This window comes from Lactuca sativa, chromosome 6, assembly GCF_002870075.4.
Source record: "Lactuca sativa cultivar Salinas chromosome 6, Lsat_Salinas_v11, whole genome shotgun sequence".
Taxonomy (NCBI): Eukaryota; Viridiplantae; Streptophyta; class Magnoliopsida; order Asterales; family Asteraceae; genus Lactuca; species Lactuca sativa.
In genome coordinates this window covers 176781605-176852762 of record NC_056628.2, presented here as the reverse complement: position 1 = coordinate 176852762, position 71158 = coordinate 176781605, and the positions used below count along the sequence as shown (strand labels likewise).

The window sequence follows — 71158 nt, the reverse complement described above, 5'->3', positions numbered from 1 at the left end:
TATATCTCATTCTTGGGACCAAATGAACCAAAACTCATACATGCTAGATCTAAGACATCCATGATCAAGTTCATAGTTTTTTTACCTCAAACAAGCTGGAAATGAAGCCCATAATCCAAATCCATAATCTCTTCCTTGATCCCCGTCCTTGCACCAAACTCCATCTTCTCAGAAATGGACCAAACACACCAAAAATGGAGACCATGAGCTCAAAATACCATCATGAAGGTTTGAGATCGATTTCTAGGGTTTTAAGGACTTGGAGGCTGGTAAAGAGGCCAACCCTAAGGACTAAATGTGTTTATATAGGATCCAATACAAAATATTAGGGTTTTCCTCTAACCCTCGTACGCCCCACATATACCACGTACGCCCAGCGTACGAGGTTCCACACCCCCGATATAGCCATCGCAGTACGCTATGCGTACCCTGAACTACGCCTTGTGTATCACCCCTCACACCTGTATGCCTTGTGTACTCGAACTTCCCTTCAAACCCTACACGTTTCAAAGACCATAACTTCTTCGGTACACGTCCGATTCCAACAATCTAAATATCCGCGAAAAGGTAACGAGAAGCTCTATGCACTAATAGACTCGTACCCGCCTTACCATATCCTGATCAAACATCCATTTCTATAGAAGCCCAAGCTGACAAATTACCGAAATACCCCTTTAACTCCTAACCACAAACCAAATACCCGAATCATCCAATATGCATCATCCACCTCCGAATGAGCCCAAAAACTAACTTCTTCGAGGATTCTAAACCTACTAATACCCAATCCTCGATCACCACCCCGAAATGAAAACGATCTAAAACAGGGTGTTACAGTACTACACTTCACATCAGTATGCCGCGCGTACTCCCTATGTACGCCCCGCGTACTAGGGTTTCCTCTTAAACACTAAAATACTCTGAAGGCCATAACTTATTCGCTATAAATCTGATTCCGACAATCCTTATATCCACGAAAAGGTAACGAGAAACTATACGCTTTTATCGACTCATTCCTGCCATAAAATTTCCCGAACAAGAATCCAAATTCCATAAAAGCCCGCGCTGACATATTACCAAAATACCCTTTAGCTCCAAAACACAAACCGAACACCCGGATTATCTAAATTTCATCATCCACCTCCAAATGAGTCAAGATCTCAACTCCTTAAGGGTCCTAAGTCTGCTAATACCCTATCCTTGATCACCACCCCCAATTGGGAAAGGATTCAGAACAAGGTGTTACACTTTTCACATGTTAAATTTATACGAAATATACACGTCTCTAAATTAATTAATACTTAATATTTTACATTGACTAGAATAAAATGAACAATCAAATACCAATCTAACATAATAAGTAATACATTTGAAAAAAAATGGTTTCAAAGATAAAGTTATAAACTCATAAACATCCAAATGAAATTGAAAGCATTCATGCAAAGTGCGATCCCGAACGAGAGGCTTAGGTGTGATGCACTTTTCTCAAGCCTCTACTTCTGGATCGAGAATTGGATTTGGGGTTAGGGATGTTAGAACTTACGGCACACGGTATGTTGATATTCTCTCTCTCTCTCTCTCTCTCTCTCTATATATATATATATATATATATATATATATATATATATATATATATATATATATAGTAAATTACTGAAATCGTCCCTGTGGTTTGGTCAAAATTGCACGTTTGGTCCCTAACTTTCTTTTCGCATTCGGATCGTCCCTGTGGTCTGATTTTGTTGCGTTTTTTGTTCCTATGGTTTGGTAAAAATTGCATGTTTGGTCCCTAACTTTATGTATGTAAGGGACGAAAAATGCAACAAAATCAAGCCACAGGGACGAAAATCGCAACAAAATCAAACCACAGGGATGATCCGAGTGCAAAAAAAAGTTAGGGACCAAACGTGCAATTTTGACCAAACCACAGGGACGATTTCAGTAATTTACTCAACCCATGAAATAAATGAATTGGCGGGTCGGAAATCATGGGGGCGTTGGGGGGGGGGGGGTGGGCAGCTGCACAAAGCCCAATTTTTTTATATTATATTATATTATATATATATAAGAACTATTTTATATTATATATATATATATATATATATATATATATATATATATATATATATATATATATATATATATATAAGAACTATTTTTTTTACTCGTCTTGGGCATTTGAAGATATTTGAATCCCTAAGACTGACCTGTCAGAAATTTCAACCAAAAGCCATTTATTTGTGTGTTGGATTACGATTTGGGTTGAAAATTGTCACCCCTACACGAAGGATAAAAAAAGAGAAATTAAATATTCTCATACTTTTGTTCCTACAAATCTTCTTACCAAATTAAATGATGACATGTGTCATATCCTCCTTAATAAATGAAAATAATTTTGTCACGTGTCATTCTATCATGCATTATGCCACATGTCATTTTGTTATAATTTTGAAATATTTATTTTCCACTTGTCATTTACTTGATTTTTTATTTTTTAATATATTCATAATTTAGTTTCCATAAATTAAACATACCATACTAACTATATTAAATTCAGATTTCAAACTTGACTTTATATTTTAAATAAATTTATAGTTTAAACATTTGTATTTAAAATTTTATAACTAACACTTTTAGTACACAGGTCTGATAACTAAACACATAATTTTAATTTATTTTTTTTAATGTTTTCTTCTTATATTTTATATTTATTTCAAATTTCAAATTCAAAGAAACTTCCCGTTTAATCATTTGTATTTAACATTTTATTGTAATAGACTCGTATATTATAGGGGTCTCACGACTAGTTGGTGTACTAAAATAGTATTAAATTTTATTAAATTAGCATTAAATATTACATATGTCATTATTTAATTGGGTAGAAGGATTATAAGAAAAAAGTAGGAAAATATTTAATTTCTAAAAAAAACGATAAGAGGATTTTTAATTTTCTATCTATCTTATAAAGCTAGCATTTTTCCTTGAACCTCATGCATTTGAAACTTCCAAGACTATTCAACTTATATAATTTAATTTATGATTAATTGAAATGTAGTGATTTGTAACTTCCAAAAGTCTTTAAATCATGCTATTTAATTGATGGGTTAAATGAAATATTTCGCCTATCTAAGAACATTGTAGCTTGCATATTAGATGTATGTCAACACAAAATGATAGATTATATTGGTAGAGTTTGAAGAGTTATGCGAGTGGTTCCATGGATGTAAGAGATAAATTGCAACTTTTCCAAATGTAAATGCAAGTAAATGTAAATTTGGTACATGTAAAGTTTTATATATTACCAATCTTCAAATTTGAGTATGTGTGTATATATGTACTTAAGATAATTTTTTTTTAATTTTGTGTCGTATGGATCTTTTTATTATCACTAGATGATGAAGTGAGACTGATAGTTACTTCTCATGAACTTTTGGTAAATCATCATTGTAACACCGTAAAAATTAAAACAATTTTTCACATTTTCAAACACATTTTTCATTCACAATTATTAATAAAATCTCATTGTATCATATCTCTGTTCCACAAAACATTTCCCAAGATCGAAATACATAAAACTCCATGTGTGTGTACGAATCATGTCGGCGCCTTCCCGCGCTCCTCACTAGTACCTGAAACACATAACACAAAACACTGTAAGCACGAAGCTTAGTGAGTTCCCCAAAATACCAATCTAACACATATTAGCCACTCAAGGCTATAAATCTGCTGACCCTCAGGTCAGTGTGTCTTAGTGGGACCCTCCAGTCCCAACTCTCTGTGGGTCCTCTAGCCCTAACTCTATGGACCCACTGGTCCTATCTCTGGAAACTCTGAATCATGCATATCACATATCACAATAACACATAAATAGCATACAAATAAACTGGCACATAACTCAACAGTACACTAGCACATAACTCTGTTACCACTCTAGGTAAAGTATAGTGAGAAGACTCACCTCAGATGTCTTGGTAAATCTCTGACTCGGTAGAAATATGGTCTAGCCTCCGCCTAATCACATAAAGTAAATACTCTCATAAATATAACTCTCGAGACTAGACTCAACCCTCTCTTGGCACCCTCAGAAAAGTAAATACCATTTTACCCCTCTCTTGACACAAAGAACCCATTGTTGACCAAACCCTCAAAGTCAACAAAGTCAACGGTCAAACTTTGACCCGAATCGTCGAGTACATTTGGGCGACTCGGCGAGTCTACACGTGTCCACTATCCCTCTAGTCTCGCATGACACGTCGAGTCTTTCCCCTGCTCGACGGGTTACACCTGGCATGAATCGCGGGGCCACCCCGACTCAACTTGCCGAGTACATTATGAACTCAGCGAGTTTTGACTTGAACTCCAGTCCTCTATTTCCCTCTGACTCACCAAGTCATTCCCCCAACTCGGCAAGTTACTCACTGAGTGAACTATGGGAAACCCTAGCCCTACTCGTCGAGTCTGTTCTTGGGACTCAGCGAGTTCATGCCATGCTCAAGCTCAAATGACCTCCTGAGGTCAGATCCGTTCCTCTAACCCATAGATCTGGCCTCCTTAAGAAATATAAACACGTAAAGTCTGGATCTCGATGCCCATGCAAAGGCCCAATGGCTCTATTTGAAGAAATGGCCTCAATATGTCACCCTATGCTCATATTACCCAATGTCACCCCATAAAGATCAAGGAGTTAAGGTCTCTGGACCTCATTGGATCCAGATCCGAAGCCTCAACACAAGAAGGGACCAATTGCACCATCATTCACACTCTAAATGGGCTAGAAACCCTAACCCTCAAGGATTAACAACCAAAACTAAAGAAGGATCGAATATATACCTCAATATGAAGTCCTTAGGCTCTGAAATCCACATAATAGCACCCTCTTCAGCTCCCTCTTGCCTTGGTCACCTTCTTCTTGCAAAAACACCCACACAAGGATCAAAAATGGCCTCTTCTTCCTCACAAACGCTCTAGATCGCTTAGGGTTTCACTCAGGGGCCTGGTAGCCGCAATTGGTGGCTATAAGCCCCTTTAAATAAGTCTCAATCCCCGAGAATTAGGGCTTCATTAAACAGCGCAGACTCGCTGAGTCCACTACTCGACTCGCCGAGTCCGGTCATTGACCCGGATGGAATTCGCGACTCTACTCGGCAAGTCTAAGCATCAACTCGCTGAGTCCCTCCAAAATCTCCAAAATAAAGAATAAATATTGTACCTGGGAATCCGGCTTTTACAATTCTCCCCCACTAGAATCAAACTTCGTCCTTGAAGTCTTACTCTGAAAACAACTCTGGATACTGCTCACGCATCTCTCGCTCCGGCTCCCAAGTTAGCTCGGATCCTTTACGATGTTGCCACTGGACCTGCACAAGGGGCACTTCCTTGTTCCTCAGAACCTTTATCTTCTGATCCATAATCGCCACCGGTCTCTCAACATAGTTCAGGCTCGCATCCACTTGAATATCCTCTAATGGTACCACTGCCGACTCGTCGGTAATACACTTCCTCAACTGAGACACGTGGAAGGTATCATGAATCTGACTCAACTCCGCAGGTAGCTCCAAACGGTACGCTACCCTGCCCACCCTGGCGGTCATCCTGAAAGGACCAATATACCAGGGTCCCAGCTTGCCCCTCTTTCTAAACCGGATCACTCCTTTCCAAGGAGATACCTTCAGGAGTACGAAGTCACCGACCTGGAACTTGAGCTCTGACCGTCGTCTATCCGCATAACTCTTCTGACGGCTCTGGGTCGTTAGTAACCTCTGTCTGACCTGCTGAATCTGCTCGGTCGTTTGAAGCATAATCTCTGTACTACCCATCACACGTTGCCCTACCTCTCCCCAACAAATGGGAGTTCGACACCTCCTCCCATACAACAGCTCAAAGGGTGGCATACCGATGCTCGAATGATGGTTGTTGTTATAGGAAAACTCTGCCAAGGGTAAATACGTGTCCCAACTCCCCATGAAATTTCTTCCAGAACCTGGAAGTGAAACACACATCTCGATTTGAGACGATCGAGATCAGCACTCCATGTCGCGATACCACCTCCCTCACATACAACTCTGCCAACCTCTCAGCGGAAGAGCTCTCATTGATAGCAAGGAAGTGAGCGCTCTTCGTCAACCTGTCCACAATCACCCAAATTGCATTGACGCCCCTTGCAGTCCTCGGCAATTTGGTGATAAAATCCATGGTAATATGTTCCCACTTCCACTCGGGAACCTCCAACGGCTGCAACTTACCATGCGGTCTCTGGTGCTTGGCCTTAACCCTGCAACAGGTCAAACACCTCTCAACGAACCATGCAACATCTCTCTTCATACAAGGCCACCAATACTCTCTCTTAAGGTCCAAATACATCTTAGTGGCCCCGGGATGGATCGAAAACCTCGATCTATGCGCCTCCTCCATCAAGATGGTACGCGTTCCGCCCATAAAGGGTACCCAAATCCGACCCTGAAAGGTCATAAGCCCTCGTCTATCGGTGACGAACTCCGATACCTGCCCGATAACCCGCTCTCTCTTACGGTTCTCTGGTCTCACGGCCTCAGCTTGGGCCCCTCGAATGGCGTCAAACACTGGAGTTATCATTATCAGTCTCATACAAACATCTCGTATCGGGGCGCCCTCCGCCCTACGACTCAGGGCATCGGCTACAATGTTAGCCTTGCCCTGGTGGTACAGGACTCACAATCGTAATCCTTCACCACATCCAACCACCTCCTCTGGCGCATGTGCAGGTTGGGCTGATCCATTAAATACTTCAAGCTCTTGTGGTCCGTGTAAATGGTACACCGAACCCCATACAGATAGTGATGCCAGATCTTGAGGGCGAACACTACTGCCCCCAGCTCCAGATCATGGGTGGGATACCTCATCTCATGAGGCTTCAGCTGCCTCGACGCATATGCTATCACATGCCCTCTCTGCATCAGCACCGCTCCCAGCCCCGATATCGATGCGTCACAATACACCACAAAGTCCTTCATCCCCTCCAGAAGGGCTAAAACCGGGACTTCGCACAGTCTCTGGCGAAGTGTCTTGAAGGAGGCCTGCTGCTCTGGGCCCCATGAAAAAGCAACACCCTTCCAGGTTAATCTGGTGAGTGGCACGGCGATCTTGGAGAAATCCATGATGAATCTCCTATAATAGCCAGCCAACCCTAGGAAACTCCTAATCTCGATGGGGGATCTCGGCACCTCCCAACTCATCACCGCCTCAATCTTGGCCGGATCGATCAAAATCCCATTCTGGTTAACGAGGTGCCCAAGGAACTGGACCTCTCGTAACCAGAAATCACACTTGGAGAATTTGGCGTAAAGCCTCTTCGATCTCAAAACTCCAAGGATCTCCCTCAAATGCTCCTCATGCTGCTCTCTGGATCTCGAATACACCAATATATCATCGATGAACACGATCACCGAGCGATCCAACATCGGCCTGCACACTTTGTTTATTAGATCCATGAACACCGTCGGTGCATTGGTGAGCCCGAAAGGCATCACCACGAACTCGTAATGCTCGTAACAAGTCCTGAACGTTGTCTTCTAGATATCCTCATCTCGCACCCTCACCTGATGATATCCAGACCTCAAATCGATCTTGGAGAACCAAGATGCTCCCTGCAACTGATTGAACAAATCATCAATCCTCAGCAACGGGTAACGGTTCTTGACCGTCAACTTCTTCAACTCCCGGTAATCAATGCACATCTGGTGTGAACCATCCTTTTTCTCGACAAAGAGGATAGGCGCTCCCCACAACGAATTGCTCAGCCGAATAAACCCCTTCCCTAGCAGCTCCTGAAGCTGCGAGGATAACTCCCGCATCTCTGGAGGTGCCAGGCGATAGGGCGCCTTGGCGATAGGTGCTGCCCCCAGAACCAAATCGATACGAAACTCTACCTGCCTCTCAGGAGGCACGCTCGGCAACTCCTCCAGGAAAACATCCGGGAACTCTCGCACTATCGGAACCTCATCAACTGACCTCAGCCTCCCTGAATCAACCCTCGTATCCATCACATACACCATAAACCCACTACATCCTTGTTATAGACTCTGTCTCGCTCTAGCGGCCGAACAAAATGTTGACCCAGAACGTGTACCCTTGCCGTACACCATAAGAACTCCCCCACTAGGGTATCGAATGGTCACCAATTATCTCTCGCAGTCGATAACCGCTCCACATTTGCTCAATCAGTCCATGCCCACGATGACACGGACAACTCCCATCGCAATAGGAACTAAATCAATCGGAAACTCAACGCCGAAAATCTCGAGTACACACCCTCGGATCACCTCGGTGGCATACACCGCTCTCTCATCAGCTATGGAAACTCTCATAGGTTGACTCAACGCCTCTCGGCTAATACTGATGTGCTGACTAAAAGCAAAAGATACAAAAGACCAACTCGCACCCGAGTCAAATAACACCAAGGCAGGTACAGAACTCGCAAGAAAAGTACCTACGCATAACATAATATAAACACAATATCTCAAACATCAAAATAAATACATGAAAGAATACATACCTTCCATGACATCGGGCGTTGCGGGGACCTCCTCCACGGTCAACTGGAAGGCTCTCCCTCGTGCCTTCGGTGCCTCGGCCTTCACTGGCCGGCTCTCGATAGCTCTGACAGCAGCAGGAGCAGATCCCTGAGGTGCTCCCTGTGCTGATCCCCGCAGCTGTGGACACTCTACCTTCCGGTGTCCAGTCTGGTTGTAGTGAAAACATACTGCAAACCCTTGGGGAAATCCTTGGCCATATTCCCCTCCTTGCCACATTTGTAGCAAGACCCTGCTCTACACACCCCATCGTGGCTCTTGCCGCACTTGCCACAAGTGCGGCCCCTCTGACTCCCAGATCTTGAATCAGCGGGCTTGGCCCGCTTGGCTGCTGGCTGAGACTGCGCTGGTCGTCGATCTCTCCCCTGAGACTCAGCCTCCTCCCTAGCCTGGGTCTCCAGCTCTATCTCCCTCTTCCGGGCATTTGCCTGAAGCTCAGCAAATTTCCGGTACGTCGAGTTCGCCACGAACTCTCGTATATCCCTCCTCAACACACTTAGATATCGGCTCATACGTGCCTGCTCGTAGGACACGTGCTCTGGGCAGAACATCGCCCACTCATGAAACATCCTCGTAATCAATGTAACAGACTCAGTACCCTGCTTGAGGGTCAGAAACTCCTGGGCCAAACGCTCCCTCTCCACCTGGGGAACGTACTCATCTCGGAACATAGCAGTGAACCTCTCCCGGGTCACTGCAGCAAGCTCATCAGGTGAATAGTGCGCCGTCACAAACTTCCACCAGTCCTTCGCTCCCAAGCGAAGCTGGTTCAGCGCGAACCGGACTCTCAAATGCTTTGGACAAGAGCACGTAAAGAAACACCCCTCGATGTCTGAAATCCACCTCATCGCCGCAATCGGATCCTGCGTCCCATCAAACTCTGGTGGTTTTGTGTTGCTGAACTCCCGAAACAGCAACGCATCACCACCCTGCGGTCTAGCCGCAACTACAGCTGCAGTGGCCGCAGCAACCGCAACCTCAAAAAGAGCAGCGTATCTCTCATCAAATGTCTCTATCAGTATGGTCTTGATAGACCCGAACATCTCTGGTATCTCTGCCTTGATGGCCGCAGCCACCTCCTCATGAATGATCCTATGGATCTCCTCATCACTAGTACCGTTGCTCCCTGGTGTGTGGTGTTTCCCTCTGAAATAGGACAAAAGAATATTAGGGACTCACTCGAGTATACCCACACTTGATGACTACACCATACTTGTTCCTTAGTACTCTAAGGATTCTTACTTGGACTGCGCACTGACCCGATGTATTTAGTAGTACGGGCCCAATACTATCGTCCACACCGCATCAGCATTCATCCCAAGTCCTCCTCCAAGAGTCCCAAATCCCAAGTACTCTACTCTCTTTAATCATATGCTACTCACTAGCAGATCTCTCATAAGCTCCTCGCTGCTATCTAGACACTCTCAAGCATCCCTAGCAGCAAAACTCCTAGACTAAGGCATCACATATCAGGTCACTCTAGTCCAAATAAGAATACCTAGTCTACTCTAGCATGCATAATATAACTCATCATATAACATAACATAATATATCTCATAACACTTATTGCAAGGGTATTTTGGGAAATCATCGTTTGGGCGCTGGCTGATCGTACACACGGCTCTGCTCTGTTTGTCTCAAAACTCTTTTTACTCTTTTAAAATTGTTTTGTTATCAAAAAAATTCTCAAATCCTCAGTTTGAGTTCAGATACGCCCAAAGATGCATCCGAATCCCTCAAACCAAGACTCTAATACCAACTTGTAACACCGTAAAAATTAAAACAATTTTTCACATTTTCAAACACATTCTTCATTCACAATTATTAATAAAATCTCATTGTATCATATCTCTGTTCCACAAAACATTTCCCAAGATCGAAATACATAAAACTCCATGTGTGTGTACGAATCATGTCGGCGCCTTCCCGCTCTCCTCACTAGTACCTGAAACACATAACACAAAACACTGTAAGCACGAAGCTTAGTGAGTTCCCCAAAATACCACTCTAACACATATTAGCCACTCAAGGCTATAACTCTGATGTCCCTTGGGTCAGTGTGTCTCAGTAGGACCCTCCAGTCCTAACTCTCTGTGGGCCCTCTAGCCCTAACTCTATGGACCCACTAGTCCTATCTCTAGAAATTCTGAATCATGCATATCACATATCACAATAACACATAAATAGCATACAAATACACTGGCACATAACTCAACAATACACTAACACATAACTCTGTTACCACTCTAGGTAAAGTATAGTGAGAAGACTCACCTCAGATGTCTTGGTAAATCTCTGACTCGGTAGAAATATGGTCTAGCCTCCGCCTAATCACATAAAGTAAATACTCTCATAAATATAACTGTCGATACTAGACTCAACCCTCTCTTGGCACCCTCAGAAGGGTAAAAGACCATTTTACCCCTCTCTTTGACACAAAGACCCCACTGTTGACCAAACCCTCAAAGTCAACAAAGTCAACGGTCAAACTTTGACCCGACTCGCCGAGTACATTTGGGCGACTCGACGAGTCTACACGTGTCCACTATCCCTCTAGTCTCGCATGACACATCGAGTCTGTAACATCCCAAAAATACAGGCCAAATTTTTCATTTTTAATTACGTCATTTTAAAACCAACAGTGTAATAAAACATCTGTAATATTATGTCATGTCAAACCAAAGTAGAAATAATCAACCATGTTATCATAAAACAATATCAGAGTGTAATCCCAAAGATCTCGTGTGCGGAAAACCATAGTGTGATGCGCTGCGATCAAACCGACTCCTTTCCTTTAAACACGAAGTACCTGAAACCAAAACTGAAAACCGTAAGCACAAAGCTTAGTGAGTTCCCCCATCATACCACATACCATACAATCACATATCATACATACTGTCAGGCAATTCTGGGGTGCCCGACCTACCCGGTACGGCCATTCTGGGGTGCCGACCTACCCGTGTCAAGCCGTTCTGGAGTGCTGACTACCCATGTCAAGCCATTCTGGGGTGCTGACTACCCATCGGTCCTAACAACCGATCCTCGGGGACTATTTCACCCCCTACTGCTACTATCACATATATCATAACATAACATATTATCAGACATATCTGGGGTGTCCGATCTACCCTTCGGTCCTAACGACCAAACTTGGGGACTATTCCCCTCCTACTACCACTATCACATATAACATATCATGCCAACATATAAACATATCATCACATACTGTCAGACATATTTGGGGTGTCTGACCTACCCTTCGGTCCTAACAACCGAACTCTACTACTATCACATATACATATCATGCCAACATATAATATATCAGGTAGTAACAAACTTAGATGATATCACAAAGACAATCATCTAACATACAACTCCTACTGGTGGGCCGACATTGAGGCCGTAGACCCACCGCTACTGGAAGGTAACTCACCTCGCACTGCTGAAGTCCCGTAGACTTAACCCCACACTGCTGAAGTCTCGCAGGCTCAACCCCAGCTGCTGGATTATAGATTCCCGAACTGTCAACACACCAAAACAAACACCCAATTAATAATTGGGTCCCAACTCATAACCATAATACGTACTTGGATAATTACTACATTACCCCAAGCTTGGCTTATTTAAGCCCAAGGCCCAATCCATAGGCCCAAAGTCCAACTAGGAATCAAGGCCCAACATATGGCCCAATTTTCCAAATTGGGCCTAAGCCTATACATGGTCTCATTCTAAGGCCCATCATCATATAATCATTAAGGCCCAAACTATGGCCCAATTTTCCAAATTGGGCCCAAGCCCCTTACATGGGCCTTACCCTAGGCCCATTAACTTATTCTAGTCTAATTGCTTGACTTTGGATGGCCCATTAATAACCCGATCATCAAGGCCCAATAACAAACCCAAATAAAATTAGAGTTTCACATAAAATGATGATTAGGGTTAAGTTTCCTACTTAACCCATTAAGGACTTAATCCATTAAGGACTTAACCCATTAAGTCCAATATTGCTTAGATTAATTTCCGCCAATGATTATTATTTAATATTCCAAGTTATTAAATAATTCTTGTGTGTGTGACCCGATTAATTCTTAAGGTTAGGGTTTCATTGGCATTAGGGTTTTCCAAACCCTAATTAGGGTTTCCAACTCAAATATTAGCCCATTTATTAATTTGTTGGGCTTTTAGATCGGTTAGGGCTTTATTGGGCCTATTAAGCCCATTAGGGTTTTGTTGAGTCCATTAAGCTTCATTGGGCCCATTAGGGTTTTAGGCATTCCCAATCGAGTCAATCCACAAGTCAAGTACACCGCCACCCGACACGGCGGCCGGTGGCGGCAGCCACCACCTCACGATGGTGGTTTCGAATTTCTTTCCATTATTCAACTTGTTACAGTTTACAACGCAAAATATCAAATAAACACACACACCTACTAACACACACACACGAACACGGTGGTGTATGGTGGCAGCCACCACCTCACGGTGGTGGCAGTGGCCTTTTCTCAGTTTTTTTCAAGCAAGCATAACATACAAGACACCCACTTAACAGAAATACATTCCTTTGCTCGAGAAACGGACCCAAATCTTCCACCTACGGTGGGCAGTGACAGCAGCAGCCACCATGGCCGGCTGCCATGGTGGTTCTTCACAACTTCACTCGACAGAGAGCCGATACGCATGCAAATCCACATCGAAATCACTAAGAAGCATGAGTGTCTCCGACGGCTTATGACCCACGCACAATGACCCAAGTCCAACTCTGATTCGGCGACTCGCCGGCTGCCCATGATGTCTCCGGCAGCAACGTAGCATTCGATGGCGGAGTAGCGGCTTGGCTACCTGGTCCGATCGGAAAACGAACGAGAAGAATAAGGAGATGGTAATAGAGGCACGACGTATCACATCGACAATCAACCCTCTGGGGGACGTGCTCTCGTTCCGACGAGGGAAGAATGGAATCCGGCGACTGGCTTCAACGGTGGATGGAAGATCTCCCATGGCGGCAGTTGAAGGTAAGGAGTAAGGTGGCGGCTGGGAGGGTTACGCTTCTAGGGTTAGGGAGCATGGAGAAGGTAACGGGTTTAATACCCGTGTCCCATACAAAATTCATGAGGATTGCCACTTCTCACCCCTCCCATCTCTAATATTTCATTTGTAGTCCAATAATTACATTCCAGCCCCTTGACTCTAAAATCTTTACAAGACTAATCTAAAATTTACCTTATCAACCCAATCCATGGAAATCCCTTACAAATTAAGTCCATAAACTATCAAATAGCCCCCAATATCTTAATTATAACATATTCCTCCCCTTCACCTCCTTTCTTTTTAAAATAATTCCCAATAATTACCACGGAGCCCCTGTCTTCATAAATATTTATAAAATGAGTCCCTAACTCACGCTTTTAACCCCCAACAAATAAAAAGACAAAATTGCAAGTTTGGTCCATGTGGTATGTCAAAAATTGGATGTTTGGTCCAAAAAGTTTTGGGGTTGTACTTGTGGTCCAAAAGCTTTGATTTGTTGTGGAATTGGTCCAAAGGCTTAACAGCCGTCTACCCCCTCCGTCTGTGTGAGGGTATTTTTGTCAATTCACGCTCATTCCTTTGATATCTTATTAAATTAAACCTCATCATCCTAATTAATTGATACCTGCCGCCAAATCCTCTGTGCATTTCGTCGATCGACTCTCCTGTCACTTTCATCTTCATTCGTTACCCAGAAGCCCTAACCTCCAAGTTGAGTTTTTTTATTGTGATCGGTGTTATTTCAGTGTATGAACATACCAATGTGGAATGTAAGGCTCTTAGACAAACCGTTCAACGCAAAGGTGGCTTATGGTAAGGATTTTGTAATTTCTCTGTACATTACATGTTTTGTATGTGAAATCATGCTTCTGAACTTATTTTTGTTGTTGGTTTGAAGATGGCCACCCAACATTATTTACCATCAAGCTATACCATGGAGGTGAGTTCACCAAGTTTCCTGATGTTCAATACATTGACGGAAGTGTGAACTATGTTGACATGGTGGATATAGACACGTTTTCAGTTCATGAGTTGGATGCTATCATGAAAGGGTTCAGGTATGGTGTTCCTCCTATGATTTACTATCACTTCCTTGTGCCTGGTGGAGACTTCCACTTTGGTCTTAAACCCTTAGGCAATGATGATGATTTACGAACTTTTGCCCAATATGTGTGTGATCACAAAATCATGAGGGTATATACTGAACATGGTGAGACAAAGTTACTTACCTACTTTATGAATCCTAAACTTGTTAAGAAGGTAACTATTTTACAAATGGATGAAATAGATGAAAATGATGACAATGAAAACCACACAGCTGAGGTACAAGAATTTCCAAGCCCACCTAGATCATCCCCTGTTGAGGTTGAGGTACAACCATTACATGTCGAGGTTCATGATAGACAAAAAGAGCTTATTGCCAATGACTTTATGGAGGCAACTACAGAATTTGATGTTGGTTTGTATCAAAAGATGTTACAATCAAATGCAGATGTTCATGAACATGTACAAGTAGAAGTGGAAGAACATGTTCAAGATGAAGTAGAAGAACATGCACAAGTAGAAGTAGAAAAAAATGTACAAGATGAAGTGGAACTGGATCATGGACATGAGGCTGCCATGGAAGACAACTTGGATAATTACATGGATAATTACATAGACAACAACATGGATGATTACATGGAGACTGAAATGGAGCATGACAATGGGAGCAAATCTGATGGAGAAGATGGGAGCATATCTGATAGGGGAGAGGGTAGTCACTATGATGAGGAAAATGACAGTGAGGATAGTGAGGATAGTGATTGGGTGGATGATGAGAATATCATTCCTGAAGTTGAAGTGGATATGAGGGATTTCCACATGAGCATTGACACTGAAGCATAGTTTTTTGAGAAAAGACTAAGGAATAGCATGGAGAAAGATAGAAATCAGGAGCATGAAGATATGGAGTTGGATGTTATTGACAATGATGAATGGGATTCAACAGATGATGATTCTGAGATGGGCAAGAAGAGAAGACAAGTTATTAAAGAATTAGGTAAGGAAAAAAGGTGTTCTTTAGGAGAAGTTCATAAACCAACATTTCGTATAGGACAAAAATATAAAAGTAAAAAAGAGTTGAAAGACAAAATTGCCCATCATGCCTTGGAAACCAGGAAGAATCTTTTTATTAAGAAAAATGATAAACTTAGGTTGCGGGCCACATGCAAAGGAAAAGTAGTATTCAATGAGGGGCAAGTGGATGGACCTACCACTGGGAAGAAAAGTAAAGGCAAAAGTAAAAAGACAAAGACAAGTACTGAACTGTCTTGTCAGTGGGTTTTACAAGCATCTAGGAAAAGTTAGGAAGAAAGTTGGTGTGTGAAAACCTACCAACCTGAGCATTCATGTCTCAATACAAGAAAGGTAAGAACGGCCACAACAAACTTCATCTCTAAACAGATTATGGATCTAGTGGAATCTAACCCAACTGTGCCAATCAAAGCTGTACAAGAACTACTTCAGAAAAGATATCAGGTGAGCTTCTCCAAAGACAAGGTATTTAGGGCTATAGCAGATGCCAAAAAACATGTGATGGGAGACTACACAAAACAATATGATGTGCTGAGAGATTACATATTAGAGTTGCAGTCCACAAATCCTGACACAACTGTGAAACTGGAACTGGTTCCAGAACCAAATCTTGTAAATGCAACTTCAAGATGTTTTTAAAGAATTTATATTTGCTTGGGTGGAATGAAAAAGGGGTTCAAAGCATGCTTAAGGGATTTTATTGGTTTAGATGGGGCCTTCATGAAAGGAGCTTACCCAGGGCAGATCTTGACTGCAGTTGGCTTAGATTCTAACAATGGTATATACCCATTGGCATACGCCATTGTTGAGTCTGAGAGCACACAAAGTTGGAAATGGTTTCTAGAGTACCTGGGAGATGATTTGGACCTGTCACAACTTTCAAACTTCACTTTCATAAGTGATAGACAAAAGGTAATAGATTTCCTTGATGTATTTTAGTTTTCTTATTACACTTGTATTATACTAACCACAGTTTAATGACTTTGTAGGGCTTAATTCCAGCCATTGCACAGTTGTTCCCGGTTGCTGAACACAGATTATGTCTTAGACATATCTATGAAAACATGAGGAAGAGATGGAGAACTAATGAGTACAAAGAAAAGTTATGGAACTGTGCCAAAGCCACAACAGTGCAAGAATTCAATCGTTTGATGAAAGAGTTTAGTGAATATGACATAGAAGCTTATGAATGGTTGAAGAAGATCCCACCACAACATTGGGCTAGAAGCCATTTCACAGGTAGACAACTCTCAATTCAGTGCTAAGTTACACAAATTTGTTGTATGCTGTTCTAAATTACAATTATCTTGCAGGTAGACCAATCACAGACATGCTTTTAAATAACCTATGTGAAGTGTTTAACAGTAAACTGATAGAAGGTAGGGATAAACCAATAATCACATGCTTAGAGTACATTCGAGAGTACATGATGAAGAGGATTTGCAATGTGATAAAGGTTCAACAGAAGTGTGCAGGTCCATTGACTCCAACAACAACAAAGATCATGGAAACAAACACAACAAATGCTTCTAACTACATAGCCAGGTGGAATTCCTCAGACAAGTATGAAGTACAAGGACCATGGCAAGATCAACATGTTGTTGACATGGGCCAAAGGGTATGCAGCTGTAGGAAATCAGAATTAACAGGAATTCCTTGTAGGCATGTGATTGCAGTCTTATTTGATAAAGCTGACAATGGTGAGGATGTGGGTGAACTTTACACTTATGTACACAAGGTGCATTGGCTTGAAACCTGGAAAGAGGCTTATTCCTACAAGGTAGAACCAATCAAAGGTCGTATCATGTGGCCTGTTAGTGATTGTCCAATACAGATCAGCCCTCCTCCACATCGTAATTAGCCTGGTAGGCCCAAGAAGAAGAGGCAAAGATCCATGGAGGAAAAATCTCAAAGTCAGAGCCAAACTCAAAGTCAAAGTCAAACAATTGGTGCTAGTGGTATAGATGGTCATGGTCCAGGGGGCAGTGGAAAACTCACAAGGAGGTTCATTACTGTCACTTGTAGCAAGTGTAAAAACAAGGGACATAATGCAAGAACATGTAAGGGGCAATGAGGAAATTGATGTGTTGTCTTGTTGGATTAAGATGATGTAATGTGTTACTTTTGGGAACCATTGTGTTGTTCTTTTGGGTGTCTGTTTAATGGTTTTGATGTTTTTTGGACAACTTTACCCTCCATTTAGAATGATGTTTTTTTTGGTCATGTAACAAGAATTTGGTATGTGCAAACAATGGTTATTAACTTTGGATGTTCTTTTGTTTATGCATCATTGTCCTTTACTTTTTAGCATCTTTATGTTACTATTAGGTTATGTTAAGCATTAACAGTTTGTCCATCACTGCTATGTCTAGTAGAACCAAAATATTTGGATGTTTGAAACAAATAACTTCATTACCCACTAACCATAACAATGCATTCACTTGCATGTCCAAAAGAGTACATTTACAAACATAGCAATTTTCCCAAATCTACCACAAAATAAACCACTAAAACATGGAAGAACTACTTCATCAGAAAAAAAAAACAAACCCAAAAAAAAACCCAGCTACATATCAGGTACAACTTTAGTTTTGATTTTTCTTCCTTTATTTTTCCAATATCATACTTGAACATTTGATTTTCTTCCTTCAATTTTCCAACTTCAGTCTTTAGCTTGTTGATTGATCTCAGCAACCCAGGTATTATTGATTTTGACCGTTCACACATTTGAGGGTCGATCCATCCCACAAACCCACATGTCGAATCCTAGCAAAATATAAGAAGGAATTGAGTGATCAGTGAAAAATCTTCATAACCAACCACATGAATACTAACCTCTTTAGGGCATCCCCAAAAACGTCGACCAGGGTTCTTATCAGTCCAAGCCGTTCGCACTATCGCCATTTGACCACAAAAACACCTCACCATTGTTGATTTTGAGTTTGGAAGACACGATTTTGATTTTAGCAGGAGGAGATATCGATTTAGGGAAAAGATGAAACACATGTTCGATCTATTAATAAGGAGAGTAGCCGTTAGGGGGGTTTAATTTAATAAGATATCAAAGGAATGAGCGTGAATTGACAAAAATACCCTCACACAGACGGAGGGGGTAGACGGCTGTTAAGCCTTTGGACCAATTCCACAACAAATCAAAGCTTTTGGACCACCAGTACAACCCCAAAACTTTTTGGACCAAACATCCAATTTTTGACATACCACAGGGACCAAACTTGCAATTTTGTCAAATAAAAATATGGCAATTAACTCTTCGAACCCAACACCCTGCATATATAATTCTTTATTTTAGGGCTGCCATTCATTCATAAATTTGTTTATGTATTTAATAAATAAACAGGGTCTTACAGAGTCTTTCCCCTGCTCGACGGGTTACACCTGGCATGAATCGCGGGGCCACCCCGACTCAAATCGCCGAGTACATTATGAACTCGGCGAGTTCCGCCTTGAACTCCAGTCCTCTATCTCCCTCTGACTCACCGAGTCATTCCCCCAACTCGGCAAGTTACTCATTGAGTGAACTATGAGAAACCCTAGCCCTACTCGTCGAGTCTGTTCTTGGGACTCGGCGAGTTCATGCCATGCTCAAGCTCAAATGACCTCCTAAGGTCAGATCCGTTCCTCTAACCCATAGATCTGGCCTACTTAAGCAATATAAACACGTAAAGTCTGGATCTTGATGCCCATGCAAAGACCCAATGGCTTTATTTGAAGAAATGGCCTCAATATGTCACCCTAAGCTCATATTACCCAATGTCACCCTATAAAGATCAAGGAGTTAAGGTCTCTGGACCTCTTTGGATCTAGATCCGAAGCCTCAACATAAAAAGGGACCAATTGCACCATCATTCACACTTTAAATGGGCTAGAAACCCTAACTCTCAAGGATTAACACCCAAAATTGAAGAAGGATCGAATATATACCTCAATATGAAGTCCTTAGGCTCTGAAATCCACAGAATAGCACCCTCTTCAGCTCCCTCTTGCCTTGGTCACCTTCTTCTTGCAAAAACACCCACACAAGGATCAAAAATGGCCTCTTCTTCCTCACAAACGCTCTAGATTGCTTAGGGTTTCACTCAGGGGTCTGGTAGCCGCAATTGGTGGCTATAAGCACCTTTAAATAGGTCTCAATCCCAGAGAATTAGGGCTTCATTAAACAGCGCGGACTCGCCGAGTCCACTACTCGACTCTCCGAGTCCGGTCATTGACCCGGATGGAATTCGCGACTCTACTCGGCGAGTCTAAGCATCAACTCGCCGAGTCCCTCCAAAATCTCCAAAATAAAGAATAAATAATGTACCTGGGAATCCGGATGTTACAATCATTTAAGCTATTTATCAGTTAGAACGATTAACTTTGTTAACATGTATGTATCTTTATGTTGTCTTTCTCTTTTATGTTAAGACGATATATTTTTCTCTCCAAGAAAACAATATTCAGTATGTATTTTAAGCTATTAGTTATATATTATGTTAGTTTTTATCGTTTATTTTGTTGTAAATAACATCGATGAAACTTTTTGATAATTGATTTTGATCAAACGAGTTTACAATTATTATTCCAAATTATTGATGATAATGACAAATTAGAATGAATGATTTTCAATATGATATGGCGTTATTGTTGAAAATCAATGATTATTTATGTGTTATAAAAATACATTCATTATGTTCTCGCAAAATTTATATGTGTGTATCAATTTTTTAAATGTTTTCATAGTAAAAAAAATAAGAACTCTATTATATCTTATTACATTAGTTAATTTCTTTTTTCCTATCCGCTCTTCACCGTAAAGTTAAAGTAAAATTAAAGAAAATATTAATATTTTTATAAGAAAATATAAGTGATAAAATTATACTTCACGTGTAACACTCTCCTCTCCATAAACCACACTTAACATGTTTTTATTTTTTAAAGATTGGTCTTAGTATTTAACAATTACCATAGCTTTGAATTTCAAATCACTTTTTTACTTGGACTATTCATTCCCTTCCGATATTTCATAGTTTTAACGACAAAAGTACAATACTAAAGTATGATAATTTTTTTTTTAAAAATATAATAATGATTTTTTTTTTCAAACAATTAGTTTTTAATTAAGTAAAAGTAATAATAGTTTTAAATATAATAAAACTACAAAATAGATTATATTATGTTAAAAGATGATTGTTATTATATAATAACAATAATATTAATATTAATAATAATAAATAAATAAAATACTTAAATAAGTTATTTTGAAATCATTTAAAATTATCTATAATTATTATTAAATTAAAAACTTTATTTTGTTCGATTCAAACAAAATTTATTATATTTATTTTATAGTATTCAAAAAATAATTATAAAATTATTTACAACTTAGTGTAAAAATGATTATTTTAATGATAAATTCCAATAATATTGTTATTATAACATGTAACTATCAATATTTATATTATATTATTGCATACAACTCAAGTGTGTTAAACTCTTATTACATCTCTGGAGTTTTTATTTTAAATATAGTTTTGGTTTCAAATTTGATATAATTAATCATGTTTTTTTTTATTTTCCACTACATTCAAGAGTTTTTATTTATATTTTATTTTATTTAAGTTAAGATTATTAATGTTCAATGCTCTTTTTTTCATTTATTTATACACACTATAGCTAAATTTGTACTATATGAATAAGTTTTGATCAGAATATGTTTGAAAATGTTTGTGGTTCAAATATGAAAAGAGTTGAAAAATAAGTTTTGTCGCATCAATGATTATTTCAATGCGATTTTTTTGTAATAATGTTTCTATATATCAAATGTATGTTGATTTATAAATATTCATTTTAAATGATCTATAAGTATTTAATAAATTTTGTTTGATGTAAACTAAATTTTGTAATGTTTTTATATTGTTGAAAGTTGTAGTATTTTTTCATATCATTTCTTATTTGTTTTATATACAAATCAATATAGGTTTTAGATATAATTGCACAACTTAAAATGATTTATTAAATCATCAGAAATCATATTATTTATTTTTTCATACTACTTTGTTATTTGATATATATATATATATATATATATATATATATATATATATATATATATATATATATATATATAGGGAAGAGTTATATGGAAAATGAATGATTAGGGCAACACATATTTGAACCAATGAAAACATGACAACACATCACTTCCACAATAACTTCCACAATACATTACTTGTAAAAAAAGAAATGAATACGTGTCATTTGATTATTGGTTCCGGTAGATGTTGCCCTAATTATTTGTTTTCCATAGAACTCATTCCTATATATATATATATATATATATATATATATATATATATATATATATATATATATATATATATATATATATATATATATTGGCATATATATATATAATTACACAACATAAAACGGTTTATAAATCATTAACTAATATTAGGAATAACCAATAATATAACTTATTATAGTTAATAAAATTAATAGATCAACCATGTTTTATTTTGCTACTAACATTAGTTTATATATATATATATATATATATATATATATATATATATATATATATATATATATATATATATATATATATATATAAAATCATAATTTGTAAATTTTATTAATTTAATTAAATAATTATATTCATGCCTAGTTTAAAAAATATTTATTGGAAGCCGTGATGGAATAACTTTACTTTTCTAATTATCTTAAATAAAAAAAAGACGTTTAATTACGGGGCAGCTGGATAGCGCGAAGCCGTTTTAGAGTCTCGGGCAGATTGGGCAGTTCCATTCGGGCAGGCAGCTCTGAAAAGCCACTGCACACGCCCAAAAAGTTGCTTCTAATCTCTCCAACACATTCCGCAGTAGAGAGAGAGAGATTTCTGGTGAGAGAAACGTAAAACAGCAGATGAAAAGTTAGCAAAACAAGATATGTAAAGATCGTACTTAAAAAGGGCAAATTTCGAAATTTTCGTGGTGTTCTTTCCCCATTTTTCCCTTTTATGAGATCAGGCTTTCAATTCTGATTATCCTGGTGTTTTTCTTCCCCGAAATGGTGGAAACTTGAGGAAATTTGGAGTCTTGTGGTTAGGGTTTTTGTGGGATTTTGTGCTAACTTGTAATGTTGCCGCTGTGTGTATATTATTTGGATCTGAGGGACGACAGTTGAAGATGACTGAAGCAAAATAACATAATCCCTCAACAACATTGTGTATGAATGTGATGGGGAGCGAAGCTCTGATATTGTTTTTAGCGTGTTCGATCATCGTCCTTCATCCAGCGAAGCTCATTTTTGCGAATATGGAAGGTGAGTTCATGTTATGCTATGCATATTTATTTGTTACAAAATTTCCACTTTTGGAGGGTTTCTAGATTGTGATTTTGACTAATCTGTTTTTCAAATTAGGGATCTTTAGGCTACTAAATTTAGCAATAGAATCAGTTACATAATTTGGTTTAATTCTCATTTCTTACACATGTGATATGTATCTTACTGTTTGATTGTCCATTATACCATCTTGTTGACAGGTGATGCGTTGCATAGCTTAAGGACTAATTTGGATGACCCGAATAGTGTGCTCCAAAGTTGGGATCCGACTCTTGTAAACCCTTGCACTTGGTTTCATGTCACCTGCAACAATGATAATAGCGTCATACGAGTGTAAGTAACTGTACCTTTTATCCAAAGCCATTGAATAACGATTAACAATACATTCAATTACTACATAGATTCATGTAATCTCTTCACACCATGAAATTTTCAGTGATCTAGGAAATGCAGCTCTATCTGGCACATTGGTTCCCCAAATTGGTCTGTTAAAGAATTTGCAGTACCTGTAAGTATCATTCTCTAAAATAACACTTCTACATTTACAATTACACACTTTTGATGATTGTTTCTTGATTATTTTCTACAGGGAGTTATACAGCAATAACATAAGTGGCCCAATTCCAAATGATGTTGGAAATTTAACAAATTTAGTGAGCTTAGATCTTTACCTCAACAGTTTTTCAGGGCCAATTCCTGTCACATTGGGGAAGCTTTCAAAGTTGCGATTCCTGTATGTTGACTTACCTCATCCTTTGACTTGCATTTGACCAAAAAGAAATTAATAATTTTTTTTAATGCTTGTGTAAGGATAGCCGGCTCAACAATAACAGTTTGACCGGTCCAATCCCATTGCAGTTGACTAACATCACATCTTTGCAAGTTCTGTAAGTGTTCTTTGACTTTTTCCATTAAGTAAAAATATTCTTCTGATTTTCTAATTTATCATTTTAGGGATTTATCAAATAATCGTCTGTCAGGATCAGTTCCAGACAATGGATCTTTTTCACTATTTACACCAATCAGGTTTCTTAATAAAATAATCTTATTCTTATTTCATTTTTTTTTCCTTCAAGAATATAACTAATACAAGATTAATGTCAATTGTCAAATCTTAGTTTTGCTAACAACCTGGATCTTTGTGGCCCGGTCACCGGGCACCCCTGCCCGGGGTCACCACCATTCTCACCACCTCCACCTTTTGTGGAGCCACCACCAATTTCTCTACCAGGTGATTAGCTCAAAATATTTCTATAATCTTTTTTTTTTTATATTCAATTGTTTTGAAAGTAAGAATCCATTGTTGTGTATTTTCAGGTGGAAATAGTGCCACCGGAGCTATAGCGGGAGGGGTGGCGGCTGGGGCGGCACTGCTGTTTGCCGCCCCTGCTATTGCATTTGCATGGTGGCGACGTCGAAAGCCTCAAGAATTTTTCTTTGATGTGCCTGGTTAGTCATTAACAAAAAAAGTTTTTTTTTTTTTTTTTTTTTTTTTTTAAAGATATTGAATTAATTGAGTTGAAAACATGAGTGTACAGCTGAAGAAGATCCAGAGGTTCATTTAGGACAACTTAAAAGATTTTCTTTAAGAGAATTACAAGTGGCAACGGATAGTTTCAGCAATAAGAACATATTGGGTAGGGGCGGATTTGGAAAAGTGTACAAAGGGCGATTAGCAGACGGGTCCCTCGTTGCTGTAAAAAGATTGAAAGAGGAGAGGACGCCAGGTGGCGAGCTCCAGTTTCAAACAGAAGTTGAGATGATTAGTATGGCTGTACACCGAAATCTCCTTAGATTAAGGGGCTTTTGTATGACTCCAACTGAAAGATTACTTGTTTACCCCTACATGGCTAATGGAAGTGTCGCATCATGTTTGAGAGGTATTATTATTATTATTATTTATTTATTATTTATCATTCCTTACTTTTTCTTCTATTAAGTCATTCTTTCTGCATCAAGTGAAAAGGGAACACTTGTATATTGGCAGGTTTAGCCCTTACAATTTGTGTGTTTCATACTTTGATCACACATTATGTTTGTGTATTGGTAGGTTTAGTCCCTAGAATTTTTGACTTTCATATATTGGCATATTTGTTCCCTTAACTTTTCTATATTGCCATGTTTGGTCCTACAATTTTTTGGGTTTCATACTTTGATCACACAATCTTTTTGTATATTGGCAGGTTTGGTCCCTAAAATTTTCGGGTTTTAGACATTGACCATAAGACTTTCATATATTTGGCATATTTGATCCTTAAACTTTTGTATATTGCCATGTTTGCTCCTACACTTTATGGTTTTCAGACTTTTGCCACATGACTTTTGTATATAAATTATAACTGATTTATTTATTTGTAGAGCGGCCTCCAAACGAGCCACCCTTGGATTGGGGAACCCGAAAACGGATCGCATTAGGATCGGCCCGTGGACTTTCTTATTTGCATGATCATTGTGACCCGAAGATAATTCATCGCGATGTTAAAGCTGCAAATATTTTATTGGATGAAGAGTTTGAAGCGGTTGTTGGTGATTTTGGTTTAGCTAAATTAATGGATTATAAAGATACACATGTCACGACAGCTGTACGTGGCACAATTGGCCATATTGCCCCTGAGTATTTATCCACGGGCAAATCGTCCGAAAAAACCGATGTTTTTGGATACGGAATCATGCTTTTGGAGTTGATTACAGGTCAAAGGGCGTTTGACCTTGCTCGCCTTGCTAATGATGATGATGTCATGTTACTTGATTGGGTAAGTATTTAGTATTTAGTATTTAGTATTTACTATTCCATTCCGTTGTTGATTGTGATTCCGTTCCCGTTGTGGATTGATTTCAGGTGAAAGGGCTGTTGAAAGAGAGGAAAGTGGAAATGCTTGTGGATCCGGATTTGGAATCGAATTATGTGGATTCGGAAGTGGAGCAACTGATACAGGTGGCATTGCTGTGTACACAAGGGTCTCCAATGGAGAGGCCTAAGATGTCTGATGTGGTGAGAATGCTGGAAGGTGATGGATTGGCTGAAAGATGGGATGAATGGCAGAAAGTGGAAGTTTTAAGACAGGAAATGGATTTAGCACCACATCCTAATTCCGATTGGATTCTTGATTCCACTGAGAATTTGCATGCTGTTGAATTATCGGGTCCAAGATGAGGCGATTTCAAAGTTAGGGTTATATTATGATTATGGTGGTTAATTTTGTGCATATTTTGAGGTTGTAATTGAATTGTGGGGATTAGTATAATTTAATGGGATTATATCATAGACTGATGTAATTTTGACGATAAGGTTTTAACTAAAAATGGTGGTTCCTTTTGGAATGAATGTGTTTCTTTCATTGGACATGACGAATGTGTTTCTAACGTCTTCAGACATGTGGTTAATACTAATAGTGTTAATTAACACACTTATTGAAATGATGAAATATGTCTAAAACGACAACATTATGTCAAATAATAATTGGGATGAAATTAGTTAATGCTTATTGATTATTAACTAATTATGTAATATTTGAAATTAAAAGGCGATTAAGGCATAATTAAGACATGATATTGTTAAAATGGAAGTTCACAATGTAATAATAAATGTATGTCATTTCAACCCCAATATTTTTATTCAAAGTTTATGTTTTATTATTTTACCACAAAGTTAAAGTTATATTTTTGACATTTTTTTGAAGTTTGATAAATATGTATATATATATTTCAAAGTTAAAAGCCTAAAACTAAATTGTTTCAAAGTTGAGAAATATATTTCGGTTCCAATTTTATGCTGAACCGAACTAGAAATATAAATTTCTAAGGTATTGAACATGAAACAAAAAGACAAAGTTAAAGAATTTTAAAACCAAAACTCAAAGGGACGTATTTAGGAGCTTTTAGTTTTTAAAAAGAATATCATGTATTAGAGAAAAAAAAACTCTTTAAAAGTATGGGCATAATATTTATTTTAGAACAAAAAGCTAATAACTCAAAAACTATTTAGAATAATTTTTGGGAATTTAATACGTTTTTCAGTTTATAACTTTTACTATTTTTATGTAATTTTAAAAATGATTATAACTATTTACAACAAACAATTTTTACACAAACTTTCGGCTAAAACCTAAAAAACTACATATATATTCTAAACCAGGTTAGTTGAATCCCATGTGGTCCGATCTGAATCCTACGTTTCGATTTTATCGGTTGAAACCAAGATTTATAGACATCAAAAATTCAAAGGCGAAAAATATAAGATCAGATAAATACGGCGGTCTGATTGGCGATACGACCGCCACACTTACAAAACCCTACTCTTTTCTCTTTCTTTAACGACAAACATTATTACTTCTCTTCTCTACTATCAGCAGCTATCCACTCCTATTGCCAAATCACAATAAAACTTTTCAGAGCAGAAGCTGCTGCTTTTCAGGGTCTCATTTTTATCACTCAACAATCAATCAGCTGTACTCCTTCTTTCTTACACATCTTTTCCCAGTTTTTTTTTATGTTTATGTTTAGCTTTTCTGGGTTTATGTTGCATCGATTTGGGATGTTCATTATTATCTGGATTATTGACATGTGTGTGTAGATATGGATCGGTATCAGAGGGTAGAGAAGCCAAGGACTGATGCGCCGATTAATGAGAATGAGATTCGTATAACCACTCAGGGGAGGATGCGGAACTACATTACTTATGCCATCACTCTCGTCCAGGTCTTTATTTTCGCATCCTTTTCTTTTCTTTTTTTGTTCTTGTTCTTAATTTTGGGATGAATCTCTCATGTTATTGGAATGGGGCCTTCTTTCGTTATAATTTTTGCAATCGATAAATTGGGTTTGTTCCTGGTGGATTTCGTTTTTGAGATGCATACCATGTGTTTGATGTTTTGTCTCAGTGGGCCTGCTTCTCGATTTAAACTATCTCCATATAGAAAGTAATAGTTTAAACATAAATAAGCATAAAGTATGTCTCTTTTTCAACGCGATTAGCCCTTTCATCTGTCGATATGTCTGGAGTTTTTGTTTTACGATGAACTTGATATGATCTTACAGGAGAAAGGAGCTGATGAGATTTCTCTCAAGGCAATGGGCAGAGCTATTAACAAAACTGTTATGATAGCTGAATTAATTAAGGTAAAATTAGTTAGTGATTCATATAAAATTTTTTATTCTTTCCATACCTATATATCGTCTTTATTATTTTTTTTTCTGATTAAAAAAACTTGTTGTTTCAGAGAAGGATTGCTGGTCTCCATCAAATTACATCTATTGGTTCTGCCGATATAACAGATATGTGGGAACCACTAGAAGAAGGCCTCCTCCTGTAAGAACATTTTTTTTAAAATTTTTTTTCTTGATGTTATAATGACGTGGAAATAACTTTTTTTTTTCTTGAACTTAGTCTTGAAACTACCCGCCACGTGTCAGTGATTACGATTACCTTGTCAAGAAAAGAGCTTGACACATCATCCATCGGGTAAACTTCCCTAGACTTTCTTCTCATTTTATTTCTTTTAATAGTGATGAAAAATAATGCCATAATCAGTTAATAGGATTTTTTTTCCCATATAGATAGAGTGGCTGAATGGGTAAATAATGTTTGTCCGGATAACATAAAAGTTGTTTTTTTTAATAAGTGAATCATCGAGGTTAAATGACTATTTTACCCTTACGCTCCAACGAACATTTATCTAGAAAAAGACTACATGGAAAAAAGAAACAAGGCCTTGCATGAATTTTGGTCAACAAGGTGGTTTTTTGAAATTCCATTTTTGCCCTAACTGCAGGTATCAACAACCTATTCCAGCTGATCTAGTGAAACCATTAGTAGAATACGATCATGAAGGAGGTAAACTTTTTATTTTCATAACATATTTCATTTTGTTAAGTAAAATTTTCTACTAGAAAATTCATAAACTTTTGCATATTTAATTATTTATCATAATGCGTTAGATGGCTCACCTAACATGCGTGGAAGAGGCCGTGGTCGTGGAAGGGGTAGAGGTAGAGGTAAATAATCATATCTATAATTTTTATTTTATTTTTCTTAAAAATTTACACATTTTCTGTTCCCACATATTTTATAGAATTGTACTTTTTTGTAGGAAATTATAACAATGGAGGGATCGAGTACAATGGAGATGGTGGGTGGGAAGATGGGCAAGGATATGGTGGTGGATGGGATGACGGGCGTGGTTTTGGTGGAAGAGGGCGGGGACGAGGAAGAGGTCGTGGCGGTTACCGTGGACGTGGTGGTGGTGGTGGTGGTTATCGTGGCGGTGCTCCACCACAAGAATTCGGTGGTTATAATGATTATGGTGGATCCGGGCAAATGCCTCCTCCCGGACGTGGTAACTTCTCAAAACCATCTTTCTAGGATTTATATGTCAGCTACCTAGTGGGCCACTGTATACCTGGTTTTTAATGATGTCTATTTGGTTTGAACGAGACCAAATGACCATTTTACCCTTACATTCCCAAAACAAATTTCAAGATATTAAGTGTTTAACCCATTAAGACATGAATATATGTTTTTTGCAGGGCGTGGGCGTGGTCTTTGGCGGGGAAGAGGTGGTGGCCGGGGACGTGGCGGTGGTGGTCGGGATTTCAGATCAGACGCACCACCCGTCCAAGCTGTAGCTTGAGCCCTGAATTTGTGATGTGTGTGTTTCTTGGGTGAAATATGGTGGATGCCTGCTCTGATAATTATTATGACAAAAAAAGAAAAAAAAGAAATTTGGAGCATATAATTGATTAAAGCTGCTGTTGTGATGACGTGGCGGGGGGTATTTTTGTAGTTTTAGAATTAAGTAAGTAGGTAGCAATTTGGTTATTACAGAAACTTGTACACCATTTTTCATAGGAAATAATAGAGCAGTACATTCTTTATTCAAGGTATATCTCATTTAACTGCATATTCTCAAATTTGGCTCCTAAATCAATTATGATAGCAGTCCGTGCACATCACCCCGGGTTATTGTGGTCGGTTGTGATTGTTGAGTCTCGTGCTCTGGAGGACGATGGAGAACGATGAAGGGGAAAAGAGGAAAAGAACAATTTTTTCTTTTAAACTTTTATTTTTTACCTATAAGTAACATATTTTTACACTTATTTTTTACACCATTCTTTTCTTTCTCTATACACAATACACAAACAACAATTTCATATCAATCAAAATGGATCCCAAACAAAACACTCGTCAAAACTTTAGAAATCTCAAACCCGATAACGTTTTTGCGTTAGACACAATCCCTCGTCAATTCCCGACCATGGAATCACCTCAAAGTGGTTTTGTCAATTTGCTTCAAATCGGTTTCTCTATCCAACAAACAACATTTTTCCAACAACAATATCAAGCTTTCCCGGGCCTTCCAACAGCTTCAACTATATCAAGTTTTCCAAGAATTCCAACAACTCCAACAACAACAATTCCAACCACAACAATCACAATCTCTTCATTCGCCGCATTTTATTTCGGAAACTCAACCTTCACCACCACCTCAACCTAAAAAGAAAAAAGGAAAAAAAACGGCTCGAACCAACACCACCTAAGAAAGGGTTCCATGGACAAAAGACGATGAAGAAAAGCTAGCAGAGGCATGGATTTCGGCTTCCCAAGACCCAATCGAAGGCGATAGTCAAACGTTCGGTTGTTTTTGGGAGAAGGTTTGTGCGGTGTTTTACGAGTTAACGGGAAGTGAAAGTCAAAATCCCGATCAAATTAGCTCCAAGTGGCGTGATATTCGACTCAAATGCTCCGAATTTGGAGGAATTTACAACAACCTCCTAAACATACGAAAAAACGGGTCAAATGATTTGATGTCTTCAAGGCGGCTTTGGACCAATTTGAAAAAATAACGTCAACCTGCAAAGCTTTTCCGTATGTGAAACCTTGGCTAAAATTGAAAGATACTCTGAAATGAAAAGAGCAAACAGAAGGAAGTTTACAATCTTCCGGTTCAAAGTGTTCAAGAAACTCTGATGCAATGTCTCAACAATCGGACGGGCGAACACATTTAGACACCAACGATGAACCACTCGATCTTGAAGACGAGCAACCTCTTCGTCGGCCCTTTAGAAGAACTAAATCAAAAAAAAAAAAAAACCGGCTTCAACAGATTCGAGATCTAGTGTTATGAATCAATTTGGAGAGAAATTTGAACGTTATGTACACGTTTAAGAAACGAAGGTGGAGATGTTGAGTCGAGTAGAACAAAAAATGATAGAAACACAATTGGTGATTCAAACAAAAACCAATATGGAAATCTTGAAAATGAAAGCAGACGACCTCGAAGACGAATATTTTGAGCTATTTCTCGCGATGAAGGAGTCCGTTCCAGTCTGACGTAGGAACAAAGGATAGTTTTTTTAGTTAAGCTTGGTAATTTTAGGTTTTTTATTTTTAATGTTATTTTTATTTTATTTTAATTAATGTAATTTTTAATTTTTTTATTTTAATTAATGTAATTTTCATTTTTAATGTTATTTATTATTTTTTTAATTAATGTAATTTGGTATTTTAAAATAACGAAAACTAGTATTTTATATATATATATATATATATATATATATATATATATATATATATATATATATATATAATTTTTATGTATTTTTTATTTAAATTTAATTAAAAAAATAAGGTGGAGTGGTGTGTTTAGTAGTAGGTATCCCATGGTTAGTTGTAGGGAGTGTGGTGATGATATGACACACATCACTATAGTGGTTACTGGTGTGTATAACGCATGACCTTAAAGCTTATAGCGGTATCAAAACAGAGTTTTTAAATAAATGTTTGACAATGCTTATCCGGTGTCAAACTGTTATAAAGCTGATAAGTCATTTTTAGTGTTTGGCAAAAAAAAATACTTATATGTGTAAAATTATCAAAAAGGGCTTCTTTTTTATATTATGACTTATTTAAGAGAATTAAAACATAAACAATTATCATATTATAACTCTTTGGAAAAAAAGAAAAAAAACTGTTTATATGTGTAAAATGACCAAAAAAAAGCTTTCTTTTCCGTATAAACATCTTAAGAACACCTTTCAAACACAATAAGAGGAAATTAGTAGCATCTATTATTCATTCCCAAGCTACCAACTTCAAAATTCAAAAGTTAAACATTAAAAACATGTATATTAGAATTGATATGTGAAAACATGCATAATAATAAAATACTATCCCTCTCGGGCATTTAATGAAACAGCTAGCCTGCAAAGTACAAACACATTCCTTTTTATAGAACATGGGCATTTAATGAAACAGCTAGCCTGCAAAGTACAAACACATTCCTTTTTATAGAACATTGTAAACATAAGACTTCATACATTTGAACATTAAACACAATTAGCAAATCAGTACGTAACTCTTGAGGAGGGAGTCCTTCCCTCCCAACCATCTCAACTCACTGTTACATCAAATTCTCTTTTCTCTCATTTCCATCTTCCCAACTCACAACACATGAAAATCTTATTTTTCTCAACTCATTCAACCTATTTGCCACATCATTCTTTTTTATTTAATTAAATTAGAAAATATAAAATAAAATATAATAGTTTTTTAGATTAGATTTGCCATTAAAAAAAATGAAATATAATATAATATAATATAATAGTTTTTTCCTTTAAAAATAAAATCTTGTTTAAATTTCTCACAGAAACACACAAATTTATATTAAATGAAGTGTGAGTATTATAATTAGATAAAATTGCAAGAATGGTCCCTATGATATGTCAAAATTAGCAAGTTTGATCGAAACAAGTTTGGACTCGCAAGGGTGGTCCAAAAGTTTCATTTTATTGCGAGTTTAGTACAAAATGTTTGCAACTTTTTAAAATGACGGATTTACCCCTATTAATATGATTTTCATTTTTCTTATTTATTTTTTCTGATTTTCAGATTTAAAAAAAATAAAAATAAACATACACCCTAATAATCCACCCAAACCCCACCCCAACCACATCTCTCTCTCTCTCTCTCATACTTCATCGGAAATCACCCAATCGTCGGAAGCAACTGTCAGCGTCAGCGTTAGAAAGCTCCACGACCGTCGCCAGGAACCGCTACCACCGTTGATGGAAGATCTGAAAGACGACATGGACCTCTTTGTTGGAACGCCTTCGATCTGAAAACCCTCGCCAGATATTTCCAGATATGTTCCTCACTGGAGCCGTCACCCTCTTTATCGGTTCGTCCTTCTCCAATGGAGATGAAGGACGCCCCCTTGAAGTGTCGCCGACAAACTGTGGCTCGAGATTCCAGACAAAGCAGATGAAGCCGTCTGTCGAGTTTACATATCTGGAAAAGATCAGAGCAAGAATTCTTTTCCATTTTTTTCGATGGAGATGAAGGACGACGAATATTTTCAGATCTGTTTCGGTGGTCGTTCGACGGTTTCGGAGAAGGCGGTGAGAATGAGAAGACAGAGATCTGTAGAGTCATTTGGGAGCTAGGGTTTTCAAAATGTAAACCACCTCAAATTGAAAAAGACGAAGACGAAGAGGAAATCATCCGGCTGCGGTTAGAGAAAAGCAGTGGCTGTCGGCAGGTGGTGGTAGTGGTGTTGTTTTTTTAAGTGTAAAAACCAGGTGGCCGGCGATGGTTTTAAGATTTTCCAGGTTTGATGGATTTTCCAGGTCTAATGTGTTTTATGTGTTTAGAGAATAAAACCATCAAATATTGGTGAGCAGACGGTGGTAGGCGACGATAATGGTGGTGGCGTACGGTGGTGTCGGTGGCAGCAAATGTTGGTTGTGGTGGCAGCATTCATGTTGTTCTGAATGTGTTTGTATGTGTTCTTGAGAGAGAGAGAGAGAGAGAGAGAGAGAGAGAGAGAGAGAGAGAGAGAGAGAGAGAGAGAGAGAGAGAGAGAGAGAGAGAGAGAGATGTATTTTATTTTTGTTTTATTTTTAAATGTTTTTTAATTATTGTAATACAAAAATAAAAAAATAAATGGCAAATTCGTCATTATAAAAAAGTTTAAAAACGAAACTTGCAACAAAATTAATCAAACTTTTGGACCACCTTTGCAGGTCCAAACTTGTTAGTTTTGAGTTTTTGACATACCACACAAACCATTTTTACAATTTTGTCTTATAATTATATAAATTTATATTAAAAAAAAACGAATGATGCATTAAATACAAAAAAGTGGCAGTTAACGATTTACTTTTTTCACTTTTGAATCACCACATTTCACTTTTGAATCACCACATTTACTTTCCACACATGCAACTTGACGAGTTCACAAACCCGCAAAATTAAAATCAATACTCCAAACCGCTCATCCCTTGGTGCAAGGTGTCCTAAACCGATGGTGCCGGCACATCCCACAGCCCATCCCACTTGCGATTCTGTCTGCCCTTATGCATCAATTGATCAGTGAACCAAAAAATTATTCTAACAAAAAGTAGGGAAAAGAAGGAAGAATAAAAGCTACTAAAAAAATCGAGAGAGGGGAGGTATCGACAGCAGCAAAAAAACGAAGATAGTAAAAGAAATATCGCTATCTGTTCATGCCTAATTTGAGTAATTTCAACTAGTTGAGTGTGTGGAGATCCTCCATAACAATTTACAACCACTTTTTCTATAAATCAACGTATGCACGATATCTGATTAGCACAAAAAATCCTTGCCCAAACAGGAGCGATCGGCAGAAGGGACGGTCTCCAGCCGGTGGCTTCACACGGGAGAAGCGGCGAGCAGGGGAGGTCTCGCTTGGAGGAAACGATCGACAGATTCACAGATTGGAGGTGTTGTGTTGTACTGTAGATGTATAAGGTTATTACCTTAGGGGTTATATCGGTCAATTTCTTCAAAAGGTGAAATAAGGAGTTTTTGATAAGTGAAAACCTGATGGTTTGTACACCACGATGAGCTAAGGTCTTCGCAACTGGGATTCTACCAAGACGAGTATGCCAAATAAAGCATGAAACTTTTATGGGAACCGTTTTAATCCATATAGTCTTTGGGGCTCGATATGTGTTCAATTTTGAATCCATAAATTTATGCATAGACTTTAAATAAAACCGTCGTCAGGATCGATATGTGATATAAACTAAACATATGCAATGTTAAAAAAAAAATGATTACATATTATTTGTAATCGGAGGTTGAATTAATTACAACCGCATGTATCTCTTTCAACGATAAGATAGAAATAATCAAGTAACCAAATCAGTCAAACCATTCGTCAGCGCCTGTTACAATACGCAGACCGCAGACCCCCTTCTGAAGATTATAAATGAACCTTTTGTCATATTCATCTTTAACAATCTTTAACCCAAAATGAAATCATCCCAAATTCTTTCTTCTTTCAAATCAATCATCATATTCCATACCCTGATCACACTACTTCTCGCAACAACTGCTACCGATAATCTTAGACCACACCTCGGAATCGGTATTTCCATGGTAGCTCCGGCTCTCCAGAACTGGAAAGCAACTCTCGATGACCAAACCCGTAAGCTTCTTTCATCATGGGTCGGGTCTGACCCATGCAACAACTGGGTCGGCATTGGCTGCAACAACACAACGCATGTCATAATTAGCATCAATCTTGATCGTTTTCACTTACGAGGTACACTCGATTATCTTAACTTCTCGTCTCTCACAACTCTCCAAAGTTTGAATCTTTCCACAAATCAACTCACTGGATCAATCCCGTTACAACTCGGTGAGTTAAACTCCCTCGAGAGTCTCGATCTCTCATCTAACGGTTTTAACGGTCGAATCCCATCTTCCTTAGGGAACTTAACTCGATTGTACTACCTTAATCTTCACGAAAACTCACTCTCTGGCCCAATCCCGTTTCAACTAGGAAGCCCAAAAGACCTTCTAGACCTTCGGCTTTCAGTTAACCATCTCTCCGCTTCAATCCCGAGTTCTTTTGAAAACTTCACTCGACTCGAACGTCTTCACCTTCATAGCAACCAGTTAACAGGTTCCATTCTTCCCAAATTGGGAAACCCAGAAACACTTATGGATCTCCGTCTTTACTACAACCATCTAACAGGCTCAATCCCGGGTTCTTTAGGAAACTACACAAAGCTTGTATCGTTGTATTTACATCAAAATCAACTATCGGGTTCGATTCCTCCGGCTTTAGGACAACTTAAATCGCTTCTTGATTTGGCATTATCGCTTAACAATCTTACGGGTTTGTTTCCTGAAGAACTAAACAACTTAACGGAAAAACTGGAGACATTATCGCTCGGAAGCAACAATCTATCAGGACGTTTACCAAACCGTATATGCGATCGTGGGTCGCTCCAGATATTCACGGCAAACAGCAACTCATTCTCGGGTCGGATCCCGAGTTCGATCAGAAACTGTAGTAGATTGTTACGACTCAGGCTCGATGGGAACTGGATTACAGGAAACATATCGGATGTTTTTGGTGTGTATAATGACTTGGAGTATGTTGATATGAGTTATAATAATCTTTATGGAGGGGTATCTACAAACTGGGCGAAGTGTCGTAGCCTAATGGCTCTCAAGATGTCTAATAATAATCTTTCTGGAGTAATACCCGACAATCTTGGAGACTCTCGGTTGCAAGAAGTTGATCTTTCAGCGAATAAGTTAACTGGAGAAATCCCGCCAAGTTTAGGAAGATTAAGTTCGTTGCTCGATCTTTTTCTAGATGATAATCGTCTTTTGGGAAGCATCCCTCGTGAATTCGGGAAACTTATGAATCTTGGAAGATTGAATTTGGAAAAAAATGCTCTCAATGGTGGAATTCCAAGTGAAATCGGTGGCTGTTTAAGGATGCGGATCTTGAATTTGAGTGGGAATGATTTACAGGACACGATTCCAGTTGAACTCATGAGGTTGGCTGAGCTTCAAGTTCTTGATGTAGGTGACAATAGGCTCACCGGAGGACTTCCACGAGAGATTGGAGGTTTGAAAATGTTGGAAATTTTGAACATCTCACATAACAATCTCACTGGTTCAATCCCATCCACTTTTGTTGACCTTTTGAGTTTGATCACTGTCGATATATCATACAATCAGTTTGAAGGTAAGGTTCCTGATATCCGTATCTTTCAAGAAGCACCATTCGAAGCAATCGAAAACAACAAAGGGTTATGTGGTAATATCATTGGTTTAAACAATTGCCTTACGAAACAAAGAACTCGCAAAAACATCCGATCTCTTCTGATTCTGATTATACTTCCAACCGTGTGCTTCCTTTTTCTCTTGATCGCCGGAATCTTGTTTTTCCGGCGATCAAAAGAGAAGAAAAACGAGCCGGAGGAGTCTGTAAATCACTCTCCTTTCTCCATCTGGAGCTACGATGGGAAAATGGTATACGAAACCATCATTGAAGCTGTTGAAAACTTCGATTCCAAGTATATAATTGGGATCGGGGGTTGTGGAACAGTCTATCGAGCCGAATTACCAACTGGTGAAATAGTCGCTGTGAAAAAGTTTAACACACAAGAAGACAACGAGTTGAGGGATGTTAAAGGTTTTGAGAATGAGATCCATGCATTGACCGAAACACGACATGTTAACATCATGAAGCTTTATGGCTTTTGTTCGCATCCACGACACATGTTTTTGGTGTATAAGTTCATAGCTGGTGGAAGTTTAAGAACGATACTAAATGATGCTGAAAAGGCCAAAGAATTTGACTGGCGCAAGAGGTTGAATGCAATCAAAGGTGTTGCGGATGCATTGTCGTATATGCATCATGATTGTTTGGAACCGATAGTTCATAGAGATTTATCGAGTGGTAATATTTTGTTTGATTCGGAGTATATTGCTCTCTTGTCGGATTTTGGCACGGCTAAGTTTTTGAAGGCTGATTCGTCGAACTGGACTTCTTTCGCAGGAACTTACGGTTATAGTGCTCCGGGTATGAAACAAAAAGATACATATATGTATTAAACACAATATACATATACATACATATATAGGCATAATGTATGAAATTGTGCACAACCACAATCCCATACATATAAGTACTTATTTACTGATTTACATATAAATATGTAAATCAGTAAATATGTACGTATTAGCAACCAGACACATCCACGTCCATCAACACAATGGATGTGTCCGGTAATGATACATGCATCATAAATACTAGTATGCATCATACACCCTGAGTCATATTTGGTTTGATGATCATGAATTCTTTGTATTGATACGTAGAATTAGCGTATTCAATGGCGGTGAATGAGAAGTGTGATGTCTATAGCTTTGGGGTTCTTACACTAGAGGTGATAATGGGAAAGCATCCAGGAGATTTGACAATGTCAAGGTTAAGTGTTGAAGAGTTATCAAGACAGGTTGTTCTTGACCAACGACTTGTTCCCCCTACAGGTCAAGTTGTTGAAATTGTGAACGGCGCTGTAGAGCTTGCTTTTGCATGTTTAAACACCAACCCTCGCTCTCGTCCATCGATGCTACAAGTTTCTATAAAACTGTCAACAATTATAACTTTTATATCTAGATGATCCAAGTGTAAGAGAAACTAGAAAGTTATGAGGTTATAACAGGGTTTTGATAATTAAGAATTTAACCAAAGGGGGAAAATGTGATAGAGATTGACTTGCTATTCTAAAGAAATTGATAAAAAAAATTTTGTTTTTGTTGTAAAATATTTCGAAAAGGGTATGGGAAGGGTCAATTAGCAAATGAGGGTTTTAGGGATTGGATACATCTTAACACTAGAATTAAAGAGCATGAAACTAGTATGGAACATGTTAAAAATATAAATACTTGGTATGATTTGCGTTTAAGATTACAAAAAAATAAAACTATTGATAATGCGGCTCAAAAACAATTAGAAAAAGAAAAAAATTCATTGGAGACAAGTTTTGTTGAGAATTATTTCTATTGTGAAATTTCTTGCTAAACATAATCTAGCTTTTCGTGGTACTAATGAGAAATTATATGAAGATAACAATGGAAATTTTTTAGGCTTATTTGAAATGTTGGCTGAATTTGACATGGTTTTTTATGACCATATACAACATATTACAAATGAAATTGGTATCCATAAACATTATCTTGGGCATAGGATACAAAATGAATTAATACTTTTGCTTCTTCAGAAATAAAGTCTATGATTATTAAAAAGATAAAAAATGCAAAATATTTTTCTATAATACTTGATTGTACTCCCGATATAAGTCACCAAGAGCAAATGACTATTATTTTAAGATATGTAGATGTCTCGTCAAATGTTGTTTGCATTGAAGAATCTTTTTTAGGGTTTTTAGATGTAAATGATACAACCAGCCAAAGACTCTTTGATGTTTTACAAAATGAATTGAATTTGCTTGATCTTGACATTAATAATGTACGTGGACAAGGTTATGATAATGGATCAGATATGAAAGGAAAACATCAATGTGTAACAGCCCGGATTTCCAGGTATTTTATTGTTTTGTTTTTTTTGGTGTTTTGAGAGGGGACTCGGCGAGTTGGAGCTCAGACTCGCCGAGTAGGGTCGCGATTCTGGACGCGGGATTCGTCTGGACTCGGCGAGTCCAGGATATGGACTCGGCGAGTCCACGCTGTTTAATGAAACCCTAATTTCTCGGGTTTGGGACCTATTTAAAGGGCCTTATGGCTGTCATTTGCATCCAACAGTCCATAGAGAGAAACCCTAGAGTGCTTTAGCGATTTGAGAGGGAAAGGAAGCATTTCTTGACATTTGTGTGTTGTTTAGCAAAGAAGAGGGAGGCTCTAGCCAAGAGGAGGCAAAGGGGACTGCTATTCGGTGGATTTGAAGCTTAGCCCTTCAATCTAAAGGTATGATTTCGGCTCATCTCCTGTTTTGTGAAGTATAATTGATTTTAGGGTTTCTTGTGACCTTGTTGAGTTGATTGGACGGCCAAATAGTCCCTTGCTAGTGATGAGACTTCGGATCTGGATCCATAGAGGTCCAGAGAGCCTCATTCATCAAGCTTTATATAGAGCAATGGAGGTTATGACCTTGAGTAGTGGGATTTGTTGATGATTCTTCATATATGGTCATATAGAGGTTGTTTATGCACAAAGTCTGGAGCTTTACGTGGTGAATCATTCTAGGAAGGCCAGATCTATGAATTGTTGGAATAGATCTGACCTTAGAAGCAAGTTTGAGTGATTGCATGGCATGGACTCGCCGAGTCCGATGAGCAGACTCGGCGAGTAGCTTGAAGATTGCCTTGGACCGACCAGTGAGTGGTCCAGTCGAGTCATGGATTGACCCAGTGAGTCAGGGCGAGTTAGAGAGGGTTGTCAAGTGGTCTGAGTCGAGCTGGGACTCGCCGAGTCGTTCTTGAGACTCGGCGAGTTGAGTCGGGGTGGCCCCGCGATTCTTCCAGGTGGAACTCGTCGAGTCAGGGGGAGTACTCGACGTGTAAGAAGGGAATCCTAGAGAGTTGGTGAAAACGTCTAGACTCGCCGAGTTGCCCTCGTGCACTCGCCGAGTCCGGTCAAAGTTGACCGTTGACCGTTGACCAGAGTTGACCTGTGTTGACTTCTTAGGGATAGTCAACCTTAGAGATAAAAAGTGTTAATTAGAGACATATGATGTTATAGGAGGATTATAGCTCGGAGGATCGGGCACGAGGGATTCAGGATTTGTGAGTCATCGAGATCCGCGAGGTGAGTCTTCTCACTATACTTTACCTTGAGTCGGTAATCAGAGTTATGTGTTAGTGTATGTATGTTATGTGTATGTTATGTGTTGTACTGCATTATTTCTATGTGATTTATGCTGTGCATGATTACAGAGTTGGAACCGGAAGGTTCCTAGAGTTAGAACCTGAGGGTTCACAGAGTTGGGTGCACGGACCCATAGAGTTATAGCCTCGAGTGGCTAATATGTGTTTATGTGGTATTTTGGGGAACTCACTAAGCTTCGTGCTTACAGTGTTAGTGTTGTTGTTTCAGGTACTAGCGATGACCGTGGGAAGGCGCCGGCTTGATCTGTACACACGCAGGGGACTTTGATATATTTACATTGATCTTGGGATTTTGTGTAGTGTGAATTGAGATTTAAATCTGATGTTTTTATGAAAAATTAATGAGAAATGTTTTTATAAATTGTGAAAAATTATTTTAAAATTCTCGGTGTTACACAATGAGTGCAAAAAAAAGCTTTTAGATATAAATCAAGGGCTTTTTATACTCCTTGTGGTTGTCATAGTTTGAACTTAACTTTATTTGATATGGCTAATACTTGTGGTAAAGCTAAAGGTTTTTTTGGAACAATACAACGTATCTATACAATTTTTGCAAATTCCACTAAGAGATGGCAAATTTTAAAAGATAATGTGAAAGGGTTAACTCCTAAATCGTTGTCATCCACTCGTTGGGAGAGTCGTGTTGATAGTGTTAAAGCTATAAGATTTCAAATTTTTGATATACAAAAAGCTTTACTTCAAGTAGCCAAAAATGATAATGATCCAAAAATAACAAGTGAAGCTAAATCCTTAGCAAAAAATGAACTTGGCAACTTTGAGTTTATATTGGCATTAGTAATTTGGTATGAAATGTTAAACACTGTTAATTTAATTAGCAAACAATTGCAATCAAAGATATGCTTATTGATGTTGCTATGGAAAAAATAATGGGGTTGATTTCGTATTTTAAGGAATATAGAGAAAATGGGTTTTTAAATGCTTTACAAACCGCAAAAGATATTGCCTTAGAAATGGGGATCGATCCAATATTTCCTAAAAAACGTGAACCTAAAATAAAAAAAAAAACATTTTGATGAGATTTCAAACGACACTTCTTGTAGTTTTTCACAATCCGCCCAAGAGAAATTTAGAGTTAAATATTTTATTTATATTGTTGATCAAGCAATTACTTCTTTAACTACAAGGTTTGAACAATATCAACAATATGATAAAATATTTGGCTTTTTATTTAATTCAAAAAAATTGCTTTCATTAGATGATATAACATTAAAGTCTTGCTGTATGTCTCTTGAAACTTCACTCAAGAAAGGTGAGCAATTGGATATTGATGGAAATGACTTATATGTTGAATTAAAATTACTTTTACATCTCTTGCCTAAGGAAAAATTGACAACAATTGATATTCTAAATTTTTTAAAACGTGTTGATTGTTTTCCTATTACATCTATTGCATATAGAATTATGTTGACTATTCATGTTACTGTTGCATCTGTAGAACGGAGTTTTTCAAAATTGAAGATTTTGAAGTCCTACTTAAGATCTACAATGACTCAAGAACGACTTAATGGATTGGCTTTGATGACGATTGAGCGTAACATGTTGGATAAAGTTACTTATGAAGATGTTATTGAAAAGTTTATTTCAACGAATATTAGGAGGATGGTTGTTTTCAAGTAGAAGCTAATTTTTTTTTTGTGTATTAATTTGAATGAAATTTTATTGTTATGTATTTGCAATAGAAAATTAAATTATAATTTTTTTTTTTGCTTAAATTTTGAGATCTTTCAAATTTTAGGGCCTATTTTTTGTTAAATCGCACAGGGTCTCCAATATCTCGGGGCCGACCCTGAGAGAAAGTTATGAGGTTATAACAGGGTTTTGATAATTAAGAATTTAACCAAAGGGATTCTAGCCTATCAGTATCTTGGTGGAAAGTTGTTCATGAGTCATAGGTTGAAGGCAAGTCTTGACGGAGACAAAATGGATAGTTTAGGCAGGACGGAATCGTGGAAAAGGTAAGGGCGGTACAGTCGTCGGGAAACGATAACTCGACCATCGGTTTCAGCAGGTTCGTGGCTTCACAATCTAAAAATGGGTTCGTGAACCCGTTGGTGAACCCGTGCATATGTATTAGAATGTGGGACCATTGTGTGTGTTTTTTTTATTGAAAAGATTCCCTGTAAAGAGTTAATGAATGTGACTAACTCTTAAATAGCATGTGATCTTTCACTTTGACTACATTCGTACGAGTTGTTTTTTTATTTTTTACTTTTTTGTTTTAAAATTTTATTTACTCTATGATTTTGTAGTATGTTTCCATATTATATAAAGATGCATAAATAATTCATTCATTAGTAGTGTTTTTACTCTGGAAAATTTTATATTTCATTCGATTCTTTAATTACATTCAATGAATTCCTTAGGAAAAGTTAAACAAACCGGTTTTACCAAAAATGCAAATCCACACAACGCCGGTTCAAGTCAAGATATTCCATTTTCTTTTACGGAATTTCAAATCATCAGCAATACCAACACTACCAACAAAACCAAAACTATCCACAACAATGGCTTCCAGAGGAAAATCAGAGTTATAATCCATGGAATCAGTTTTCTCAAAGGGTCTAGAAACCTAATTTCATTCTTCTCAACCTGAGAATTTCCAGTTTCGTGATGCTCAAAACGTAAAATCTGACAGTTCTAGTGACGACCCGACTCCCAAAAGAAACAGAAAAGAAACCAGCGAGGATTTGCAACTCGTTGCTGAGAAAAAACGCAACTATACACACCGCTAGAAGCGAAAAAAATTGGGTGAAACGCGAAGAGTTGACTTTGGCTAGGGCATATGTTGATGTTTTTAAAGATAAACAACACATAAATCAACAAATGTTTGAAATATTATTTACGAATAACGGTGGCACTATTAGCGGCGCTATTTACTGTTATTTACCGTGAATCTTATCAGCGTTATAGCGATGCTACACCTGCTTTTACAATTTCGTACATATTGGACTACTTTAACAAAGAAAAAAACGATTATGTGTTATTTCAAATAATAAATATAATTAATTACAAACTACAAAGTAACAAATGACAATTTCTCTTTCTCTTTTGTTTCAGTACCTAGAAACCACAAACGACTTGAGCTGCGATGATATTTTGATACTTTTTAGTTTCCATATTACTATATTATAATATTATACATAGGTTATTTTATGTTTTTATATGATTTTTTATGATAATAATTCTATATAGTTTTAATAATCTAATATATAAATTTTGTATAAATATATAATATAAATTATAAATAATATTAAAAAAACATTATACCACTGCTATACCAACGCGATAACTATGATTTCAAATAGCGGCATGTGACCGCTATTCAAATTTCGACCGCGATAACTGCTTAGCTAGCAGGAGATCTGAGGCTGGTGTTTTACAATCTTCACTAAGCAGGTATCGGAGGACTATTAATCAGAAAGGTTTTCCTCATCAGCAAGCTTAGGAGTGGTTGAAAGACAACGATAAATAGGTACTGGTTACACTTGGTGAAGACTCTCCACCTCTTTCTTCTAAACGAACCAAAACATCTTCATCCAACGCTTAGACATCATCTTGTGATCCATTTAATCCTCCTGGATTCTCCCCCCAATAACAACAGTTGTTTAGTGTTGCAGACTCGCCGACTCAAAGAAAAAGAAAATAAAAGAAAGCGGCTTCAGCATCATCAACAAAAAATGAAATGTTGGATCTCATCAAACAATTTGTCGGAATCAAGAATGCAACCGAATTTGAGATAGAACAGAGAAAACGATATCGGGAATAAAAATTGTGCATTCTCGAAGCTAATGAAGAACGAAAAGCTCAATTGTTGGATCGGGAGATAGATAACCAATTTATAGAGTATTTTCTCCGACTGTGTGATCATTTGACCAAAGGTATTTTGCGCAAGGTGCTTGAAAGGAAACAACAAATTGCAACTAAGTATGGTTGAGAATTGAAGAATTCGTGAAGTTAAAAATGTCGGCATGATTTGACTGGAGAATCTTTCTCTTTATTATTATGTTTTTTTCTTTTCTTTTTCTTTTCTTTTTCTTTTTATTAAAATTCTCTATATGTACCCTTGTTTCATTATATATATATATATATATATATATATATATATATATATATATATATATATATATATATATATATATATATATATATATATATATATATATGTTTGTTTCATTTTCTCTCTATTCAAAATGAATCCAAACGTTCGGGGAAAATAGTAATGGGAGTTAACGATAATAATTCATCATCTGATGATGAACTTATTAAAAATTATTTGTTACTTGTATTATCTCGTACTGCACAACTTCTTCTCCATAATAATGTTAGTTCAAGCAACATTCAAAGGAGAAACATAATCCACAAAGATCGTTTAGAGAATTGTTGATCAAATATTATTTTGTGGATGATTCAACCTATGGGCACATGCAATTCCCTAGAAGGTTTTGTATGAGAAAAGGTTTGTTTATGCGACTTCTTGGTAACATGAAGATAAATTATCCTTATTTTCAAACAACATGGGATGCAACAAATCAGAGAATTTTCAATGCGCTACAAAAAATGCACACTAGCAATACGTCAGTTAACAAAGGGTTATAACTCAGACTCGTTGATGAGTATCTAAATATGCCAAAAAGAATTTCCCGTGAAGCTATTGAAAACTTTTGCTACGGTGTTATCCAAATGTATAAGGCTGGATATTTATGCCGTCTGACATCCACCGACATTTAACTTTTGTATGAAGCACATGAAACTAGACATGGATTACTGGAATGCTTGGTAGCATTGACTGCATAGATTGGAATTGAAAGAATTGTCCAACGAAATTGAGAGGCCAATACATGAGGGTGACCATCAGGATTTATGGTTTTGACATGCATTCTATGGTGTAACTGGCAGGGATGGTTTTGTAGTGGTGCCCGGTGTGGCACCGGCAACACCTAGTTTTCGTATATGCAGTGTAAATTTTTTATTTATTTATATATTGGCAACTACGTAAAAAAATCGGCAACTACGTAAAAAAAATTGGCAACTACGAAATTTTTTTTGCCACCCAATTGGATCAACCAAACCCAAAAATATATTTATAACTTAGACTTATCAATTAGTAGTCCAAAAAGCCTATTAATTTTAGCCCAAAAAAAAACTAGTGTAGCCCAAAGCTCATTTGGATAATTGGATCTTTTGATCCAATTGGGAGAAGGGCAAAAAAACTTGCGACCGATGAGATGAGTAGCAAAACAGAAAGCAAAAAAAAAAAAAAAAAAAAAAAGTCATCGACACAGTGAAGTCGACTTCGAGACTTCGACTGTGACGCACGCCTCAGCCCTCACGAAGACTTGCTTGGTGTTGATGCTTCCATTGCTAATTCCTTCTAATTTCTTGAGTATCTTGTTGATTGAGTAGCAAAAATCGATTCCCAATTGTTCAATTCGACTCCAAGTGACCAAACCCTAGCTAAGAATGAAACAAGTAAGTGTTTGAAAATTGAAATTTTACCAATTTGTTTAGGTTGAAATTGCTATGTTTTTATCTTGAGTTTGGTGAAATTGCTATGTTTTCATTGATGTTATTGACTTATTGATTGATTTGGTGAAATTGCTATGTTTTCATTGATGTTATTGACTTATTGATTGATTTGGTGAAATTTTACCAATTCGTTTAGGTTGAATTTGCTATGTTTTTATCTTGAATTGGTGAAATTGCTATATTTTCATTGATGTTATTGACTTATTGATTGATTTGGTGAAATAAAATTGCTATGTCATATTGTCTTTATTGAAATTCAATTTTGATTTGGTGTAATTTCTATGTTTTGACTTTTGATTGAAGCTATTGGATGATTTGGTGAAATTATTAGTTATTTAGCTTAATGTTGAATTGTAGGTTACCCTTGGTGGTTTTCTTACCAAAAGACCAAGACCTAATATTAATTAAAGTGGTGAAGGATCTTCCCAAACACCAATCACCAACCAATCAATTCCTTCGGTCTCTAATGCAATTCCACAAACACCATGCTCTAATGAAACTAATGATGGTGTTGATTTGAAAGATCTTCCAAAGGACCCGACGGATAGGCCAATGATTACAAGTTATGCCTCAAATATAAGAGATGATGTAAGAAGGGCATATTTGCTTCAAGGACCTTGTCAAATAAGGCTACATAAGTTTCCAAAAAAGAAAATAGGTGATAGATTAAGAAGCTTCGTTCCTTCATGGTTTAACGATTTTGATTGGTTGGAATATATTGTGAAAAATAAAAAAGCATATTGTTTATATTGCTATGTATGTGGAGACCTCATGGGACAAAAAGGAGGGAGAGATGCATTTGTTTCCTAAGGTTTTGATACTTGGAATAAAAAAATGCATTTCGGACTCATGTGGGTAATGTTGATAGTTTTCACAACAAAGCAAGAGGAAATTGTGACTTTTTATTGAGAGAAAAACAAGCTATTAATGTAGTCTTGAGGAGGCAAACCGAAGCAGAGGACCATAAATATAAAGCGTGATTACGTGTTTCTATTATTGTTGTTAGACTTTTATTGAAGACCGGTTTACCGTTTCGTGGTAATGACAACTCGGTTAACTCGGAAAATAGAGGGCTTTACATTGAAGTGTTAAAAGTCATTCGAGAGACTAGTTAAGATATTTTCAACAATACTTTAGAAAATGCTCCTAAGAACAATCAACTTATTTGCCCTAAAATCCAAAAAGAACTTGTGCAATGTTTTGCACAAGAAGTATTTTTTAGTATTCGTCAAGAGATTGGTCAAGATGTATTCGCTTTATTGGTTGATGAATCTAGCGATGTCTCAAAAAAGGAACAAATGGCTATTGTTTTGCGATATGTTGATAGTCTTGGCTTTGTGAAAGAAAGATTCATTGGAGTTGTGCACGTGAAAGATACATCCTCTTCGACAAACAAAAACGCCTTAAATGAAGTACTTACAAGTAATAAGTTGAGTTTTAGTCAGGTAATTTATTCTTTACTTTTTGTTACTTCAATTTAATTTAATTAGCTTTGTGTTATATTATTTATATATTTTTCAATTTTTTGAATAGATAAGAGGACAAGGTTATGATGGGGCTAACAATATGCGAGGGGAATTTAATGGTTTGAAAGCTTTGATATTACAAGAGAATGACACAACTTTTTATGTACATTGTTTTGCACACCAACTTCAATTGGTGGTTGTAGCTGTAGCAAAGAAGCATGATGGTGTTAGTGACTTTTTTGAGTAAATTTCGTTGGTGGTTAATGTTGTTTGTGCCTCGTGTAAAAGAAAAGACTTGTTACGGGAACAAGCAAGACAAAGGGTGCAAGAAGGCTTATGTAGTGGTGAACTTGAAACAGGAAGAGGATTAAATCAAGAGACTACACTTGTTCGGGCGGGAGATACAAGATGGGGTTCACATTTCAACACACTCACAAGTCTGATGAAGTTGTTTGCGGATGTTCTTGTGGTTTTAGAATTTGTGAAAGTGGATGGAGGGTCATTGGCAAACCGCCAACAAGCGTCCGGAATTTTAGCATATTTTCAACCATATGAGTTCGTGTTTTACTTGTATATGATGTATGACATTTTACACCTCACGGGTACATTATCAAAGCAACTTCAAAAAAAAGATCTAGACATTTTAGAAGCGGCTTCGATGGTTAGAGGGACAATGGAAGCATTGCAATCTTTAAGAGACACGAGGTTTGCTACCATTTTGCCAAAGGTATCCTCTTTTTGTCAAACACACAATATTGCTACTCTGGAAATGCAGGATTTTTATATTGGTGCGAGAAACCGTACGACCACAAAGACCAATAGATTTCACTTTGAGGTTTAAATCTTCAACACAGTGGTAGATATGCAATTGACAGAATACCGGGATCGATTTAGTGAAACAAGCACCCAGTTACTAGAATACATGGGTGCTTTGAGCCCTTGTGATAGATCTTGAAGGACAACTTGAAGGACAACTTGAGATATTTTATCACTCTTCCATCAAAGATGAGTGTTTTACCACTTTGAAAGGAATTTCCGAGCTTTCTCGTTTGATGGTTAGTACGGGGAAACATCTGTCTTATCCTTTGGTTTATAAGCTTTTAAAGTTAGCTTTGATATTACCCGTAGCAACCGCTAGTGTAGAAAGATGTTTTTCGAAGATGAAGCTCTTGAAGACCGACTTGCGCAACAAGATTGGCAATGAATTTTTGAACGATGCGTTACTTTGCTATGTTGAGACCGAAGCACTTATAAAAGTTGAGAATGAAAAGGTAATGGAACGGTTTCAAAAGATGTCCACACGAAAATGACAAATTTAAATTGGATAGATGATAGATTGTTGTTATGGTTTTAACTTTTATGTAATGAATCGCTTATTTGTATTAGACATAATGAATTAGTTTTTGGTTTTATATTAAGTTTGACCGGAAAAAAAAAATCGACAACACCTACTATCAATTCCTGCATCCGTCTCTGGTAACTGGGTAGAACAATGATTTAAATGTCCTACTATCAATTCCTACGTCTCTGGTAACTGGGTAGAACAATGATTTAAATGTCCTCGATCAATCGCCGTTGTTTGATGTGAAATACTATGAAACAGGACCCGATTGTTCCTTTTATCTAAATGACGAACACTACAAGCGTTGTTACTATCTTACGGATGAAATATATCCATCATGGGTTGTACCCTCCCAAACTGTTTTAAATCAATGTTTACATCTCTATTACCAATTACACTAAATGGACAATGACACTAAAATTATTTGTATTATGTTATGGTTTTATGCTCTAATCATCGAGCACAATAACCGATTTAAAGATTGTGTAAACCAGGGAACACAAAGGTGGAAGAGCTGCTACAAGGAAGCAAATATTACTTAAATTTTGAAAGGATAAAAACAAAAAGAATGGGAAAAAAGGTATGGAATGCCACTTTCTCCTTTATCTAAAACCTTACCCTCCTAGTATTTAATGACAACATAAAGATAGAATCAAAAAAACTAACGTTTAAGGTTTTAGTAATCAGATTCTCTCATTTAATCGCACAAATTTTGCTGACTATTATGTATTCTAGCTTACTTTGGCATTTCAACGAGCATTTGATTCGACATATTTCAGTGTAATTTCCTCACGTTTAAAATAGACCGATATAAATTTAAGATATTAATGTCTTGCTTCAACCATGAAAAACGAGATTTTTCATAAAGGCAATTTTAAATAAGGGAATATAAATAACCAAAAAACTATTTAAAACATACTTTCTGTATTAAAGATAACCAAGACAAATAATACCAAAAAACACGTCCATGCTGAATAACAATTTAACAAAACACCAACCAAAACTTGTTCTCATAAAAAATAAACTTGTTCAAACAAACTTTAACTAACCATAACTTACCAAAATTACCCTTCTCCCTCAAGCCTTCATGCGGTTATAGAACTTGAGCTTCTCCTGTGTAGTCTGGAAACGCCCATGTCCAAATTTGGAAGAAGTATCAATGAACTTGAGCTTAATCTCCTCAAGCGCCAGCCTGGACGTCTGTGCCAACAAGGATTGACGAAGTGTCACCACCCTCTTCTTGGGGCCCACACAGCAACCTTTGATCAACAAATAGTCATCCTTCACCACTCCATAGTGAGGGAACCCACCCATTGGAGTTATATCCTTCTCAGTCCTACATCAATCAAACATTATTTACACATTAAGTCCTCCTACAACATTTATTTACATTTTTAGTCCTTAAAATAACAAACCTGTCAAACTCAGTAAGAGCAGTATGTGACTCTAGTCCAGTTTTCCCAAGCTTGTAAATCTTCTTGTTCATTTCAGTACGATGATGGTAACCATTCTGCCCGGCTCGGGCAACTGTGAAGGAAACTCGGGCAGGGTGCCACGCTCCGATACACGCCACCTTACGGAGACCTCTGTGAGTCTTACGTGGCAGCCTAGTCACACCCCAACGAGTCACAACACCTTCATAACCTTTACCTTTTGTAACTCCAATTATATCAATCATTTCATCCTTTTGGAAAACTGCATCAATTGGGATTTGCTTTTCGAAAAATCCATAAGCAAAATCCACCTTTTGAGCAATTGTTCCTCCGTTTACTTGAATCTCCATTAGGTGTGCTTTCTTCTGCTTCAACCCTTTCATTTTCCTGATCTGGGTGTGGGCTAAGACCCGGATTACAGTTCCATATTTCTTCATTTTCTCAAGCTGGGATTGAATGTCCTTTTTGCCCTCGTCGGATTCGAATTTCTTTGAGTATTTGGCAAATGCTTTCTTCTTGGATTTGCACCAGTTTTTGTAGAATCTTCTCTTGATGTCTTCGCTCAGATGTTGAGCCCAAACAGTGTTCAATGAACGAAGGCCACGTGGCGTCTTGACATAGGCTACCACTCCAACAACCACCATGGGTGGGGTCTCGATGATGGTCACTGCTTCGCATGTTTCCTTCTTGTGAAGCTCTGTGAATCCAAAGGAAGATGTTTTTTAATCAACTAGATTAATCAAGAATCTGAGAGTTTCAGACTTTTTTTTCAAAGATTGAAAAGTAAGTGGAAATCTGAAGAGGGTTTTACTTGATCCAGGCTTCTCGACATCTCTGACAATGTGAGTCATCCCAGCCTTGTAGCCCAAGAAAGCGGTTAGCTTGCATGGTTTGGTTGGGTCATCCTTGGGGAAAGCCTTCACTGTAATGGATATAAGGAAGAAAGACATTGCATAAGATATAACATGATTTAATCATATCAGATTGTGGTTTTAGGTGTAAGATTAGAAGATGTTAAAGTGATTAAGCCAACAAGGATTTAAGTAAAAGAAACCAATTATTTCAAATTGAAGAGGAAACGTTATTGTTCACATCATAAACCTCAAACTACAAATGAAACAATTTGATGTTGATTTGTGATGCAAATAGACATGGCTATGTTGACACAAAATCGCAAATAAGTTTGTTAAACAAATCCTAAATCATGTAAGTCCTCAATCAAAAAAAAGACAATGCGTATTTTAAGTAAAAAACAACAATGTATACCTTTCCCTCTGTGGCGAGCAGCACGCTTCCTGGGAAGAAATCCAAGGGAACCATGTCTGGGGTGCTCAAACTTCCTGTGAGACATCCTACTCTTCCTCCTCCTTCACCTTTAATGTTAAAAAAAAGAAAAAACAATTAAAAACAATACACACCTCAAATGAGCTTTAAATCGAAGTATAAACAAGCATATACATCTCTAAATCGACGAACACACAAAAATAGAGGATTCAAAATGATTGCAAAAGAAAGATGCTTCTCTTTAATCAGAATAAAAATCGTATATGGTCAATTGAAGATGTTCACACAAATGCAGATCGACTAAATTGCGAAATTAAACCATATAAAGGTTATCATCTATGATTAGCATGCGAAAATAGCAATCGAGGATCAAATGTGTTAGAGAGATGTTGAAAGGATGAGAGAACCTGCTAGTTGCTGCGAAGATAGCCGTGCGGCGATAGTTGCCCCAGTGAAATGCATCTAAAACCCTAGCAAAATATATATAATCATCGTAGTTTCCATTGCACAACAAGCCCCCCTAAACTTTACAAAAAGCACAGAAATTCCCCTCAGTTTTCTAAAAGACACCTAACGGGCTTGGGCTAAAGTTGGTTCTTGTCTTCCTAGGCCAGGGCCTCTAACTCTGTGTGTATTTCAATTTTCAAAGGCAATGTTTACATCATATTGATAAAAATTAGAATTCATTTTATAGAAATAAAAAATACATGTTTATTTTGTCTAATAAAATAAAACGCATCATCGTTGTTATTGAAGAATTGTTTATTTACTTTTGAAACAGCATTTGTTGTTAGGGCCTAGTTGAAAATATATTTACTATTTTCAAAAGGATTTTACTAAAAAGTAGTTGCGTAAAATATGGTTTCAACATATTAAATATTTTAATATATTAAATATTTTAATAAGTTTAAAATAATAAAATTGTTAACAATAAACCTATCAAAATATGATTCAAGCTCACCTTATAACTTGTGGCCTCTTTAAAGTTCAAAATAATCATTATACAAGCTAGGGTCTTAAATCCAGCACACATTAAATGATTATGACTTGAACCCTAAAAATTAGGGTTTTAAGTCAGCATACGTAAGTTGCGCATACCACTTTGTCCTTGCGCGTACATGCATGGCTCCACATTTTCCTTGTTCTTACTATGTCGTGCATACGACTTCAGCTAGCCCAAACACATAGAGGCCCAACCTCTAAGCCCAAAATAACTTCATGGCCCAGAACAATTAAATACATTATTAAATAAATTAGCAATACCTTGAAATCACGGATGTTACAGAATAAGAAGCTTCAAATAGACTAACTATGGACACTTAGGCAAGTATAGTCCATCCTTGTTATTCTTTTATCTCATTTGATTATCTTTTCACAAATAACTCCGTCTACCACCATCTATTTTCGTATTAAACCCCTCCCCACCATATTCCTCACATTTTAAATCTTGCATAGTTAAATAAATTGGTAAATATTCCCATTTTTCCCCATTTAAATCTTCAAATAATTGTAAAGTCTTTTATTCAAGGTTTTACCTCCATAAAAAATTAATTTTTTATTATTATTTTATAGTTAATTTTATTTTATTAAAATATTTTTTTTAATTTCCCATTTTTTCTCAAAAAGTTCAAAACTTTTAGGCCCAAAATTACGATGTTACAATTTTATGTGATGTTTTTGTAACGTCCGGATCCTGGTATGTATTTTAAATCAAACTAGTCATTTTTGCAAAGGGACTCGACGAGTTAGAGGCCCAAACTCGTCGAATAGGAATGGATTTTTGGACGCGGGACTTGAAATCTACTCGATGAGTTGAGAGCCTCAACTCGACGAGTAAGATGCCAGATTGAAACCCTAATTTTCAGGGTTTGCACTCTATTTAAACACCTTAACCTCCTAAGGATGGCCTCATTTGTAGTCTCCATCACTCCAACCCCTAGCCATGAAACCCTAATCCACCTTCGAGTGTTCTTGAGCCATTTTTGGGTATTCTTGGTGATTTTGAAGCTTGAGAAGGAAGGAGAAGCTTGAGGATTCAAGAGGAAGGCACTGGATCCGGAAGTTGACATGCATTTCTGACTCATTTGAGGTATAAAGTTGATACGTTGGCTTTCCTTTGCTTAGATCTTCATTTAGGGTTGTATTTTGTTACTTTTGGGCCATATTGAAGTCATTTTTGGGATTTGAGTGTATCATTAGGTTTTGACTTCAGATCTAGACACTCATGAGCTTATAAGACTTAAAGTTGTCAGCTTTATCAAGCCTTGACTATTCCCCATGCCCTAGACCTCTTATATAGCTTAGTTTTGGTGTTTCTAGCTTTGTGGCACCATACATGAACATAAAGTTAGCAACTTTACGTGGTAACTTAGTCCTAGGGGATCAGATCTATGGTTTGGAAGCATTGAACTCGACTGGAAACGACTGAATGAGTTCAGCCTATGGGGGACTCGACGAGTTGTTCATGCAACTCGGCGAGTTGGGTTGTGGTCCCCCAACTTTTTATGTTGCTGGGTAAACTCATTGAGTCTAGGAGATGACTCAGCGAGTTGGCCATGATTTTGGGTTTAGAAGATTGAAGAACTCGACGAGTTCAAGGAGGAACTGGCGGGTTAAGGGAAATGTCTCGACTCTGTTATGAGGAGGAATTCAACGAGTTGGATCGAGATTTCTAGGGTTTTATGGATATGGAACTCGACGAGTTTATGGACCAACTCGGTGAGCTGAGTCAACCAGGATGTTGACTTTGACCTGGATATGGACTTTGACTAGGATGTTGACTTTAACTTTGACCATTGACCAGAGTTGACCCTTAAAGGGGTTATAAGTATGAAAGGGGTAATTAAAGGAGATTTTTATATGTAGGAGTTTGAGAGGAGTTGATCCCAGAGCTGAGGACAATTCAACTATTACACGACATTTCAGGTGAGTTGTCTTCCAGAAGAAGTGGGTCGAAGGCACCAATGCTGACCCACTGGTATGAGCTATAGTAGAGATGATTATCTTTGTGATAATTATTTGGTATGTCACTATCTGTTATGCTTTATGTGCTAATATGTTATGATATTATGTGATAGTGGTAAGAGGGGTAGGATAGACCCCAGTACCGGTCGATAGGCCCGAAAGGGTATGCCAACACCCGGATAAGCTAGGCAGTAAATGACTTATGTGTTTACGAGCTAGAATGTTATATGGTAGAAGTAGGGTTGAAATAGTCTATGGTACCGATCGAAAGGATCGAAGGGATCGAACGGGTAGGCAAGCACCCTGGTATGCTAGGATAGGTACCGGTCGAAAGGACCGAAGGGGTAGGCCAGCACCCTGACATGTTAGGCGAGTTATTGGTTGCAAGAGACCAAAGGGGTAGGTCATTACCCTGATATGCTAGGCAGCTACCGATTGAAAGAGACCAAAGAGGTAGTCCAGTACCCATATATGTTAGACAATATGATTATTGTATGGTATGTGGTATAATGGGGGAACTCACTAAGCTTTGTGCTTACAGTTTTCAGTTTTGTTTCAGGTCCTTCTTCTTCTTCGAATGGAAAGGAGTCGGCACGATAGCAACGCATCACACACATGAGATTATTGAGATTTATACTCTGAAATTATTTTCCTATGATATGTTTTTGAGATGGTTGACATAGGGTTTTCATGATATAAGATAACATTGATGGCATTTTCAGTAATAGTTTTATAAATCTTTGAATTTAAAATGAAATTTTTGGTCTTGAAATTTGGGATGTTACAAATTTCTTTTAATTTCATAATAAGATTGAACGGATATTTAGCAAAGATGATATTTATATATTTTTTATGTTGGATTAGGTGTGTAGGACATTAACTAAATTATTAGCAAAGTCCTTTTGGGTTTCCCTCAGACTAGTAAAAGACTGGAATGTTATTTGGAGAAAGAGACTGATTTATTAATTTATTATATGATTAATAAACTAATTAGAAGTCAAAATAAATAATTTATTAATATGTCTTGAGAAAAATATATCAATTAAAAAATATATTGTTTAATTATAAATTAATTAGAAATTCATTGAAATTGATTTTGGGATTAATTGGAATAACTAAAAGTGGGATGACTAAAGGTGACAATGTTCAAAAGATTGAACATTGACCAATTCTAGAACCTCCCAAGAGGGTTGGACGAATTCTAGAATGGTTCAAGGGTTTTCTTAGGCACTAAAGGTGCATTGGATGCTTTAGGAAGGAAGTTAAGGGGATATGACTTCTCGTAAGAAACTGTCTTATCCTTAGTTCCATTGATCATCTATATAAACCCTCCTTAGGTTTCATATTTTCGGCCATCATACCTCTCAAAATAATTCTAAAAATTCTCCTTCTTTCCCCTCTTTCCTCTTTAGCCTCAAACTGTTAGGGTTTTGGTGTGAGTCATCAGAGGCATGAGATTTCTGGTGTTGACTTTCTGAAGTTCTACAAAGAAGGATTAATAGTTTATTTATAATAATAGACTAAAAGGTATTTTTTCTGTTATCCCTTCTCCTAAATCGAAAATAGCAATGTAGTTTAAAGTTTTTAAATTCAAATTGTTATTTGCATATCATAGTGAGAACATAAATCCTTTAGGGTGTATGCGAACTTAAGGTTTAGGTTTTCCGCTAAAAATATGATTTTTGTTACCTATAAAACCCATCATTTTATTATTTAACTAAATTACAATCTTACATTTTAAATAATGAAAAAAATACTAATTTGATTGTAATATACTTAGTTTAATGAATTTTTATTATATTATATCAGTCTTGTAGAAAAAAGCATTTGAAATAATATGTACCAGTTTAGATGTACATTTTTTACATAATAAAACATGTTGGAGTCTAAAGTTTATTTTGGAAAGTTTGAGTGAATATTTGTTTTCAATGTTCAAATTTTGCTAAAGATGTTCTTAAAGATTTGGAGTGGCTTAGGTGTTTTTTGTTTTTGTAAAAAACTTTTTCAGACCATTTATTTTTGTGCGGCGTAGCGCCACACTTGTCCCCTTGTAGCAATTTGTGTTTTGGAAGGTTTCAGACTACAAAATCTATGCGTGTGTTGTGTCCGGCGCAACACTTGACTTGTCTCTTCAAACATTTTCAGATTTCATTTTTTCCAAGTTTTTTTTTAGAATTTTGGTATAACTTTTTTTAAAACTTTGATTTATGGATTTGATATAATTTTTTTTATAGTTTCCACAACTTCTTATAACTTTTTTTTTTTTTTTTTTTTTTTTAAATTTTGATTTTTTTAATTTTTTTTACCATTTTTATTAATAATATTTTTAGTTTCGATTGCATATTTTTTAGTATGTGCAATTTTTTTCGAACTTTGTAGACATTGTTTGCACTATTTTCTTAAAAAAAATTATTATTTACTTTTTTTTATGTTTTTTAAAATTATTTTTTTCTAGAATAAAACTGATAGTTTCTTTTATATTTTTTAGATTTTTTTTAGAAATTTTATATTTTTGTTTTTTTGCATGTTCTTTTTAGTATTCTTTCAATGTTTTAAGAGTATAATTATTAAAATTTCGGTATTGAGAATTATTTTCAATTTATAAAATTAGTTTATTTAAATATCAATTTACCACAGATGTTAAAAAATAAACATGTTTCTTATTATATGTTGCAGCTGTTTGGTATACCTCTTCTGTTGCAGAGGTGGTCCGTAGACTTCATGAATTTTTGTTTCGAAAAACAAACAGCACCTTAGCTTAGATGTACCTTTTTCTGGGGAGGAGATGGTAAGGTGGAAAAAGAGTTTTGCGTCGGAAGATGTTGGATAATCGGGGGTTGGCTTGTTATGCCGACTCTTTTGGTTAAATGAAGGTGACATTTTTTATAATGAACCTATGTCATATGAGTGTGTTTGATTAAAAAGTGTCCATTGTGCTCATTAAAGTGGAATTGTGTGTGCTTTTCGAAGTTTTGAGGGATGATCGATTGTGTTTAAGATAATTTGATGATCCAAAAGAAAATTGGTTCTTACTTAGGTCACTTTTTGTTTGGAGACTTTTGATTTGTTTGCAAAGTGAAGATATGACTTATATCGATTTGTATGAGATTTTTTGATGGGGGTGTCAAGATGATTTTTGTATTTGGGTCTTATGGGGATCTAGATGTTTTTGTTCTCTTAACTCATATTTTTTGGAATTTGGATAGTAATTCATTTTTTTTTTTGACGAGTTAACAAGATGTAATAAGTTGGTGTTGGTAAAAATTCACATTTTAGCTAGGCGAACATTATCGAAACAGATTGGGTAAGTGAGACATTTTATTTTGATTTTGGCTGGAGTTTCTTTTTGATTCAATTCTAGTTATTTCCTTTCTTGGCTTAAATCGGGTTGTAGTAACTTTACTTATTCTTCATCTAATCCCAATTTGACATCTAACTTGTTAAAAGACCCTAATTTGAAGGGGTGTTTGGCTTAGCTTTTCACCAATGTTTTAAAAACCGGTTTGAATCGACCGGTCGAACCGGTTGGACCGGAAATCGGGGAAGTGAATGGTTCAACTATCACCGATTTTATGTCTATTTCTGAACCGGATTGAACCGGTTTTTACAAAAATCCGGTTGAACTGGTTCAATTAAACCGGTTGAACCGTTAAATTGAATAAAAACATATGGAATCGAAACCTTTTGCATAACAAACTTTGGTAGTTTTTTCATATTTATTAAATTTTTTTGAATAAAAGCATATGATAAATATTATGAAGTTTTTTGATACATTTATATGCATCTAGGACTTTATTTGCTTTTTAATGCACATAGATTAATGTAAAACTTATGGTTATGAGTTATTTTAATGTACTTAGAATGATCTACAACTTGTTTTGGCAAATTCACTCAGCGGTCGAACCGGTTAAACTGGTTGAACCGGAAATCGGTCATCATTTCGGTTCAACTAAAAAACCGATTTTTAAAACATTGCTTTTCACAGTCCAAAAGTCCTTTTTGGAAAAGAAAAAAACAAAAGATGTTTGACAAAACTAATTTTAAAAGCTAATTTTAGAATTTTTATATAAGGAAAATGAACTTTTTAGAAAAGTCAGGACTTTTTGTAACTTTTCAAAAAGGACTTTTGGGTTGCGAAAGTTAAGCCAAACACCCCTGAATTCTTGTATTGTTTATATTTACAGCTAGTTCTTTGCTAATTTATATAATAAAATCTTTTCTTTGTTCAAAAAAATATATAAACAACTAATATGAAAAGTGGTTATATCTATAAGGACATATTTGTTACTTAGATTATTTTAAGGTTCCATGACAACCACAAACGATCAAAGTCGAGTATTTCAAAGCTTCACGACATCCAAAGATGACATAGACAGATCATTAGACAACTGTTGTCCACTAAGATCCAACTATTCAAGCTCAACTTAAAAACCAACTTCAATCCACATCTTTCAACTTCAATTGAGAGATATACTCCAGCTCAATCCAAAAATGGCCTCAAATATGTAACACAAATTGATGGAAACAAGAACAAGTGGTTTTATTCCAGAAAGAAGATATTAAATTATATAAAAATAACTAAACTTTATGTTTCTTCATGGGATTACAGACAGATTCATCTTCTTCTTGAAGTCTATCCCTCACAACCCACAAAAATTACCCAAATTTAAAAGAATCAATAAAAAAGATTTAACCCCAAAAAAAAGAAAAACAAAAAAAGACTTTGCAAAATCAATCATCATCAATGTATCAGGTCCCGATCCCTTTCTATCTACACACATTCACTGATAAATATTTCACTCACAGACCAATCAAAACCTTCATCCAGACCTTTCTTCTTTCTTCTGTAACATCTCTAATTCTTCTTTCTTCAATCTTCAAATCTTCTTTCTTCACGTCTGTATCACTTCAGTCACAATCCAATCCACAAACTTCCAACACAATCCCACCCCTGTCCAAAAACGGGTTGACCCGGACCCACAACAGAGAGAAAATCGACGCCAACAAGATCGACCACACAATCAAAATCGTCGGAACCCCACTTTGCTTCCCCATCATACCCTTCAAGAACGGATAAAGATGCAAAATCACCCAAATCGCGAAGAACAATCGACCAAAAAGCGGACCCCATGATTCGTATCCATTGCTAATCGCATCTGATATCCCAACAATCACACCGATTATGTTGATGATTAAGAGGGTCAATGGCGGGATTAAGAGGGTCGTCCATTTGAAGAGATAAAGCTCTGCAAAATCACCATCGTCTCCTCCTTTTGACGTAACTGTAAAATTCGTGTTGACTCCGGCCAATACTTTGAGTAGACCTTGAAAAAGGGCAAAAAGATGAGCTGAGACACCACCGATTACCCAAAACTGTTCGTTTCTCCATAAATCATCAATCCCGACACCTCCCCATTGGATTTCGAGAATGCTTGTTACAGCAATGGATAAAAACATGAGCATGAAGAGAATACTTGCGTAATTGCTTATCTGCAAATTTGTACAACAATCTCATCAGTCATCAGTCATCACCAATCATTTTAATCTTTGATAGATTTTCAAAATACTTACCTCAGGAACAATAAACTTTCCAGTGAGTAGACAAACAGCAGGAAGTGTACAATAGGCAACCAAGGGGACAGATGTCAACGGATAAACAACCGAATTTATATACGAAAACCGCTCCAACGGTTTCAACCCGCACCCGTATCCGTACCAAATCGGACAATGTCGGCTCAACAAGATTTCAACCGACCCGAGGGCCCACCTAAGAACTTGATGAAGACGATCCGATAGATTAATAGGAGCCGAACCCTTAAAAGCCGCCCTTTTTGGAATACAATAAACCGATCTCCAACCATGACAATGCATCTTGAATCCCGTTAAAATATCTTCCGTAACCGACCCGTAAATCCATCCAACCTATTTTTAAAATTAAAAAAAAAAAAAGTTAAGTATATATTAAAATAAGAAAATAACCGCTATGCGTGTCCATTTCGTTGGCCCGTTTTGTTACAAAAACGGGACCGTGAAATGGATCTTGGGTCCTGTTTCTGTTTCGGTAACAGAAACAAGACCTACAAAATGGGTCTTGTTTCTGTAAAAGAAACAGGACTCACAAAATGGAAGAGGATTTTAAGGGAATACCTCTTTTCCCCATTCGGTTTTATCTTCATAACCGCAACTTATAACATGAATGGCTTCTTTCAAGAGTGATGCGGAAGTTGCTCCGGGAGGAACACCGCCGTCTTCCAAAAGTGTTGAAGCGATAAAAACCGGAGATTGACCGAATTTTTTCTCAAACTTTATTTGAGGCATGAGTGATGACTTTTCACTATCGATTCCTATATTCAAAAGAAGAAGAAAAAAAAAATTAGGGTTTTTGACATAAAAAGATTTTGAAATTGGTCCCCTTTAAAAGCACACGATACTTACCTTCGATTCCTTCTTCGATATTCTCTAACGCATGTATTTGTGGTGAAGTCTCTTTATTCTTCTTATTACTCTTGCTTGTTTTCTCCTTTGACTTCCCTTTTCCTTTCTTCTTTCTTGATGACAAACAACAACAAAACCATTTTGGCAAACAATTGCATGTTTTCCCGGGTGGTTTCTTTTTTGTTGGGGCATCGTATCCATACAATGCTTGTCTCCTAAACACACACCCCGTTCCCACATATATTGGCCCTTGTATTCCATCAAGCCCTTTCATATTAATCTAATACAAAATATCAAGTTGAAATTAGTTTATGATGATGACATTAATGTTATATATAAAGATTGAGTTGAAAAGTTAGTTTGCATACATCGAAGAACACAACATTACGATTTGAGTATCGATCGTGTCGATCAATACCATCGAATCTTTGAGGAAATTGAACATAACAAATCTTCTTTCCGGATGTGGGGTCCATCATGAAACACATAGATTCTCTAAGTGCTTTAGAGTTGTTGATGTAGTGATCACAATCGACATTGAGCATATAAGGTGCGTTTGAGATCACAGCCGACACCCGAATCTTTTCAAGAAAAAAAAAAAGATGTTAGAAACAAACCATGAAGATATATCTAAACAAACAAAAAAAAACTATAAAAATCAAGAAAGTTTTTTCCTACCAAAGAATTCATGGCACCAGCTTTCTTGTGATGATCAAATCCAGGTCTCTTTTCACGAGATACATAAACAAGACGTGGCAATTCATTTCCTTCTATGTCATGTACACCATTATTCCCAAGAAAAACCTATTTTCATAATAAAAGAAACCTCTTGTTATTATTAAGTTTATATAAAAGAAAACCAATATATTTATATTATATTAAGCACACCTGAATCATTCCAGGATGATCCCTAACATCATTTCCTGGCCATGGAGTACCATCTTGCATAGTCCATCCTTCTTCCGGAACCTTCTGTGCCATTGTCACAAGCCCATTGATCCTCACCTTAAAATCTTCATACTCCCTCTATAATTTTATAACGTTTATCATCATATAAGTATATATAGGTTTGACATAAAAAGTCAAATAAGAAGCTTCTTACCTTCATAGCACGACGTTCCCTAACAAATGAAGGGTGTACTTTATCTTTAAGATAATCAACTTTTTCAGCAAAATACCACTCAGGGGCACGTGGCTCAATGTTAAACTTCTTGCAAAAGGGTACCCATTTTCTTGCAAATTCAGAAGTTTCTGAAAGAGCTTCAAAGGTAAGCATGGCAGCACCATCATCAGAGACATAGCAAGCCACCTTGTCCACCGGATAATCCACCGCCAGGATTGACAACACCGTGTTGGCGGTGATAAGTGGCGGCTCTTTCAACGGATCCACTGTACTCACAAACACATCTATAGGAGCTAACTCAGATGGCTTCCCCTCTTTCTCATACCTAAAATAAAAAACTTAGGTTAAAATTTTTTAAACTAGAGATGCAAGAAAGATTAATGGGAGTTGAATAAATAACAATTTATGTACCTTAGTGATAATCGATCGAGGTATGTTTCACGTTCAATTGGGAACCATTTTGGGAATTGATCAAAGATCCATGAAACAGCAAACCATATTTCACAAATAACTGAAATGAGCCACAAGGCGTATGCATCGTTCACAGGGTGGAGGATTCTATAGTGGAAAAAGAGGCCAAGAATCACCATACGAATCAATATCACCATTCGATATGGATTTATCTTGCTTGAAGAAATCGGTAGCTTTCTTGAAAGTGGTTGCCTCCCTTCATCCATCCTATAAAGATTTTTAAAAAAAAAATAGTCTTTTTTTAGTAGATTGCATGTTATATTAACAATTAACAATAATAAGAGTATAAGACACCTTTCATCTAAAACTAAGTCGGATAAAATGATGCAACCTAAAAGCAAACATGGGTCCTTAACTCCTTAACTCCTTTTATCTTCTTTTTTTAATCGAGAAAACGATAACACACTTGAGGAAATAGAAGGAAAAGATAAATGAGGGCAACTTTTGTAGAAAGGGAAAGACTTTTTCTTTGACTTTCTATATTGAGTAGTTGTTTCTACAATAAGTCGTAAAAGAATATTTATATGTAGCTTACCGGATTAATTCTTGTCTCCATTAAGTCAAAAAGAAACAACACCTAAAAAGGTATGCATGAATGTATATAACAAGACAATAAACTACACCTTATTGCACCTTACATTACATCAAATGAACTTTTTTTGTGCCACTAACTACCAATTATGCTTTCACAAGTCACAATGCGCATTTATAGTTCTTTTTTATCGATGAAAATTGAAACATTAGTTGACTTAAGGAGTGTTTAACTTTCAATGAAATATCCCAAACACCCTCCTACAATGACAAAAAAAGAAACAGAATCTTGGGGGGATAAAATCAAAAGATATGTGACCTTAACAAGAAATATTGTCAATACAAAGGTAAAGTTGCAACTTTTATGGAGCAAAAAGTGTCCAATAAAGTAACAATATACGCAAGATTTTGTGTCATTTCTATATAAAGATTCGATATTTATAACTTATAATTACTCTAGAACTAAACTAACAAACAATTATAACAAAAAAATTATATTTTGAAAAGGATCCACTTACTTGGGCATATCAGGATCATCAACATCTCCATCATTATGTCCACCACCCTCATGTTTAACCATTTGGAGTTTATCATTTTGCCTTTTCCTCCATTCCTCCATTCTATCTTTCCAAGCAACTGTTCCATACCCATAAACTGCCAAATCTTTCTTAGGATCCATTGGTCTAGGTGGCACTATAAACACCAAAAAAAGATTAGTCAAGAAAACTAATTGTCTTTAAAAAAAATTCAAACTTTATCATAAACCAATTCTTACAAGAAACTTGTGAAGCCGTATCAGAAAACGGCATTGGATGGACACGTTTTGTCCGATTCATAAATGGTGGAATAATTAAAGCATGCTTATCAGCCGAAATCCCATCGTCCTTCAATAAAACAAAAAAAAATCACATTAATTAAAAACGTTCACAACTTGAAATCACAATAAAGTTTGTAAATCTTGATTTTGACCCAATGACACTAACTCTAAGCCTCTGCAAAAGCTGCAAAAAGGTTATTCTTTCAACAACCCCTGAGCTGGTTCACACAAATCAGGTACACAGTGGCCCACTACGAGCACAGTGTCCAAAGGTCTTTAAAAGTTGTATAAATTCATAAATTAAACTATCAAGAGAAATAGAATTATGGCTATTAAGCCTATTACATATTACTACCTCTTGACCAAAAGTAAGAAGAGGGATCTCAGGGTTCAAGGCGGCTGCATCCACCTCAGAAGGGGTGGCAAATCCGGAAGCATTAGATGGGCCCCGCCCAATGTTAAGACGCGAAGAGAATGCCATGTCAGCAACATTGTGAGGATCTCTTCCTGAATAGTTTGCAAGATCAAACTCATTGTCCAAATCATCAAATCCCTCCTCATCTTCATCACCATCTACTCTTGGACTCCCTAATCAACCAAGATCCAACAAATTAGATAAAGATTCACAAAATCTAAGTGTTTCTAGTAAAATTGGTATGAAAAAGATAAAATTGACAATTTTCTGGTCACCTTTAATCCGCTTGTATCGAGTTTTGCATTGAGGACAAGCTTGATTACCCTCTCTTCTTTCATATTCATAGCAAGGTCTACAAATCGGGAAAGCACATTCATTGCAAGCGACAAATGGTTCTCCATCAACTGTTATTTCAATCTCATCTCCACAAATCTGACAAATCTGTCCACTCAATTCTTTAACAGAAGTCACCTGTTGAAAGAAATCGAAAGTAGTTTAGATTTCATCGAAAGTCAACTAACTGATCCTTAAATCTTGACCGATAGATCCCAAATTAACATGGATTCCGAGAAAAGGTATAATCTTTATTTAACTACCTAATAGATAAAGAAACAAGAGACTTCAAGTGATAATCTTTGAAATCGAAGATGAATTTTGTGATGTGAAACCCGAATCTACCATATGAACAGTGATTCTTATCCAAAAAGAGTAGTTTCTTCAACACTGTTGAAGCCACCGACAGAAATAAATATAGAAAATTTGCTTTTTTTGGGCATGGGAACTCAAATTAGAAGTCCAAATGCACGAATTCAGTTCAAGAAGTAGAAATATTGCAACATTTAAGCCATAAATGGAAGTAAGATTTGAAACCCAGTTGAGATAAAAAGAAGAGGGATTTAGATTGGGAATTCTAACTTACTCTTCCAACTTCATCCGCATTGATTAGAACAAATTCATTACGATTGTGTGAACCCGCAACAAGCCGTCCTTTTGTATCCATTGAATCACCGAAATACACACAAACTTAAACACATAAACACTGAAAGAAACAGACTTTGAGAAATCCAAGAGAACGCACTTCACACGACAAATCTCTTGAAGAAACCCATGAACAAAGTAGAGACTAGAGAGCTTTCCTCTCTTTGTTTCTCTCTCTAACTCTCTCTCTACACTTGTTTTGTGTTCTTTCTCTCACTTATTTAATATACCCATCAGAGAGAAAACCAAACCCACATTATAATACGACTGAAAACGAAATGTAAACAGCAAATACGTATATAATTTGGAATATAATATATGAAAGATAAAAACCAAGATGTTGATTAAAAAAATCAAGTGGTAGTTTCGATTGATTCCTTTCTTGATGGAGAGAAGAGAACCCAGTTGGGGGGGTTTGTTGAGCTGTAATGTTTTGTGTTTGTGGATCACAGAAAAGGGGTTAATGGTTGAAGAAGAGATCAATGAAAAAGATAACTTGTGTTAATTTTTTAGAGAGAGAGATGGGCGTTGAAAGTTCAACGCGTAATACATAAGGGACACAGACACAGATCGCTTTGATGGATCTGTGGGAGGGTTTTTTGATGATTTTAGTGAGAGAAAGTAGAGTATGAGTTGTAATTCGGAGGAAGTGGGGCCCTGTCGAGGAGATGGTGGTGGTGGGGAGGTGGGCCCCACCATGTACGGTGGTTCTTGGAGGGTCCGAGCAAGGGTAGGATAGTAAATTACCAAATTCGGAAATTCGTCGGCAGGATTTGCCGCAAGATAAACCCCTTTGAGATTAACTGTCGGTGGGGTGGGTATAAAGGTTGTACTTTTCAGATTGAGATGACGATGATTTACCGGAGTTCTTGAAATCTTGAAGTGGTTGTCCGGCGGCGGTGGTGGTTGTAACGGCGGTTGGGGTTTCACTTTTAACCTTTTTCTACCATTTCACGGTTTTAACGTGGTAGATGGTGTCAAAAGACAGAGAAAGATCCTGTGTACTATACACACACTAAAACACACACACGAATGTCCATATAAAAATTATGTATGTATACGGAGGGCAAAAACCTTAAAAAGAAAATTTATGTTTTAGTGATGTACTAATTGTGTCTATAATTATCGAAAATAATAATAATTTGCAAACCTTTGAAGGGGTGCTTGATTTTGAAAAGATAAAATGTTTTCGATTATTTTTTTTATCAGTTTTAGACTCGTGTATTATACGATTGATTAAAAAATATATATAAATGGCTAAACATTAAACATTTTAAAGTAAAATTTCAGAAAATATGACCGAGATAATGAATAAGTAAGTAATTTTTTATATTTATTAAAACATAAATCTTATGATATTATCTTAAACAATCCGGACCCGTAATTGTATTTCATTTCTATGTTTTTCACTCTTAGATCAAATTGTTGACATCATATTCCCCAAATGAAATGTATTTAGTTCTAATAAAAGTTTTCCAATTGTCAAACAAAATTAACTTACATCTGTTGAAATGAAATGTATTTAATTCCAATAAAAGTTTCACATATTTTAAATCTTCAATTTTCGGTTATAAAGGTTTTAATATGGTCAACTTTAAAAATATATTTCTAAAAATCATTTCCATTAAGGCATTAAATGTCAACCATTAACATAAATTTGTTTATATTAGTAAACCATCAATATAAAATCAATTTTATTAGTAAATCATCAATACCAAAAAGTCATATTCAAATTATCACATACATATACGATTCATCATTGAATACGCGACTCACACTTATTTCAGTCGTTGCTTTTTTTCAAACATTCTCGTACAACATCATTCTTATTGATTATAACTTCCACCATTCCACCATCATTCTCTGTTTCAAACCTTCTTTGTTAAACACTAGAAGATCAGTACCTTCTTTCATTTTTTTATATTTTTTTGATTATTTTTTTGTTCCTGTATTAAATATGTGTATTCATATATTTCAGTTTTCTTTGTCACAAATTACATTAAACCGTTAACTAATTTTCTGAAACTTTTCAAATAAACAATAAAAAATATTATTTACCTTTAATCTAGAAAAAATAGTGTACTTTGATGGAAACCAGTTAAAACAAATTATAGCAAAGTATTTTGATGGGATGACAAATGCATCCCTACCCATTTCCTGTTCATGGCAATCAATTTTTTTGTGTATTCGTTTAGCATGATACTTCCATTTTTTTTTATCTGGAGGGTAAATCATTAATTTAATATGTACAATGTTCATCAGAAGCGTAAATCGGTAATTTAATTTAAACATTGATCAAATCATGAGCTGCTACTAATTCTGTTTGTTTGATTATCTCAACCTGGATATTATTTTTGATTGTATATAATATCTTAAATTGTCAGCTGAATTACAGGGATTGCAATCTTGATATAGAATTCAAATAATATGTTAAGATAAATATATGGTAATACCGAATGGAAAATTTAGGATAAGGGTATAATAGGAATAAATATATTTTTCTTAGTGATTGAATGTAAATTAATATCCTAATATGATGGTTGAATTACAACAATGATAACTTTAAATTCAAATCATAACTAAAGGATATTGATAATTTTGGATGGATTTTTTTTAAATGCTAAGTATGATTTTAAGGTTTAGGGGCATAAAGATAATTTTATTTGGGATAGAACAAGAAGATTTGAATTTACCTTTTGAAGATATCAATAAACTCCTAAATTTATGTGATTTATTTGAATTTGGTTGCAAATTAGATACAAGAAACCTTTAAGTAAGGAAATATAAGGGCAAAAGGGTAATTCGACTTATGAAACTAGAAAAGCATTGGGTTGGAAAAGCAATTCATCAATAGATATTGAGATGACACGTGTACTAAAATGATTCTTTTAGCATGATACTTTCATTTTTTTTATTCGAATGGTAAATCATTAATTTAGTATGGACAATGTTCATCAGAAGGATAAATCGGCAATTTAATTTAAAAATTGATCAAATTAGTTGCGGCTACTATTTCTATTTGTTTGATTATCTCAAATTGGTTACTATTTCTGACCTTATTGTCGCGTAACATCCCAAAAATCACAACAAATTTAAACTTTTCAAAACAAGTCATCTACTAAAAGAAATGTTTACAAAACCATTGTTTCCAAAACATTATTTAAAATCAGAGTCTTCTAAGATCCAATTAGTCATAAAACCAAGGATATGTACGATCACGTCTTCGCCTTGCCAGGATCCTCTGAAGTATCTGAAACAAAACTAAAATTGTAAGACAACGCTTAATGAGTTCCCCCTAAAGTACCACCACGAAAACATAACAAACAACAACATGTATTGGGTCCATAGCTAAAAGATTGGATTACCCCTGAGCCCACAGTATGAGTTTGGCATGCCTATCGGGCCCACAAACTTATATATGGCTTGCTCCAGACCCCACAACATAAGTCTGGCTTGCCCTCGGGGCCCACAACTTATGTATGGATTACCCCTGGCCCAATCAGTCATCGGACTGGAATGCCAACATACGACGGGTCCACTCAGTCATCAGACTGAAATACCCTTGGCCCTCAGTACGAGTCTGGCATATCAATCGGCCCTCAGCTCGTATCTGGAATGCTCCGGAGCCTTCAGTGTGAGCCTGGCATGCCGATCGACCCTCAACTCATATATGGAATGCTCCCGGGTTTGTTGGCTACAACACAACGCAGTACAACCTCAACCCAACACAAGATGTTGGCATATACATAACAGATAAACATACAATTAATCAACAGGAAAACATGCAGATCTATAGATCATTACCACATAGCAACATCCTATAAACTATGATACAGATCTGACAGATCACTACATCAAACAACATACGGTAAACCAAGATATCAATCCAATGAGTCGACCTTGATGTCTTCGACCCGAAAGTACAGTGAGGGAAATTCACCTCAATCCGTTGAGTATCTAAGACAAATGCTTGGACCGCTGATCCGGAAATCCCTACATGCTAGCACCATCAAATAACATCCGATTAATAATTGGATCTCAACCCATAATCAAGAATCTAAATTACTTGCCTAATGACCAGGGTAAAAGACCATTTTACTCTTTTCTTACTTGGCCCAAAACCAAGGTCCAACTCATTTGCTCAAAAAACCCAACTCCTAAATGGCATCCTAAGGCCCAATATGGCCCAACTTCCTAATTGGGCCCAAAAACCATCTTGAATCTAATTCCAAGAAAGCCCATAATCAATCCATAGCCCAAGGTCAGAAGTCCAATGGCCCACCCGCATATCGACCGCCAAGGCATGATGTACAAGTCTCCAATGCATGAAACTCGCACTACGTTGAGCGTACCCTCCTACATACGCCCAACATACTCATCAGAGGTACAAAATTCCATATTAAGCTCTTAATGGTTAAGACAAAAGCATCCAAACACTTATCTTAACCGTAAATGATGTCTTGGACCATAAAGTTGAAACCTTTAAGCCTTTGCATGGCTAAAGATGGCTAAATCTCCAAAACCATCGCTTTCACAACACTCAAAACCACTTAACTTTTGCATGGTTCTAAGGAAACGATCAAGCAAACATTTTTATGACTCATAACACTCCAAGGCCTCGGAAAGGAAAACTATTATGCTATGGAGTAATCCATAGTCACAAAGATCCAAACTTTGGGACAAGAAGGCTTATAAAATATGCCATAACAAGATATAAGAATATAGTCATCAAGTTTGAAGCTTTATACCTCCAAAAGGTAGATCAAGATGCACCAAGTCTGGATCCACAAGCTTCAAGCAATCCCACACTTATACAAGAAGCTCATTCTTCTTCATTGAGCACCAAAATTCATGAAATCACACCAAAAGGTCAAGAACCACACCAATGGGGGCCAGGGTTTCATTTCTAGGGTTTAAGGGGATGGAGGCTGAAGATAAGAGGGTTTGGTGTTGAGTTAAGGAGCTTAAATAGGGTCTAAGATCCTAAATTAGGGTTTAGTTCTGACTGGAGTACGCCCAACATACTCTTGGTATGCCCAACGTACTCCATGAGTCATCCACGACTTCCCTCCCTAGTACGCCCAACGTACTAGGCTTAGCCCTTAAGCCTCCAACTTCCGAAAGCCATAACTTCTTCGTTCTAGGTCCGATTTCGACGATCCTTATATCCACGGAAAGGTAATAAGAAGCTATAACCTTATATCAACTCATCATTGCCTTAAAACTTTCCGAACTAAAATTCAAAATTCATAAAAGGTCTCAACTGCCCATTTATGATTACACCCTTAGGCTCCAAATCACAGACCGAACTCACAGGTCATCTAACTTACATTACCCATACCCAAATGGGTCTAGAACTCTATTTCCCAAAGGCCCTAAGCCTTATGATAACTGTGATGGGTTTTGAGCATAACAAAAAAAATTCCTATGTGTGCATGCAACCATAAAATTTTGGATCTATGTTTTCTTTAATTGAACATACAACTATTGAACATCAAATGGAAAACCCTAGGAGGTATATGATATTTTCGAAATTCATATAACTAGGGTTAGAATACATACCTCAATTGTTATATTGCAATAAAAATGAATTCATGTTCTTCTTGAAACCTTGAGAGCAGGCGTCACAAGTGTCACACCTCTAATAGTTCACACCCAACACTA

General features: G+C 36.8%; 7 protein-coding genes across 8 annotated transcripts; 5 read left to right on the top strand and 2 right to left on the bottom strand.

The window, feature by feature from the left end:
• Positions 1-22494: 22494 nt before the first annotated feature.
• On the top strand, positions 22495-26337 carry LOC111882876 (somatic embryogenesis receptor kinase 1). Its single transcript, XM_023879245.3, has 11 exons — positions 22495-22991; positions 23213-23345; positions 23449-23520; positions 23602-23745; positions 23828-23899; positions 23967-24038; positions 24131-24243; positions 24330-24461; positions 24551-24892; positions 25371-25765; positions 25852-26337. Exons 1-11 carry the CDS (start codon positions 22898-22900, stop codon positions 26164-26166), a joined length of 1884 nt encoding a protein of 627 aa, XP_023735013.1. The 5' UTR covers positions 22495-22897; the 3' UTR covers positions 26167-26337.
• Positions 26338-27229: 892 nt separating this feature from the next.
• LOC111882878 (uncharacterized) lies at positions 27230-29890 on the top strand. Of its 2 annotated transcripts, none has more exons than XM_023879246.3 (9): positions 27230-27460; positions 27586-27710; positions 28050-28130; positions 28232-28320; positions 28399-28473; positions 28784-28845; positions 28950-29006; positions 29084-29347; positions 29538-29890. In XM_023879246.3, the coding sequence occupies exons 2-9, from the start codon at positions 27588-27590 to the stop codon at positions 29639-29641; spliced, it is 855 nt and encodes a 284-aa protein (XP_023735014.1). In that variant the 5' UTR covers positions 27230-27460; positions 27586-27587; the 3' UTR covers positions 29642-29890. The 2 variants fall into 2 exon arrangements, with proteins under 2 accessions (XP_023735014.1, XP_023735015.1); XM_023879247.3 differs by having other exon boundaries at positions 27235-27460; positions 29102-29347.
• Positions 29891-35029: 5139 nt separating this feature from the next.
• On the top strand, positions 35030-41059 carry LOC111882871 (MDIS1-interacting receptor like kinase 2). The gene is made up of 3 exons (XM_023879241.3): positions 35030-37861; positions 38161-39768; positions 40897-41059. Exons 1-2 carry the CDS (start codon positions 35287-35289, stop codon positions 38463-38465), a joined length of 2880 nt encoding a protein of 959 aa, XP_023735009.1. The 5' UTR covers positions 35030-35286; the 3' UTR covers positions 38466-39768; positions 40897-41059.
• Positions 41060-41174: 115 nt separating this feature from the next.
• LOC111882873 (uncharacterized) lies at positions 41175-42326 on the top strand. Its single transcript, XM_023879242.2, has 3 exons — positions 41175-41483; positions 41525-41690; positions 41905-42326. The coding sequence occupies exons 1-3, from the start codon at positions 41175-41177 to the stop codon at positions 42324-42326; spliced, it is 897 nt and encodes a 298-aa protein (XP_023735010.2).
• Positions 42327-47533: 5207 nt separating this feature from the next.
• LOC111882874 (uncharacterized) lies at positions 47534-49093 on the top strand. The gene is made up of 5 exons (XM_023879243.1): positions 47534-47680; positions 47769-47944; positions 47990-48428; positions 48808-48972; positions 49088-49093. Exons 1-5 carry the CDS (start codon positions 47534-47536, stop codon positions 49091-49093), a joined length of 933 nt encoding a protein of 310 aa, XP_023735011.1.
• An 855-nt stretch (positions 49094-49948) lies between these two features.
• LOC111882870 (60S ribosomal protein L3-1) lies at positions 49949-52294 on the bottom strand. Its single transcript, XM_023879240.3, has 5 exons — positions 52168-52294; positions 51743-51849; positions 51288-51398; positions 50459-51173; positions 49949-50379 (listed from the first exon to the last, which is right to left on the bottom strand). Exons 2-5 carry the CDS (start codon positions 51825-51827, stop codon positions 50121-50123), a joined length of 1170 nt encoding a protein of 389 aa, XP_023735008.1. The 5' UTR covers positions 51828-51849; positions 52168-52294; the 3' UTR covers positions 49949-50120.
• Positions 52295-59262: 6968 nt separating this feature from the next.
• On the bottom strand, positions 59263-66046 carry LOC111882875 (cellulose synthase A catalytic subunit 2 [UDP-forming]). Its single transcript, XM_023879244.3, has 14 exons — positions 65436-66046; positions 64792-64987; positions 64457-64689; positions 64060-64168; positions 63803-63977; positions 62694-62960; positions 62262-62607; positions 62048-62185; positions 61838-61963; positions 61528-61740; positions 61160-61439; positions 60872-61068; positions 60296-60646; positions 59263-60214 (listed from the first exon to the last, which is right to left on the bottom strand). The coding sequence occupies exons 1-14, from the start codon at positions 65514-65516 to the stop codon at positions 59633-59635; spliced, it is 3294 nt and encodes a 1097-aa protein (XP_023735012.1). The 5' UTR covers positions 65517-66046; the 3' UTR covers positions 59263-59632.
• Positions 66047-71158: the final 5112 nt, after the last annotated feature.

Coding starts and splice junctions, on each gene's coding strand:
- LOC111882871 (XM_023879241.3), top strand. CDS start 35,287: ATGAAATCATCCCAAATTCTTTCTTCTTTCAAATCAATCATCATATTC. Junction 37,862..38,160: donor TTACGGTTATAGTGCTCCGG/GTATGAAACAAA, acceptor ATTGATACGTAG/AATTAGCGTATTCAATGGCG.
- LOC111882873 (XM_023879242.2), top strand. CDS start 41,175: ATGGCTAATACTTGTGGTAAAGCTAAAGGTTTTTTTGGAACAATACAA. Junction 41,484..41,524: donor TTGAGTTTATATTGGCATTA/GTAATTTGGTAT, acceptor TAATTTAATTAG/CAAACAATTGCAATCAAAGA. Junction 41,691..41,904: donor TCCAATATTTCCTAAAAAAC/GTGAACCTAAAA, acceptor TGCTTTCATTAG/ATGATATAACATTAAAGTCT.
- LOC111882875 (XM_023879244.3), bottom strand. CDS start 65,516: ATGGATACAAAAGGACGGCTTGTTGCGGGTTCACACAATCGTAATGAA. Junction 64,169..64,456: donor TTCTTACTTTTGGTCAAGAG/GTAGTAATATGT, acceptor GTTTTATTGAAG/GACGATGGGATTTCGGCTGA. Junction 62,186..62,261: donor GGGAACGTCGTGCTATGAAG/GTAAGAAGCTTC, acceptor ATAAAATTATAG/AGGGAGTATGAAGATTTTAA.
- LOC111882870 (XM_023879240.3), bottom strand. CDS start 51,827: ATGTCTCACAGGAAGTTTGAGCACCCCAGACATGGTTCCCTTGGATTT. Junction 51,399..51,742: donor TGCTCGCCACAGAGGGAAAG/GTATACATTGTT, acceptor TATCCATTACAG/TGAAGGCTTTCCCCAAGGAT. Junction 50,380..50,458: donor GCTCTTACTGAGTTTGACAG/GTTTGTTATTTT, acceptor TGATTGATGTAG/GACTGAGAAGGATATAACTC.
- LOC111882874 (XM_023879243.1), top strand. CDS start 47,534: ATGGCTATTGTTTTGCGATATGTTGATAGTCTTGGCTTTGTGAAAGAA. Junction 47,681..47,768: donor ATAAGTTGAGTTTTAGTCAG/GTAATTTATTCT, acceptor TTTTTTGAATAG/ATAAGAGGACAAGGTTATGA. Junction 48,429..48,807: donor TTGCTACCATTTTGCCAAAG/GTATCCTCTTTT, acceptor AAGCTTTTAAAG/TTAGCTTTGATATTACCCGT.
- LOC111882878 (XM_023879246.3), top strand. CDS start 27,588: ATGGATCGGTATCAGAGGGTAGAGAAGCCAAGGACTGATGCGCCGATT. Junction 28,131..28,231: donor TGATAGCTGAATTAATTAAG/GTAAAATTAGTT, acceptor TTGTTGTTTCAG/AGAAGGATTGCTGGTCTCCA. Junction 28,321..28,398: donor CTAGAAGAAGGCCTCCTCCT/GTAAGAACATTT, acceptor TCTTGAACTTAG/TCTTGAAACTACCCGCCACG.
- LOC111882876 (XM_023879245.3), top strand. CDS start 22,898: ATGAATGTGATGGGGAGCGAAGCTCTGATATTGTTTTTAGCGTGTTCG. Junction 22,992..23,212: donor CATTTTTGCGAATATGGAAG/GTGAGTTCATGT, acceptor TCTTGTTGACAG/GTGATGCGTTGCATAGCTTA. Junction 24,244..24,329: donor ACCACCAATTTCTCTACCAG/GTGATTAGCTCA, acceptor GTGTATTTTCAG/GTGGAAATAGTGCCACCGGA.